This window comes from Dendrobates tinctorius, unplaced genomic scaffold (genome assembly GCF_039654945.1).
Source record: "Dendrobates tinctorius isolate UK_male_01 unplaced genomic scaffold, ASM3965494v1 ptg000074l, whole genome shotgun sequence".
Classification (NCBI taxonomy): domain Eukaryota; kingdom Metazoa; phylum Chordata; class Amphibia; order Anura; family Dendrobatidae; genus Dendrobates; species Dendrobates tinctorius.
This window is the reverse complement of record NW_027361742.1, coordinates 529,034-579,524: the sequence shown is the minus strand read 5'-3', so window position 1 is coordinate 579,524 and position 50,491 is coordinate 529,034. Positions and strand designations below refer to the sequence as shown.

Genomic DNA, 50,491 nt, shown 5'->3' with positions numbered 1-50,491 from the left:
AGTTTTATTTTCACTTGCGGTGAATATGTAATTTATTACCTGGTGTAGATGCTGTTCTGATTCTGCCTAGTTTTCCTTTCTGCCTCTTTGTACCTGAGAAGTGACCCCTTATTCCTTGTATGTAAATCTGGACTTTGTAATGCTATATATAAAGTAATACACCATGACCAGAACAGCCGGCTGTCACCACAATCCTTACGCTCGGATTCAGACGTCATATCCTTCTCCCTCTTCCATCATCAAATTCAAAAAGTTGCAAAGAAATACAATAACACAACCTTTTTCTATTTTTCGATGCATAGTACATAGAAAAAAGAAGCTTTCGATATAGCACTGACCATGAGGATGATATTCTTTACAAAAAAGTGATAAAAATAATTATTTATTCCAACAAAAATCTAAAATATAATGTCCTCGATTCATCTTTGCTGCATCTCCACTTTTCTAGAGTAGTTTGTTCTCGTTTAGTTTGTTCTTTTTCTAGTTTCTTCTTTTTTTGCATCTTATTCTTTATACTTTTTGTGACACTATTTAAATTGTCTTTCTTTTATAACACTTTTTATTTTCATTTTTCCTCAACAACTTTATCCAGATAATTTAGGCAGATTCATGAAATGCGATTTTTACCATAAGTCATGGGTTTATTGGCGCATCTTGCTCCAGTCGGAGTAAAGTTTCTGGAGGAATTTTCAATTTGGAGCAATTTTGAGACTTTTTAAAACATTTGTGCCTGTTGGCGCTAATAAAAAGTCACAAAAATTGTTTGAAAACAAAACCTTTTCTTTGGGACATGTACTTGTTCCACCAGCTATGCTTCACGTTGGTCCGCTCTCCCCATAATGACAAACTACCATAAAGCGTTTACTTATCTCTTACATTATAATGTTGCTTTTTGTATAATATTTTCCAATGCATTCCCCTTTAATACATTTAGTGTACCCACTTCCTTCTGTGTTTTTTTATCACCTTACTTTACAGTATGGATTTGTTGAAAACAAGTTTTCTATTTTGGTTTTTGTAATGTAAAAATCCTTTAATAAAAGTTGAATTTGCCAAAAAAAAAAAACTTTTAGTATTTTGCACCAAATTCATGGACTACATGCATAATTTTGAAGGAAATGACTTCAATAAGCAGTGAATAGTGAATCAGCCCACTCTGTGTTGGACCCGGGCTAGCTCCTTCTTCAGACTTGTTTATTTTTTTCTTTTGCAAAATACTTGTATTATACTTGTGCATAATCTATACGGCACATGGAGACACTGCCGAGGCAAATCTAGCATGGAGTCACACTTGCTGTGCTTTGGGAACATGCCAGAGGATGAATGGGGAAATAAAGTTTGGAAGATTACTGAGAGAAAGAGAAAGATCTAAGCAAAGGTTAAGACAAGATATTATTGGAGGGAAGACGTATACTGAATAAGCCAGCAGGTCTGTGAAAATGCACATAAGTGATCATATATGGGCCATACGGTTTTGAACAAAATGAAGAATATATAAGGAAAAAACTGTAAAAGAAAAAGGGTTTGATGAGACAATGATCGCCCAACATTTCTTTGAAAGTGGACATAGGGTCACTGGGCTAAGATGGATCATTTTGGAAGAGGTGGACGGGGTTGACATAGAAAGTAATGAGCTAAAATGACTTTGAAGTGAAGTACGGTATACAGGATTTTTAACTTGGATTTTCTGAGCTCTTCTGAATGAAACATCTGATTTCAGTACATTTTTATTAGATCATTCATAGCGCACCCCTCTAAAGTACACACACCTCTTTGTATACTACAGAAGGTTTCATCCACACAATGGAGTTTTACGTAAACTCTGGGTATGAAAATGAAGAATATATATATATATATATATATATATATATATATATATACAGTCATATGTAAAAGTTTGGGCACCCCTATTAATGTTAACCTTTTTTCTTTATAACAATTTTGGTTTTTGCAACAGCTATTTCAGTTTCATATATCTAATAACTGATGGACTCAGTCATATTTCTGGATTCAAATGAGGTTTATTGTACTAACAGAAAATGTGCAATCTGCATTTAAACAAAATTTGACCGGTGCAAAAGTATAGGCACCCTTATCATTTTCTTGATTTGAACACTCCTAACTACTTTTTACTGACTTCCTGAAGCACTAAATTGGTTTTGTAACCTCATTGAGCTTTGAACTTCATAGCCAGGTGTATCAAATCATGAGAAAAGGTATTTAAAGTGGCCACTTGCAAGTAGTTCTCCCATTTGATTCTCCTATGAAGAGTGGCATCATGGGCTCCTCAAAACAACTCTCAAATGATCTGAAAACAAAGATTATTCAACATAGCTTTTCAGGGGAAGGATACAAAAAGTTGTCTCAGAGATTTAACCTGTCAGTTTCCACTGTGAGGAACATAGTAAGAAAATGGAAGAACACAGGTACAGTTCTTGTTAAGCCCAGAAGTGGCAGGCCAAGAAAAATATCAGAAAGGCAGAGAAGAAGAATGGTGAGAACAGTCAAGGACAATCCACAGACCACCTCCAAAGACCTGCAGCATCATCTTGCTGCAGATGGTGTCACTGTGCATCGGTCAACAATACAGCGCATGCATAACGCCTTTTTGTATGACCAAACAACTCAATCTTTGTTTCATCAGTCCACAGGACCTTCTTCCAAAATGTAACTGGCTTGTTCTAATGTGCTTTTGCATACCTCAGGCGACTCTGTTTGTGGCGTGCTTGCAGAAACGGCTTCTTTCGCATCACTCTCCCATACAGCTTCTCCTTGTGCAAAGTGCGCTGTATTGTTGACCGATGCACAGTGACACCATCTGCAGCAAGATAATGCTGCAGGTCTTTGGAGGTGGTCTGTTGATTGTCCTTGACTGTTCTCACCATTCTTCTTCTCTGCCTTTCTGATATTTTTCTTGGCCTGCCACTTCTGGGCTTAACAAGAACTGTACCTGTGTTCTTCCATTTCCTTACTATGTTCCTCACAGTGGAAACTGACAGGTTAAATCTCTGAGACAACTTTTTGTATCCTTCCCCTGAAAAGCTATGTTGAATAATCTTTGTTTTCAGATCATTTGAGAGTTGTTTTGAGGAGCCCATGATGCCACTCTTCATAGGAGAATCAAATAGGAGAACTACTTGCAAGTGGCCACTTTAAATACCTTTTCTCATGATTTGATACACCTGGCTATGAAGTTCAAAGCTCAATGAGGTTACAAAACCAATTTAGTGCTTCAGGAAGTCAGTAAAAAGTAGTTAGGAGTGTTCAAATCAAGAAAATGATAAGGGTGCCCATACTTTTGCACCGTTCAAATTTTGTTTAAATGCAGATTGCACATTTTCTGATAGTACAATAAACCTCATTTGAATCCAGAAATATAACTGAGTCAATCAGTTATTAGATATATGAAACTGAAATACCTGTTGCAAAAACCAAAATTGCTATTAAGAAAAAAGGTTAACATTAATAGGGGTGCCCAAACTTTTACATATGACTGTATATATATACATACAGATATACATTAGTAAATAAATCATTAGCGTTATGTGTAGTTATTTGTGCTCATGTATATTTATTGAAATGTTAATAAGGTCCATTGTTAATAGGTTTATGAGTTCATTAATTAATATCCGCCTTGTGAGAACAGAGCTCCTGTTTGACAAAATGTGGCAAGCATGACTCCAGCAATGTCTACTCGCGCCTCATACAGCCATCTGGAAGCCCAGTGGAAACAAGTAAATATACAGGGGTTGGACAAAATAATGGAAACACCTAACGTTTTGGCATCATAATCTTCGAACATGTTATAAACATGCAAACCGTGACATATGGTAATGTTTTGTAGTTGATTATTTGTGTTATGTGATATGTGTATGTAAATTAACTGTTTGTTTTGTAGAATTGTAAGAACATTGGTGAGAACCTGATACCAATGGCAGACCTCTCGGATTTTCAAAGAGGCCAAATTGTTGGTGCTCGTATGGCAGGCGCTAGTGTACCAGAAAGTGCCCGAATGCTTGGAGTGTCAAGAGGTACTGTCTCCAAAGTAATGTCTGCGTTTGAAAGAGAAGGAAAAACGTCCGCAACAAAGCACAGGTCCGACCGAAAGTCGAAGTTGACTGAGAGAGACCGTCGGACTCTAAAGCGAATTATGAGAGAGGATCGCAAGACCACGGCTCCGAAAATCACTGCTGAGCTCAATGAACACCTACAGAACCCAGTTTCCACGAAAACTGTTTGTCGGGAGCTGCACAAATCTGGATTCCACGGAAGAGCTGCAATTAGAAAACCGCTGCTCTCAATGACAAATGTTTCCAAGCGTTTAGAGTGGTGTAGAAACATCCAGAATTGGTCCCTCGAGCAGTGGAAACGTGATATTCTCAGATGAATCATCGTTTGCCCTATTTCCGACCTCCGGCCGAGTGAACGTTTGGAGACAGCCGAAAGAAACATTCCATCCAGACTGCCTTCTCCCAACAGTAAAACATGGCGGAGGTTCTGTGATGATCTGGGGTGCTATTTCGTGGAGATCCGCCGGGCCAATGATATCCCTTCATGGAAGAATTAACAGCTGCGAATATTTAGGCATTTTGGGCGACCAAGTGCATCCTATGGTTCAAGCACTGTTCCCGGAGGGGAACGCCATCTTTCAGGATGATAATGCACCAATTCATACAGCTAGAATCGTTAAAGCATGACACAAGGAACATTGTAATGAAGTTGAGCATCTCATCTGGCCCCCACAATCCCCAGACCTCAACATTATTTAGCATTTATGGTCGATTTTAGAGATTCAAGTTAGACGTCGATTTCCGCCGCCATCGTCGCTCAAAGAACTGGAGGGTGTTTTAACTGAAGAATGGGCTAAAATTCCTTTGGGAATAATTCACACCCTGTATGAATCCATACCTCGGAGAATTGAGGCTGTAATCGCCGCAAAAGGTGGACCTACACCATATTAAACTAACTTTTGTTGATGTTTCCAGGTGTTTCCACTATTTTGTCCAACCACTGTATTTTTGCTTTGCTTCATTTTCTGTCCTTCATGATGTGTGTCCATGTAATATGGATTATATACAAGTAATTAGCATAAATAAAAAAGTGGTATTGTGAATATTTCCTTGTGAATTTTTAAAATGTGGTAATCTAGTCTTTTTATCCAACTAGGTGTGGTCCTCATCTCACTGTGCAAGGGGCCAAAACCAGTTGGGTAAATTAATAAATCTACATAGAAGTAAGAGGGAACCTTATCTCAAGGAAAGGCAAAAGGAACAAAAATAAAAATCCAGGAACACAACAACATTTACACCAGGTTAAAAAAAAAATACTGTATATACATTTTGACAAGTGACAGGTCTTCTTTACGACATACCCTTGTATATGAGATATATATGGTTTATATTTTCTTTAAATGATTTCTCAATATATTTCTATATAACAGTGTAAAGGTCTAAAAAAAAATAGTTGCAGGTGAAATTTCTGCTACAAATCTGTCTTGTGTGAACACAGTCTTAGGAGGACTCCTCTAAGGCGAGCACTATGATTCTCTAGATTTGATCATTTACATGAAGCAATCCCATTGTACCGTAAAGTCCAGTCTAATTTACTGTATTACTTATTCAGGATTGCTGCAAAAAAAATGATCTATTATTATTTATATCAATCAGATTGAGTGGAAAAATAAATTTGCACATTGAAATGTATCAACGCAAAGAAGAAAATGTGAGTTGCATTGAGTTTTATTACACACAATTACCAGTGAATGTAGACTGTCCATTGCTTCTTTTACCATGGGTAACTCTTGCTGTACCTGCGGCTCTGACACTGTGGTTCTATTTGGAGACCTAAAAATAAATTTTTTGTAACTTCTCTAAGATTTAAGATGTAATAAAACGTGTGCCCTTGTGCAACCATGTGCGACATTGACCTTAGAGGGACTCTGTCAGCAAAGAACGATTGTGTAAGCCAACACAAGTGCCCGATGCACCATTGGCATGACCGAGCAGTTCAGTGCACCTTCACATCTACTGGTTTCCCATCTATTGCCAACCTCTTCTGTCTTCTGTAAAGTCAGATCAGTCAATCAAGAAAAAGAGATGTGGAGATAGATTGAAAACAAGTAGGAGAACACTGCACTGAACTGCTCAACCCTGCCAAGGGTACACAAGGTGCTCGTGCTTGATTGGAACAGTCATTTTGTAATTACAGACTCCCTTTAAATTATGGGTTGTCCAGGGTCCAGTTGTTAGCACATACACCATATTAACTAAAATATTGCCTATACCACTTGCCAAGCCATAGAAGCAGCAGGAGATTTGGGAGGTGTGGTCAATAGCTCAGGGTTTGGTGTAGAAAGGAGGGCTTTTGGTTTCTGGAGAACTGGGCCGAATTCTGTTGGTTGCAGGTTCTACACTAGGGATGGGCTGCACCTCAATAGGATGGGTTCAGCTGTTCTGGGGAAAAATGGCTAAAAGGCTGGAGGAGTGTCTAAACTAGGACTGGTGGGTTGGGCAATTACTGCACAGCTGTGGAAGATAGTGTAGATAGTGACCTGGGCATAAGTAATAAATTTGGGAATAACATGGGGGAAAGGTTAGGGAGTCAATACACTAAGCATGAGTAGAGAAATACATAAAGTGCATGTACACCAATGCCAGAAGCCTCCAAAAAGCTCCAAGTGCATTGAAGATGCAAAAAAAGTGCAATTCCACAATTGTCTTTTGAGTTTTTTATTTGCCATGTTCACTATACACTAAAACTGACCTGTCAATATGATTCTCTGGGGTCACTATGATAATGCAGATATTAAACATGTAGTTTTTTTTTATTTAAGTGGGAAAAAAATTGTAAAAAAATTTTTGCTTGTGTCCCAGTTTTCCGAGACTTGTAACTAGAGATGGGCGAACTAGAACAGAAATGTTCGGCGTTCATACCAGACAGTCACTGTTCGAGCCTAAACGCTAAACACAGACATTCTGCTGAAGTTTGGTGCTGTGTTCAGGGTACGTCCTTAGTGGAGGAGAGAGAGAGAGAATAATTTTCTTTTCAAATCAGTTCGGGTATCCATTATTTTCAATGGGGTTCAGGTTCGGGTGGAAGTTCGGGAACTGTTCTGGTACCCAAACAGAACTTTCTAAAAAGTTAGGGTCAGGTACCAGAACCCGAACTTCCACCTGTCTGCCCGTAATGTTTTCAATTTTCAGTTTTCAATGGGGCTGTCTGAGGGCTTAATGACATTTTTATTGATACCATTTTGGGGTAGAAATGATGTTTTGCTTGCCTCTTATCACATTTTATTGCAATTTTGTAGCAGCTAAAAAAACTTAATTCTGGTGCTTCAATTTTTTTCTGCACTGTTTACCGATCAGATTTATTTGTTTTTATATTTTGATAGCTCTGACTTGTATGAACGTAGCGATGCCAAATGTGTATATTAATTTTTTTTTTAATTTTTTTTTTAATGGGGCAATAGGGAGTCAATTTAATATTTTGTATTGTATTTTTTCACCTTTTTGAAACTTTTTTTAACTTTTTACTGTACATGAAGCTGCGATTGTCAGATCACTTATACTATACATAGCAGTGCATTAACTGTTAGAGGCACATGATGGCAGAAAAAAACAGCCATCATCTGCTGCTAAAGATGCAGACTTTACTTGCGAGTTCGTATCAAAGTCATGGACATGACATATGATGTAAACCTACGTCATATGTAGTGAAGGGGTTAAGGGAATAAATGGATGCAATAGCAAGACAGATTATCGAACTTTGGGTTATTCAGTTTGGAAAAATGAAGCCTTTTGGGTAATATTATTACAATATATAAGCAGAGATCTTTCTAATGCTCTTTTTACACTTGGGTCTGCAATAGGGACAAGGAGTCATCCTCTACATCTAGCAGAAGGAAGGTTTAATCATAATCACAGATGCAGATTCTTTACTGCAAGAGCAGTGAGATTGTGGAAGTCTCTGATCACATGATATTGTAATGGGTGATTCACTACTAAAGTACAAGGAGTTATATCTCAATTTCTGCCACAAATTTGTGCAGAATAAACAAAGGCAAATAGGCAAATAAATTGATCCATAAAACCAATCATTTATTAATAAATTTCATAAAAAGTTTTTTACAAGGAAATTTTGCAAAAAAAACCAAGTACATGTGTTGTAATACGCCCCCTATTGAGGAAGCCAGTACGGCGAAACAGCGCTGTCGGGGTTGCCGGGTACATGTAGGAGAGAGCCACAGGAATTTCATTCATGTAAGTTGTTACTAATTTTAGGCATTGTTGCATTGTTGTACTATGCATGATTAGCTCCTCTTGCTCTGGACTAGTGCGGCAGGCACATGGAGCAGGGTGAATAAGGAAGAGGTGATTTACCAGTAGTACTATGCATTAAGCACCCACATGGTTGAATCTTGGAGCAGTTCTCCCTGCAGCCAATATGATTAGGCTGTTGCTTTAATCTAGAACAATTGAGTAACATCTACATAATTGAGTTAGCTTACGCATTAAGAAGTGTATGCACCTTTATTGGTAGGCATTTGCAATTTATAAAAGAAACATTGAGAATAAAAGTCGCTACTATTTGAGCACTGTTGTATTATAATGACTGTACTCGGGATTAGCTCACTCCGTCTCTGAGTAGCATGGCAGACATTCAATGCAGGGAACTTGGTTGAATTGTTACTTACTTATAGCATTGTGCATTTTATATTGTTAAACTAAGGATTTGTTCCTTTTGCTGCTTGAACCATTAGGTTTTTTCCTTTATTATTTAGATTGAAGTAAGATACATATAGAGTAAAATGAGTCGACTAATAAGCAGTGTATATTCTATTCAAGATACTTTATAGATCATTTTGCATAAGCCTAATTTCTGTGAGCTCCTATTACAACACATGTACTTGTTTTTTTTACGAAATTTCCCTGTAAAAAACTTATGAAATTTATTAATAAATGATTGGTTTTATGGATCAATTTATTTGCCTATTTGCCTTTGTTTATTCTGCACAAATTTGTGGCAGAAATTGAAATATAATATATTGAATTAAGGTGGCTATTATTTTTGGACTAATTTGTTATGTATAAAGTACAAGGAGGCCTTAATGCCATTCTTGAAAAAAATATAATATTACAGGTTATGGGCAGTATATTCTGTGATAGGACGTTGATCCAGGGAACCACTCTGATTGCTGTATGTGGCGTCGGCAAGGAATTTTTCCTATAATAAGGGGCAATTAGCATCTGCCTCATGGGGTTTTTGCCTTCCCTGGATCAACATGTTAGGATATAGGTTGAAGTCAATGGACTTATGTCTACCTTCAACTTTAACCCCTTTCTGACATCAGACATACTATCCCGTCCATGGGACCTGGACCCCTATGCCCATGGACGGGATAGTACGTCTAGCGCGATCAGCAGCGCTCATGGGGGGAGCGCAGCTGACCGCGGCCGGGTGTCAGCTGATTATCACAGCTGACACCCAGCACAATGTGTCAGGGGCCGACACGTTAGTCCCTGACACACTGCGATCAAACACGATCGCAGTGTACCTGGGGTTTAGGGAAGCATCGGCAGGGAGGGGGCTCCTTCCGTGCTTCCCTGAGCCCCCCACAGCAGCGCAATGTGCAGCGCTGCTGCGGGGGGCTCCATCCCTGCAGGTCCCCGGATCCAAGATGGCAACAGGGACCTTCGGGGGCCTGCACGGAGCTGGCTTCCTCAGTGCCTGCAAAGCGCAGGCATGAGGAAGTCTGCTTCAATGCCTGTGACAGATCGCTGATCTATCACAGTGATCTGTGATGTGACAGATCAGTGATCTGTCACATGACAGCTATGTCCCCCCTGGGACAATGTAATAAAGTTAAAAAAAAGGTGTAAAAATAATTTTAACCCCTTCACTACCAAGGGTGGTTTGCACGTTAACTTACGGGCCAATTTTTACAATTCTGACCACTGTCCCTTTATGAGGTAATAACTCTGGAACGCTTCCATGGATACCGGTGATTCTGACATTGTTTTCTCGTGACATATTGTACTTCATGTTAGTGGTAAAATTTCATTCAAATAACTTGCGTTTATTTGTGAAAAAAATGGAAATTTGGCGAAAGTTTTTAAAATTTCGCAATTTTCCAACTTTGAATTTTTATGCCCTTAAATCAGAGAGATATGGCACACAAAAAACTTGATAAGTAACATTTCCCACATGTTTACTTTACATCAGCACAATTTTGGAACCAAAATTTTTTTTTGTTAGGAAGTTATAAGGGTTAAAAATTGACCAGCGATTTCTCATTTTTTCAACACCATTTTATTTTTACGGACCACATCACATTTGAAGCCACTTTGCGGGGTCTATATGATAGAAAATACCCAAAAGTGACACCATTCTAAAAACTGCACCCCTTAAGGTGCTCAAAACCACACTCAAAAAGTTTATTAACCCTTTAGGTGCGTCACAAGAATTTTTTGAATATTTAAAAAAAAAATGAACATTTAACTTTTTTTCACAAAAAAAATAATTCAGGTGAAATTTTTTTTATTTTACCAAGGGTAACAGGAGAAATTGGACTGCAAAAGTTATTGTGCAATTTGTCCTGAGTACGCTGGTACCTGATATGTGGGGGGGGAACCACTGTTTCGGCGCATGGCAGTGCTCAGAAGGGAAGGAGCGCCGTTTGACTTTTTCACTGCAAAATTGGCTGGAATTCAGATCGGACGCCATGTCGTGTTTGGAGAGCCCCTGATGTACCTAAACAGTGGAAACCCCCCACAAGTGACCCCATTTTGGAAACTATACCCCCAAGGAACTTATCTAGATATGTGATGAGAACTTTGAACCAACAAGGGCTTCACAGAAGTTTATAATGTACAGCGGTATAATTAAAAAATCATATTTTTTCCACAAAAATGATCTTTTCACCCCCAATTCTTATTTTTCCAAGGGTAACAGGACACTAAAAGTTATTGTGCAATTTGTCCTGAGTATGCTGATACCCCACATGTGGGGGTAAACCACTATTTGGGCGCATGGCAGAGCTCGGAAGGGAAGCAGCACCATTTGACGTTTTTGGCTGGAATTGAGATCGGACACCATGTCGCGATTGGAAAGCCCCTGATGTACCAAAACAGTGGAAACCCCCCAAAAATGACACCATTTTGGAAACTAGACCCCCCAAGGAACTTATCTAGATGTGTGGTGAGAACTTTGAACCCCAAAGGAGTTCATATAAGTTTATAACATACAGCCGTACAATTAAAAAATCATATTTTTTCCACAAAAATGATCTTTTCACCGTCAATTCTTATTTTTCCAAGGGTAACAGGACCCTAAAAGTTATTGTGCAATTTGTCCTGAGTACGCTGATACCCCACATGTGGGGGTAAACCACTATTTGGGCGCATGGCAGAGCTCGGAAGGGAAGCAGCTCCATTTGATGTTTTTGGCTGGAATTGAGATCGGACACCATGTCGCGTTTGGAAAGCCCCTGATGTACCAAAACAGTGGAAGCCCCCCACAAATGACACCATTTTGGAAACTAGACCCCCAAGGAACTTATCTAGATGTGTGGTGAGAACTTTGAATCCCCCAGTGCTTCACAGAAGTTTATAATGCCTGGGCGTGAAAATAAAAAAATCGTATTTTTTCCACAAACATGATCTTTTAGTCACCAATTTTTTTATTTTCCCAATGGTACCAGGAGAAATTGGACCCCAAAAGATGTTGTCCAATTTGTCCTGAGTACGCTGATACCTCATATGTGAGAGAAAACTACTGTATGCGCACATGTCGGGGCTCGGAAGGGAAGTAGTGACGTTTTGGAATGCAGACTTTGATGGAATGGTCTGCGGGAGTCATGTTGCTTTTGGAGAGCCCCTGATGTACCTAAACAGTGGAAACCCCCCACAAGTGACCCCATTTTGTAAACTAGATCCCCTAAGCAACTTATCTAGATGTGTGGTAATCACTTTGAACCCCCAAGGGCTTCACAAAAGTTTATAATGCCCGGGCATGAAAATAAAAAAATTGTATTTTTTCCACAAACATGATCAATTAGCCCCCAATTTTTTTATTTTCCCAAGGGTACCAGGAGAAATTGGACCTCAAAAGATGTTGTCCAATTTGTCCTGAGTACGCTGATACCTCATATGTGGGAGAAAACTACTGTATGGGCACACGTCGGGGCTCTGAAGTGAAGTAGTGACCTTTTGGAATGCAGACTTTGATGGAATGGTCTGCGGGTGTCATGTGCGTTTGGAGAGCCCCTGATGTACCTAAACTATTGAAACTCCTCACAGGTGACCCCATTTTGGAAACTAGACCCCCCACGGAACTTAGCTAAATGTGTGGTGAGCACTTTGAACCCCCAAGTGATTCACAGAAGTTTATAACGCCTGGGCGTAAAAATAAAAAATCATTTTTTCCACAAAAATGACATTTTTGCCCCCAATTTTTTATTTTCCTAAGGGTAACAGGAGAAATTGGACCCCAAAAGTTGTTTTGCAATTTGTCCTGAGTAGGCTGATACCCTATATGTTGGGGTAAAACACTGTTTGGGCGCATGGCAGAGCTTGGAAGGGAAGGAGCACCATTTGACTTTTTCAACGCAGAATTGGCCGGAATTGAGATCCGACGCCATTTGGAGAATACCTGATGTGCCCAAACAGTGGAAACCCCCAATTCTAACTCCAACCCTAACCCCAACACACCCCTAACCCTAATCTCAGCCCTAACCCTAACCCTAGCCCTAATGGGAAAATGGAAATAAATACATTTTTTTTTATTTTATTATTTTTCCCTAACTAAGGGGGTGATAACGGGGGGTTTGATTTACTATTTATGGCGGTTTTTATTTTTGGCAGCTGTCACACGCTAAAAGACGCTTTTTATTGTAAAAATAGTTTTTCCATCACCACATATTGAGAGCTATAATTTTTCCGTATTTTGACCCACTGAGTCATGTGAGGTCTTATTTTTTGCGGGACGAGTTGACTTTTTTATTGGTATCATTTTCGGGCATGTGACATTTTTTGATCGATTTTTGGGGCGCAGAATGAACAAAAACCAGCATTTCAAGAATTTATTTTGGGGGGGTGCGTTTACACCGTTCCGCGTGTGGTAAAATTGATCAGGCGGTTTTATTCTTCGGGTCAGTATGATTACAGCGATACCTCATTTATGTCGTTTTTTATGTTTTGGCGCTTTTATGCAATGAAAACAATTTTATATAAAAAAATAATTATTTTTGCATCGCTTTATTCTGCGAGCTATAACTTTTTTAATTTTTAGCTGATGATGCTGTGTGGTGGCTCGTTTTTTGCGGGACAAGATGACGTTTTCAGCAGTACCATGGATATTTATATGTGTCTTTTTGATCGCGCGTTATTGCACTTTTTGTTCGGCGGTATGATAATAAATCATCATTTTTTGCTTAGTTTTTTATTTTTATTTTTTAAGGGGTTCGCTCTCCAAATGCAACATGGCGTCTGATATCAAATTCCAGCCAATTCTGCGTTGAAAAAGTCAAATGGTGCTCCTTCCCTTCCAAGCTCTGCCATGCGCCCAAGTGGTTTACCCCCACATATGGGGTATCAGCCTACTCAGGACAAATTGCAAAACAACTTTTGGGGTCCAATTTCTCGTGCTACCCTTAGGAAAATAAAAAATTGGGGGCAAAAATATCATTTTTGTGGAAAAAAAAATATGATTTTTTTATTTCATGCCCGGACGTTATAAACTTCTGTGAAGCACTTTTTGGTTCAAAGTGCTCACCACACATCTAGATAAGTTCCTTAGGTGGTCTAGCTTCCAAAATGGGGTCACTTGTGGGGGGTTTCCACTGTTTAGGTACATCAGGAGCTCTCCAAAGGCAACATGACACCAGCAGACCATTCCATCAAAGTCTGCATTGCAAAACGTCACTACTTCCCTTCAGAGCCCCGACGTGTGCCCATACAGTAGTTTTCTCCCACATATGGGGTATCAGGGTACTCAGGACAAATTGGTCAACAACTTTTGGGGTCCAATTTCTCCTGTTACCCTTGGGAAAATAAAAAAATTGGGGACTAAAAGATCATGTTTGTGGAAAAAATATGATTTTTTTATTTTCATGCCTGGGCGTTATACGCTTCTATGAAGCACTGGTGGGTTCAAACTGCTCACCACACATCTAGATAAGTTCCTTGTGGGGGTCTAGTTTCCAAAATGGTGTCATTTGTGGGGATTTCCACTGTTTTGGTACATCAGGGGCTTTCCAAACGCGACATGGTGTCCGATCTCAATTCCAGCCAAAAAAGTCAAATGGCGGTGCTTCCCTTCCGAGCTCTGCCATGCGCCCAAATAGTGGTTTACCCCCACATATGGGGTATCAGCGTACTCAGGACAAATTGCACAATATCTTTTAGGGTCCTGTTACCCTTGGGAAAATAAAAATTGGGGGTGAAAAGATCATTTTTGTGGAAAAAATATGATTTTTCAATTGTACGGCTGTACGTTATAAACTTCTGTGAAGCCCTTGTGAGTTCAAAGTTCTCACCACATATCTAGATAAGTTCCTTGGGGGGTCTAGTTTCCAAAATGGGGTCACTTGTGGGGGGTTTCCACTGTTTAGGCACATCAGGGGCTCTCCAAACGTGACATGGCGTCCGATCTGAATTCCAGGCAATTTTGCATTGAAAAAGTCAAACGGCGCTCCTTCCCTTCTGAGGTCTGCCATGCGCCGAAACAGTGGTTCCCCCCCACATATCAGATATCAGCGTACTCAGAACAAATTGCACAATAACTTTTGCGTCCAAATTCTCCTGTTACCCTTGGTAAAATAAAAAAAAATTGGACCTGAAGTAATTTTTTTTGTGAAAAAAAGTTAAATGTTCATTTTCTTTTAAACATTCAAAAAATTTCCGTGAAGCACCTGAAGGGTTAATAAACTTCTTGAATGTGGTTTTGAGCACCTTGAGGGGTGCAGTTTTTAGAATGGTGTCTCTTTTGGGTATTTTCTATCATACAGACCCCTCAAAGTGACTTCAAATGTGGTGTGGTCCGTAAAAATAAAATGGTGTTGCAAAAATGAGAACTCGTTGGTTAACTTTTAACGCTTATAACTTCCTAACAAAAAAAAAAATTTTGGTTCCAAAATTGTGCTGATGTAAAGTAAACATGTGGGAAATGTAAGTTTTTTGTGTGCCGTATCTCTGTGATTTAAGGGCATAAAAATTCAAATTTGGAAAATTGCGACATTTCAAAATTTTCGCCAAATTTCCGTTTTTTTAAAAAATAAACGCAAGTTATTTGAATGAAATTTTACCACTAACATGAAGTACAATATGTCACAAGAAAACAATGTCAGAATCACCGGGATCCATGGAAGCGTTTCAGAGTTATTACCTCCTAAAGGGACAGTGGTCAGAATTGTAAATTTGGCCCGGTCATGAACGTGCAAACCACCCTTGGGAGTAAAGGGGTTAAAAACTATGAGACAAAATATATTTCAAAAAATGTGTTCTGAAGACAATGATTTTAGTGAGTCCGGCCAACTATCTAACATGTATAGTGGCATCCTAACTCTCCCTGAGAAATGATTTAAGAATAGGAAAAGATTGGGCTATTTTAATTAAAACAGCCAAGCCTTTTATTTTCCTTTAAAGTAAAAGGTAAAATAGGTGTCTGGCAGAGGGGTTGTGCCCTCGTCTTTTGGAAAATACATGAACAGTTGCCCAAACTCTCATGACCCAAATAAGTAATTTAAAGTGTGTGGGCGCCTTAACAGGGATGGTTGCATACAACAACGATTCCTACTTCCTAGTAATAAAAGCACTTAACAATGGAGAAATACTGTATATATCACAATTAAAACTCCTTACACAGTCAGTCTCCTTAAAAAGAATCTGTCACCAGGTTTTCGCTGCAGGCTACAGTGCTAACCCCTGAGCCACCATGCTGCCCATTTATACAGTTGTTTTGGTTTTTTTTTTAATTTGGTGGGGTTTTTTTGTAAATTAAAGCAAAAATGGTCACGAAGTTTAGATATTCCAGGTTTTCAAATCATACAGAAACAGGTGATATATTAGCACCCCTATTAATGTTAACCTTTTTTCTTTATAACAATTTTGGTTTTTGCAACACCAAAAAAAGTTTCATATATCTAATAACTGATGGACTCAGTTATATTTCTGGATTCAAATGAGGTTTATTGTACTAACAGAAAATGTGCAATCTGCATTTAAACAAAATTTGGCCGGTGCAAAAGTATGAGCACCCTTATCATTTTCTTGATTTGAACACTCCTAACTACTTTTTACTGACTTCCTGAAGCAATAAATTGGTTTTGTAACCTCATTGAGCTTTGAACTTCATAGCCAGATGTATCAAATCATGAGAAAAGGTATTTAAGGTGGCCACTTGCAAGTAGTTCTCCTATTTGATTCTCCTATGAAGAATGGCATCATGGGCTCCTCAAAACAACTCTCAAATGATCTGAAAACAAAGATTATTCAACATAGCTTTTCAGGGGAAGGATACAAAAAGTTGTCTCAGAGATTTAACCTGTCAGTTTCCACTGTGAGGAACATAGTAAGGAAATGGAAGAACACAGGTACAGTTCTTGTTAAGCCCATAAGTGGCAGGCCAAGAAAAATATCAGAAAGGCAGAGAAGAAGAATGGTGAGAACAGTCAAGGACAATCCACAGACCACCTCCAAAGACCTGCAGCATCATCTTGCTGCAGATGGTGTCACTGTGCATCGGTCAACAATACAGCGCACTTTGCACAAGGAGAAGCTGTATGGGAGAGTGATGCGAAAGAAGCCGTTTCTGCAAGCACGCCACAAACAGAGTCGCCTGAGGTATGCAAAAGCACATTTGGACAAGCCAGTTACATTTTGGAAGAAGGTCCTGTGGACTGATGAAACAAAGATTGAGTTGTTTGGTCATACAAAAAGGCATTATGCATGGAGGCTAAAAAAACACAGCATTCCAAGAAAAACACTTGCTACCCACAGTAAAATTTGGTGGAGGTTCCATCATGCTTTGGGGCTGTGTGGTCAATGCCAGCATCGGGAATCTTGTTAAAGTTGAGGGTCGCATGGATTCAACTCAGTATCAGCAGATTCTTGACAATAATGTGCAAGAATCAGTGACGAAGTTGAAGTTACGCAGGGGATGGATATTTCAGCAAGACAATGATCCAAAACACCGCTCCAAATCTACTCAGGCATTCATGCAGAGGAACAATTACAATGTTCTGGAATGGCCATCCCAGTCCCCAGACCTGAATATCATTGAACATCTGTGGGATAATTTGAAGCGGGCTGTCCATGCTCGGCGACCATCAAACTTAACTGAACTGGAATTGTTTTGTAAACAGGAATGGTCACAAATACCTTCATCCAGGATCCAGGAACTCATTAATAGCTACAGGAAGCGACTAGAGGCTGTTATTTTTGCAAAAGGAGGATCTACGAAATATTAATGTTACTTTTATGTTGAGGTGCCCATACTTTTGCACCGGTCAAATTTTGTTAAAATGCAGATTGCACATTTTCTGTTAGTACAATAAACCTCATTTGAATCCAGAAATATAACTGAGTCCATCAGTTATTAGATATATGAAACTGAAATAGCTGTTGTAAAAAACAAAATTGTTATAAAGAAAAAAGGTTAACATTAATAGGGGTGCCCAAACTTTAACATATGACTGAATATATGGAGATTTGTATCCGCACTCACCATGTGACTGCTTTGTCAGTGTTGCTGCCTGTTGTTGGGTCGCCAACATCCTCAGTCTCCTGCACATATGAAAACAACACAACCCATGGTTTGGATTTTTAGGATAGCTTCGTTACTACATGAATCTTTAAATATACGTGCTATGCCTGAATTTAGGAAAGCAATGAGAAATTAGTATTGTTATTGTTCACAACTCAAAAATAAAGGATGATTTGTGGCAGATAGCAAAGGAGTGCCAGATAACTTGTGCTCCCATCCAGTGATGTGCCAACAGGCTGGACATCTGCCACCTTCATTTCTACCGACTGGATGCCCGCTGGTCTCAGAAGAGAAGAAAGGATAATGCATGGTCAATTAGAGGAAACCAAAGTTTTCTCATAATGTGCAGAGTTTGGAGCAGCCTAAATCTGCGCTGCCCATCGTCCCGAATCCAGGGGAAAGAAACCAATCTTATAAAACTGGTCATGTACACAAAGATTTTGTTAGTAGATTAAGAAAAAGAAAATAACCAATATAATCTCTGCAGACTGTAAGGCCTCTTTCATACATCAGTTTTTCTACGTCAGGCGCGATCCGGCTTTTTTTTGTAAAACCGGATCCAGCGAAATGCAATGCAGGATCCAGTTTTTCCCCATTGACTTGCATTAGCGCCGGATCGCGCCGGATGGCATTGCGTTTCATCCGTTTTTTGCCGGATCCGGCTACTTGTCTCATTCCGGCATCTGGAAAAAACGGCTACTGTAACGTTTTTTGTCTCCGGCGAAAAAGCCTGAAGCGCCGGATCCGACGCTTCCAGCTTTTTGCCACAATGAAAGTCTATCTGCGCCGGAATGCGCCGGATCCAGCCACCAGATCCGTTTTTTTAAGTCTGCGCATGCTCAGATCCAATTGGCCAGCCCCCAGGAAACAGATATAACCTGCTAGACGGATCCGGCAGAAAAATGGATCCGTTTCTACAGTTCTCCAAAATTTATGCCGGATCCGTTTTTTCTAAAAATAGCCGTGAAAGTAGCCTAAGCCTCTGATTGCAGGATCCTCTCCCCCTCTGTACCAGTCTGTCACTGTAATTTATCTATGTAGTTTGTACGTGCAGCACCATGGAAACAGTGCTTTAACAATAAATAATCAGTTGCCAATATATTATATTACATGGTATACTGTATAACAGTCACAGATTTACTGCGACAGAGAGGAGACAGAAGACGCAGCTTTTGATTTCCCTTACTCCTGCACTGATTAGAAGCACTTCACCTACATATTAAATGGTGTAAATTTCTTTTAGCAGTGCAGGGGTTAATCTGCTCAGTTGAGAGCTCCTGGAAGCTTTCCTGCCTTAAGAAAATGGCCGGAATGAGCCTCCCAAGCCCCCATAGGAGGCGTGGGCGGAGACCATCATGACGGGGGGGTGGAGGGTTTAGTGGGGGGAGCTGCTAGCAGGGAGGGGGAGCCAAGGGGTATTTAACTGAGGGGCGGGGGTGTGCCAGCCCTCTGTTCCCGCTTCCACAGCAGCAACGCAGTCAGGGATACTCACCGGGATGGCTGGAGTGGAGGACGCTTTGAACCAGCTGCGGGCCGCAGCGCTGTCGCAGCCGCCTGGGTGGCTGGAGAGTCAAGTCGCCAGCCTGCTCCCTGGACCCTCCGGGCAGGCTGAGGTGAGGGAGCGCAGAGCTCGTCGGGTGAGGCCTCCAGAACGGCTCTCACCTGACACCGCTCCCCGGGCCTCGCGTCGCCGCAGGAGCCCCTCCCGGGACCCTCCAGTCGCGCGACAGGCACTTCCACTTCCAGCGTGTCGCGACCTGGGAGGAATCCACGGGTGCGGTGAGGCCCTGCGGCGGTGTCTGGGCCTCCACCTCGGTCTAGGAGGGGGGCGGAGCCAGCGCGCGCCAGGCAGCATGTCTCTCCTGGAGCTTCGGGGGGCCGCGGCGGTAATCTGCAGGCCGCGCGGCCTGCCTCCCCTGCTACTTTGATGTTAGCCGCCGGCAGCGTGGCGGCCTGCCGGGCGGCAGGGCCTGTTCTAGTGTCCCCCAGCGGTGAGGGGGCGCCGCAGTGCTGGGCCCGCGGCTGCGCCTGCCCCGGAAATGGTGACCGGGGCTCTCAGATCCACCGCGGCAGATGTGACGGGCAACACGGCGGGGTCAGTGCTTGCTGCGAGAAGAGGAGGGAGAAGGACACTGTCGGGCTCCCAGTTACCGTGGGGGGCCCAGGACGACCAGCGGCGACAGCACGGCACACCGGCAGGAGCCTGCAGCGGGTGGAGCCAGGCGTCATCTGGTTTCGGGGTGCCGCAGCCTGGGTCGGTCCAAGGGCTCAGGCCTCCCACCCCGTGCCTCCCTGCTGGGAGCTTCTAGGGTCAGCAACGTGCCGGCAAGTCCGCCACCTGGAGTCGTGAGGGTCTGGAGGCTTCGAGGGATCCTGGCTTTCCGGCTGGAGGGCACAGAGCCCCCTTACAGCCTGGTGAGTATGCTTCCGTGTCCCCTGTGTGTCATCCGTTTGGGTCATCATCAATGGTAGAAAGAGGGCCCTTAGCTGAAGCTAGTAGTGTTGGGGTGGGGCAGGGTTGAGCAGCCCAGGTTCGGCTGGGGGTGTGTGTGGTATGCTTGCGGACGTGCATAATTTGTTGTCACGCTTAGAGCAGGGCTTGGGCGGGTCGTCGCCCGTAGCAGCTTGGGTCGGGGCGCAGGTTGGGGGGTCGTCCGGCCAGAGCGGGTCGGAGATGGGGGCCCCCGCTCAGGCGAGGCGGTGTCCGTGTCGGTGCAAACTGAGAAGGAGAAGGAGTGTCATGTGCATTTGGATGATCAGGCACATGGCGAGGTGTACGTTTGCTTTAAAGGTTTGTTGGGTGCTCACTTAAAAAAAGAGGTGAAGGAGCGGATTTGGAAGGATGAATTTGTCGAAATATTTTCGCTGCTGCCTCTTGAGAAGTGTAATTTAGATAAAAGCAAAAAAGAGGACAGCAAGAAAGAGGAAGAAGAAAAGCGCAGGTGGCGTCTGATTCCTCAGACGTTTGTGAATTGGCAACAAGCTTTTGCTATTTTGGCAAGCGTTATCGGGGAAAAGGCCCCTGACAATTGTTCAGCACTGTTTTGTTACCTGGATGCGATAGGGGAGGCTTACAGAGTGTATGGCGACCAGGCGTGGCTGAGGTATGATGAGCAATTCCGTCAGAGGAAGGCTGTGCGTCCGGCTATTCGCTGGGACCAGAAAGATATTGGATTGTGGATGCGGGTGATTGCTCAAAATAAGTTTGGGAGCTCCTTTCATGGGGGGGCTGGAAGCACCGTCCAGAGTAGCGCCGGTTCTTCGGGTGGCGGAAGTCAAGGGCAAGCAGGAACGCACAAGGCGGGGGTGTGTTGGCAGTTTAATGACGGCCAGTGTAAGTTGGGGGCCAGTTGTAAATTCAAACACCTCTGCTCTAATTGTAATGGCGCCTCACATGGAGCGTCGAAGTGTTTTAAGAAAGGGAAGCCCAGAACCGGGGGTGGTAATTCACAAGGGGGAGACTCCGGTGAATCTGGAAAGGATGGTTCCCTATCTAAATAGGTACCCAAAAAGAAGTTTCGCTGGGCCGCATGGCAGGCCCTTTCGTTTCTCCTCCTTTTCCAGACTTGGTGGTTTCCCCTATGTGGGTGGTTCCGAAGAAGGAGCCGAATAAGTTGCGGCTTATTCAACATTTGTCTTACCCACGGGGGAGGTCGGTTAATGACCGTATTGATCCGGAGATTTGTTCGGTGGTATACTCTTCATTTGACGAGGTGGCTCGGTGGGTGCAGAAATGTGGTCGTGGGGCCCTTTTGGCGAAAACAGATGTCGAATCCGCTTTTCGTCTGTTACCAGTTCACCCTGAGAGCGCGAAGCTGCTGGGATGTTTTTGGGAAGGCAGTTTTTTTGTGGATAGGTGTTTACCTATGGGTTGTTCGTTGTCATGCGCGTATTTCGAGGCGTTTAGTTCTTTTCTCGAGTGGGTCGTGCGTGACGTTTCCGGTTTCGATTCGGTTATTCATTATTTGGACGACTTTTTGTGTGTTGGTCCGGCGGATTCTTCGCGTTGTTTCAGGATTTTGAAAGCCATTGAGTGGGTGGCGGAGTGTTTCGGTGTCCCGTTGGCGCCCGGTAAAACGGAGGGCCCTAGCACATGTCTGTGTTTTCTGGGGATCGTCATCGATACAGTTGAGTGGGAGTTCAGGTTGCCCGAAGACAAGCTGGCGGATTTGCGGTTTGAAGTGGTGCGAGCACGTCGCTTGAAAAAATTATCGTTACGCGATCTTCAGTGGCTGTTAGGGAAGTTGAACTTTGCTTGTCGTGTTATGCCAATGGGGCGAGTCTTTTCGCGTAGGCTGGCTAGCGCTACTGCGGGGATTCGGGCCCCCCACCATTTTGTTAGATTGTCGTCAGAGCTCAGGGCTCTTTTTTGGAGAAGTACAACGGTCGCTCTTTGGTAATGGATGAGGTGGTTGGTAACAATGCATTGGATTTGTTTACGGACGCGGCTGGCGGGATAGGTTTTGGTGCCTATTTCAGAAGACAATGGTGCGCGGTTCAATGGCCCGAAAATTGGGTCTCTGGTGGTCTGGTGCGTAACATTATGTTGTTGGAGATTTTTCCAATACTGGTGGCGGTTCATTTGTGGGGGCAGGATTTCAAGAACCGGCGGGTGCGTTTTAATTGCGATAACATGGGCGTTGTGAGCGCGATTAATGGCCTTACCGCGTCGTCCCCTCCAGTTGTTCGAGTGTTACAGCAATTGGTGCTATTGTGTTTGTCTTTGAATGCCCATGTGACCGCAAAGCACGTTCCTGGCGTCAAGAATGAGATAGCTGACTCTCTCTCGTTCGCAGTGGGATTGTTTTCGTTCTTTGGCTCCGGATGCAGAGATCGAGGGTCTAACCTGTCCGGAGGAAATGTGGAGGGTGGCTTAATGGCCACGGAGGAATCATCTCTGGCACCAAAAACTTGGGAGGCGTATCGGACAGTGTGGCGGATGTGGGAGGAGGTCCTTATGGCCGGCCAAACTAGTTGGGCCAGGCTTGACCAGGAGGGAATGTTTTTGGCTTGGTTAGGGCGAGGTGCGAGTGAGGGATGGTCTCGTGCAAAGGTAACGCGCTTATTAGTGGGTTTGTCTTTTGGTTTTCGGTTGCGCGGGAGCAGGGATTTGACGAAGTCATTTTTGGTCAAGCAGGCGGTAAAAGGTTTTTGCCGTTTCAGAGGTGGGGGCGATTTAAGACGGCCAGTGTCGTTCAATTTATTGGAGCAATTAGGACATGTTCTGGAGTCGGTTTGTTCGGTCCAATACGAAGTTTTGTTTTTTCGCCTGGCTTTCTCGATCGCATTTTTTTGGGCTTTGCGAGTGAGGGAGCTTGTGTCTCCTAACAAAAAGTCGATGGGTGGCTTATTAGCCAGGGATGTGGTATTGACTTCACGGGGTGTGGAATTTTGGCTGCGGCGGTCCAAAACGGACCAGTCCAGGAGAGGCCGCCGAGTGGTGCTGGGTGGCGTGTCGGGTTCCTTAATGTGTCCCGTTAAGTGTTTGCGGAGTTTTTGTGAGCTTCGCCCCAGTATGAGCGGTTCTTTGTTGTGCCACGCAGACGGGGACAGTTTGTCTCGGTATCAGTTTGGCGCAGTTTTTAAAAAATCCATTCGGTATTTGGGATTGGATGACTCCCGCTTTGCTTCTCATTCATTCCGGATAGGGGCGGCGACCGAAGCGGCTGTACGTGGTCTGGGTCCGGCTTTAATACGGAGCATTGGCGGGTGGAGGTCTGATCGGTACCGCAGTTATATTCGTCCTTAATTTCGTAATGGGGAGGGGGGTAAGGGTGGTCTTGATCATGGGTCGCATAGTAACCTGGGTGGTTTGGTGTTTAAATTTTTTGCTGCAGGTATATTTTTCTGTTAGTGTTGCTTTTCTGTTTCAGGTGCTGAGCCGCTCCAGGTCTGGATTTTTGGTCACTCCTTCGTTTATTGGGGAGCATTGCAGGCCAATGTCAGGAACGAAGGTAGACAGCTGGGGATTCCCAGGGCTGTGGCGGTGGTACGGTGGCTCGGTTTCAGGGGCCTGGTGTGGCAAAGGGTGTTGCCGGAGATCCACGAATGCACACGGTTGGACCGGGCACCGGATATTCTCGCTATTCACGCTGGGGGTAACGATCTGGCGGTTCGGCCGTTTCGGGAGCTGGTCAAGGACATTAAGCAGGACTGCTTAAGGTTGTGGCTGTTATACTGGGGGGTCACTATCGTGTGGTCTGAGATTGTGCTGTGGCCATAAAATTCCAAAGGAAATACTTGTGTCCGTGTCTTAGTGGGCGCCGGTAATGGGGTGGTGGGGTTTTATGATCACACAGGGGTGACGGGGGAAGGCATAGTTGCTTGGTCTCCCCTGAGGTAAACTGCTCGACAATACCAACTTCTAGGCTCCCAGCTGTGCACTGTTAGCCACTCCCATTTCCTATATAAAATGGGCCCTGGCTAGCACTCATTGTCAGAGTAACTTATCCTGCATGGCTGGAGGTTGTTGTTGGTTATCTTTGGAGAAGGCATTTGGTGTATTTATCTGTGACGGTTGCTAGGTTTTGAGTGTGTGATAATTCCCTTTCTTCTCCTGCTCTGTTTTTCCCCAATCCTACACTCCCCAGTGTTTCACCTCTGTTGTTTGTGTGTGTATGTTTATATGATTGGCATTTTCCTTTATCCCTCTTCATATTACCTTGTAAGTCTGGTTGGTGTATTACAGTACACTAATACTCCTCTTTTCCCTGGGTCGGGAAAGGGTACAGACTGAGGGCAGATTCTGGAGCTAAGTCAAAGTACAGGGCCCTGGCGTCTTCACCATCAGAAGTAATCTGTGGAATAGGGCGAGCTAGGGCGCCCCTAGCACTAAAGACAGGAAAGGAGCCCCTAGTCCTGGGACGCCCAACAACACAGCCATGACAAAAACAGTTATATATCAGCTTTATAAAATCAGGTTTTCTTTCAGATAAACAAAAACAATGCTAAGGATAGTTTCACACTAGCGTTCTCAGGCGCAGGGCCGCCGCTTAGCTCTGCCCCCGGCCGCGCCCCCTCCGGTCAGCTCCTCCTAGGATTGCATGACGCTGCATGCGATCAGCGTACCGTAAATTTAGCGTTGGGTACGCTGACCGTGTGCTGGTTGTGCGCTGGTATGATTTTGCTGGCGCTGCACCCTTTTGGCGCTGCGCCCAGTGCACAAAAACGTGCTGTGTTGCATTTTTGTGCGCTAGGCGCAGCGCCAGCAAAATCATACCAGCACACGACCAGCGCATGGTCAGCGTACTTGATTGCATGCAGCATCATGCGATCCTAGGAGGAGCTGGCCGGAGGGGGCGCGGCCGGGAGCGGAGCTAAGCGGTGCACCCGAGAACGCTAGTGTGAAACTAGCCTAAGCCTGCAGGTACTGTTAGACACCTGAAAGTAGAGGAGAGCATGACTTTGGGAGCAGTGGACCTTAAACTCCTACAGCTTTGCTTGTATAACTGTATGTCGTTATCGTCTTTATCTCCCATAATTTCAAGAGCCATAACTTTTTGATTTTTCTGTCAATATGGCCATGTGAGGGCTTATTTTTTGTGCGACGAGTTGTACTTTTGAACGAAATCATTAGTTTTACCATGTCATGTACTCGAAAACGGGTAAAAAATTCCAAATGCGGTGAAATTGCAAAAAAAAATTCAATCCCACACATGTTTTTTGTTTGGCTTTTTTTGCTAGGTTCACTAAGTGCTAAAATTGACCTGCCATTATGATTCTCCAGGTCATTACAAATTCATAGACACCAAACATATCTAGGTTCTCTTTTATCTAAGTGATGAAAAAAAATTCCAAAGTTTGCTAAAAAAAAAAAAAAAGAGCAGTTTTCAAAGACCCGTAGTGTCTCTATTTTTCGTGATCTCGGGTTGGGTGAGGGCTTATTTTTTGCGTGCCGGGCTGACGTCTTTAATGATACCACTTTTGTGCAAATGCGTTCTTTTGATCGCCCATTATTGCATTTTAATGCAATTCTGCGGCAACAAAAAAAAGTAATTCTGGTGTTTTTAATTTTTTTCTCGCTACACCGTTTAGCGATCAGGTTAATCCTTTTTTTTAATTGATAGATCGGGCGATTCTGAATGCGGCGATACCAAATATGTGTAGGTTTGAATTTTTTTTATTGTTTTATTTTGATTGGGGCGAAAGGGGGTGATTTGAAGTTTTAGGGTTTTTTTTAATTTTTAAACACTTTTTTTTTTTACTTTTGGCATGCTTCAAAAGCCTCCATGGGAGGCTAGAAGCATGCCATACTTGATCAGCTCTACTACATATAGGCGATGCTCAGATCGCCTATCTGTAACAGATTTACTGCATTGCTATGAGCGCCGACCACAGGGTGGCGCTCATAGCAATGTGCCGGCAACAACCATGGAGGTCTCTATGAGACCTCTGGTTGTCAAGGCAACGCATCGCTGACCCCCGATCACGTGACGGGGTTGGTGATGCACTAACTTCTGGCCCGGCGGCCGGAAAAGCTAGTTAAATGCCTGCTGTCAGCGTTTGACAGTGAGATTTAACTAGTTAACAGGCACAAGTGGATCGCGATTCCGCTTGCGCCTATTGCGAGCACATGTCAGCTGTTTATAACAGCTGACATGTTGCGGCTTTGAGGTGGGCTCACCGCCAGAGCCTACCTCATAGCAGGGGACACCGACCGCTGATGCAATAATACGTCAGCGGCCGTAAAGGGGTTAAGAAAGAGTGATGCTGCTTTAAGAGGAAGGAGCACCGTATGTCTTGTGCCTGGTTTGTTACTGTGATGAGGGTGAGGGGCACTTCAATCCTTTATTGGATGCCTCCTGACTGATGTTCCCATGTACAAGGGGTTAAAGTTTGTGTCCCAATGTTCCTGCTTCCCCTTATCCCCTCCCTTCCTGTTAATCAATATGACAACTTCCCGTTTCTCCTCCCTATGTGACCCCTTTATAAATGATGTACCAGCCTCTTCCTGCCTCTCTTCTCACATCAGTGAGCTGCATTGTCCCACCTTCCCTCCCTTACCTTCTATTTGTTCACAGTGTTTTGATTGATATGTTTTTTTTTGGTGTTTAAGTCACAGCACAGGGCAATGTGTTATATCATAAGGCCAGATTCATACTGCGTTAACACTATAGTATAACGCGATCACGGTGACGGAGCCTCGGACACTGCGGCCCACGTCCGTCACTGAATAACGGCACATCTCTAGCGCATGCCTATTATGGCATGCGTTGGCGATGCGCCCAATAATGGGGGTTAATGGCAGCGTTAACGGACTGCGTTACACCTCGTTATGCCGCGTTGATACGCAGCCCGTCTAACGGACTGCCATAACGCAGTGTGACCCCAGCCTAAGGGTGTGTGCACACGTTGCAGATTTTGCTGCGGATCCGCAGCAGTTTCCATGCGGTTTACAGTACCATGTAAACCTATGGAAAACTATATCCGCTGTGCACATGTCACTTCTATTTTGCTGTCCCGCTGCTGCAGATTCCCTCCCAGGACATGAAAATCTCTCACTCTCTCCCTCCCTCTCCCTCTCCTTACCAGAATACTGACATGTTGTGCACGCCCCTTTTGCTGTGACCGACCTTCACCCATTAAAAGAAAAAAAAAAAAAGTGTTTGGTTAAATATGTGTCTTGTCTTTTATTACATGGGACACACCAGGGAAAAAACATGGTTTTGTGGGTCTCGCCAGTCCAGGGTGTAGCGCACACATCTCTGCCTGCAGTATCTCTCTCCCTGCAGAGACATCAGGGTACTCACTGCCGAGGCTCCCGTCCTGCTCCTTCTGGGTCTGCTGCTGCTGCCCAGTGTGCGTGCACTCCTAGCAGGTCTACGGGCACTGTGCTTAGGGTGAGTGCACACTTCATCTTTCTAAAAGGGGCCACACGCGTTCCTCTAAAGTGTCCCCAGCCAATAGCTGAAGGTCACTTGCTATTTAAACCACCTCCTCCAACATGGAGGTGCCTGTGCAATGTTGTGAGTTTGTTCCTTACACGCTTGTCAGTTCTCAAGTCCCTGTATTGTATCCGAACCAGCTGCACCCGCCAGTGCTTTTCTCAATGGCAGCTGAGCCAGCTGCACCCACCAGTGCTCACCTCAACAGCAGCAGAGTCAACTGTACCCGCTAGTGCTTTCCTCAACGACAGCCGAGCCAGCTGCAATGGAAAGGTACCTGGGCTTGTGTGTGGAGCTCGTTGTGCGGCAGCTGTGTGGTGCTGCGGGTCATCGAGAGGACAGCCAATAAAGAGGACCTGTTGGACGCACTTCAATCTCTCAGTCTGTTCGCGGCGGTAAGAGGACCACCCCCCAGTCGGCTCACGTACCTACATTTGGCGTAGTCGGCAGGATCATCGCCGCCAATACACCATCTTCTGCGGTAAGCCTGCACTGAAGATCCAAAGGACCCAAGCTGAACTGGTTGAAGATTTTCCCTGTGGATTGCAAACTTGGACTGTGTGCCGGATTGTTGGCTTTCATCAGGCGTATCCGGAGCGGAAAAGGACTTTGCAGGAGGGCTGTGGCAGACAAGTGCCTAAAAGAATCGCCGGAGTTTGCTGCTAAATTGGACTGTTGGGGGCATCTAAGCCGAGCTCACCCCTGGAACATTGCTGGGAAAGCTGGGTACCCTCCCACGTTAAAGGACTACAGCGAGAGCTGGGATCAGTTGCCAGCACAGCAAGCACTAACCCGTCCTGGAGATCAGCAGCAGATGGAGTCCCTGATAGCTGGACCCACGGGGCTGGAGCCAGGGGAGAAAACAGAGAAGCGCTCGCCCGTGGTCCAGGCTGTGTTGGAGCAGCCGCCAGAGGAACTGTTGCCGACCCTCCCTGCAGGACCATAGGGCCTGGAGGCTGGTCCTGCCGGATGGCGGGATGAAGAACAGCAGTGGACACCAGATGAAGGGACCGGGAGCTGCGGAGGAGCAGTGAAGACCATCGACACCATGGAAGAGCGGCGGAACGGCCTGAAGGGAGGTGTGAAGAAAGGGAAAGGTACCCGGGCCTGTGTGCGGAGCTCATTGTGCGGCAGCTGTGTGGTGCTGCAGGTCGTCGAGAGGATGGCCAATAAAGAGGACCTGTTGGATGCACTTCAGTCTCTGTCTCAGTCTGTTCGCGGCAGTAAGAGGACCACCCCCCAGTCGGCTCACGTACCTACACCAGGTCCAATTCTATAATGACAATAAAGAGTTAACATTAGCATCAACCTTCTATGCCCAAGGGATGGGCAACTCCTTCAGCCATGGTTCCCTAGATATTTCCTCAACAGGTGTTTTTCCTCTCTTGAGCACTGTAGGATGACTCTTTGTGAGTCGGAAGTTTGCCAAGCTAGGTTCCCTTTTTAATGCTTTTGCAGGGGCATCTACTTAATAAGCTTACCAAACTGAAATAGACGTTTAAATTAAAAAAGGCTAAAAAGTGTAATTTGTTGCTTGGAATGATTGATGTAAAACCCCATGGTGGATATCGTAATGGTTGAGTCAATCAGGGGCGGGCACGGTGAATAAGCACAGGAGTGAGCATAATAGAGTAATTGGTGCTCTGAAAGTTTACTGGCTCTGCTTGAATGGCCCCTAGTGCGTGTCGCCCCTTTATGGCTGTCTGTCCTGGTGCTATATGTCAGACAGCTGGGGTATCACAGTACTTGTGAATCCCAATGTACTAGGAACTAGCACTTCACCTGACTCCTACTCTGATTGTTTTAATTCTGTGATTTAACCCCTTCACCCCCAAGGGTGGTTTGCACGTTCATGACCGGGCCAATTTTTACAATTCTGACCACTGTACTTTTATGAGGTCATAACTCTGGAACGCTTCCATGGATCCCGGTGATTCTGACATTGTTTTCTCGTGACATATTGTACTTCATGTTAGTGGTAAAATTTCATTCAAATAACTTGCGTTTATTTGTGAGAAAAACGGAAATTTGGCGAAAATTTTGAAAATGTCGCAATTTTCCAACTTTGAATTTTTATGCCCTTAAATCACAGAGATACGGCACACAAAAAACATGATAACTAACATTTCCCACATGTTTACTTTACATCAGCACAATTTTGGAACCAAAATTTTTTTTGGTTAGGAAGTTATAAGGGTTAAAAGTTGACCAGCGATTTCTCATTTTTACAACACCATTTTATTTTTAGGACCACATCACATTTGAAGCCACTTTGAGGGGTCTATATGATAGAAAATACCCAAAAGTGACACCATTCTAAAAACTGCACCCCTTAAAGTGCTCAATACCACATTCAAGAAGTTTATTAACCCTTTAGGTGCGTCACAGGAATTTTTTTGAATATTTAAAAAAAAATGAACATCTAACTTTTTTTCATTAAAAAAATACTTCAGGTTCAATTTTTTTTATTTTACCAAGGGTAACAGGAGAAATTGGACTGCAAAAGTTATTGTGCAATTTGTCCTGAGTACGCAGATACCTGATATGTGAGGGGGAACCACTGTTTCGGTGCATGGCAGAGCTCAGAATGGAAGGAGCGCCGTTTGACTTTTTCAATGCAAAATTGGCTGGAATTCAGATTGGACGCCATGTCACGTTTGGAGAGTCCCTGATGTACCTAAACAGTGGAAACCCCCTACAAGTGACCCCATTTTGGAAACTAGTCCCCCAAGGAACTTATCTAGATATGTGGTGAGAACTTTGAACCCACAAGGGCTTTACAGAAGTTTATAACGTACAGCGGTACAATTAAAAAATCATATTTTTTCCACAAAAATGATCTTTTCACCCCAATTTTTATTTTCCCAAGGGTAACAGGACCCTAAAAGTTATTGTGCAATTTGTCCTGAGTACGATGATACCCCACATGTGGGGGTAAACCACTATTTGGGCGCATGGCAGAGCTCGGAAGGGAAGCAGCGACATTTGACGTTTTTGGCTGGAATTGAGATCGGACACCATGTCGCGTTTGGAAAACCCCTGATGTACCAAAACAGTGGAAACCCCCCACAAATGACACCATTTTGGAAACTAGACCCCCTAAGGAACTTATCTAGATGTGTGGTGAGAACTTTGAACCCCCATGGGCTTCACAGAAGTTTATAACATAAAGCCATACAATTAAAAAATCATATTTTTTCCACAAAAATTATCTTTTCACCCTCAATTCTTATTTTTCCAAGGGTAACAGGACCCTAAAAGTTATTGTGCAATTTGTCCTGAGTACGCTGATACCCCACATGTGGGGGTAAACCACTATTTGGGCGCATGGCAGAGCTCGGAAGGGAAGCAGCGCCATTTGACGTTTTTGGCTGGAATTGAGATCGGACACCATGTCGCGTTTGGAAAACCCCTGATGTACCAAAACAGTGGAAACCCCCCACAAATGACACCATTTTGGAAACTAGACCCCCTAAGGAACTTATCTAGATGTGTGGTGAGCACTTTGACCCCCCCAGTGCTTCACAGAAGTTTATAATGCCCGGGCGTGAAAATAAAAAATTTGTATTTTTTCCACAAACATGATCTTTTAGTCACCATTTTTTTATTTTCCCAAGGGTACCAGGAGAAATTGGACCCCAAAAGTTGTTGTCCAATTTGTCCTGAGTATGCTGATACCCCATATGTGGGAGAAAACTACTGTATGGGCACACGTCGGGGCTCGGAAAGGAAGTAGTGACGTTTTGGAATGCAGACTTTGATGGAATGGTCTGCGGGTGTCATGTTGCCTTTGGAGAGCCCCTAATGTACCTAAACAGTGGAAACCCCCCACAAGTGACACCATTTTGTAAACTAGACCCCCTAAGGAACTTATCTAGATGTGTGGTGAGCACTTTGAACCCCCCAGTGCTTCACAGAAGTTTATAATGCCAGGGCATGAAAATAAAAAAATCGTATTTTTTCCAGAAACATGATCAATTAGTCCCCAATTTTTTCATTTTCCCAAGGGTAACAGGAGAAATTGGACCCCCAAAAGTTGTTGTCCAATTTGGCCTGAGTACGCTGACACCCCATATGTGGGAGAAAACTACTGTATGGACACACGTCGGGGCTCGGAAGGGAAGCAGTGACGTTTTGGAATGCAGACTTTGATGGAATGGTCTGCGGGTGTCATGTGCGTTTGGAGAGCCACTGATGTACCTAAACTATTGAAACTCCCCACAAGTGACCCCATTTTGGACACTAGACCCCCCACGTAACTTATCTAGATGTGTGGTGAGCACTTTGAACCCCCAAGTGCTTCACAGAAGTTTATAACACTCGGACGTGAAAATAAAAAAATCATTTTTTTCCACAAAAATGATATTTTTGCCCCCAATTTTTTATTTTCCTAAGGGTAACAGGAGAAATTGGACCCCAAAAATTGTTTTGCAATTTGTCCTGAGTAGGCTGATACCCTACATGTGGGGGTAAAACACTGTTTGGGCGCATGGCAGAGCTTGGAAGGGAAGGAGCACTATTTGACTTTTTCAACTCAGAATTGGCTGGAATTGAGATCAGACGCCATGTTGCATTTGGAGAGCCCCTGATGTGCCCAAACAGTGGAAACCCCCCAATTCTAACTCCAACCCTAACCCCAACACACCCCTAACCCTAATCTGAGCCCTAACCCTAGCCCTAACCCTAGCCCTAACCCTAGCCCTAACCCTAACCCTAGCCCTAACCCTAGCCCTAACCCTAACCCTAGCCCTAACCCTAACCCTAACTCTAATGGGAAAATGGAGATAAATACTTTTTTTTTAATTTTATTATTTTTCCCTAACTAAGGGGGTGATATCGGGGGGTTTGATTTACTATTTATGGCGGTTTTTATATTTGCCAGCTGTCGTACGCTAAAAGACGCTTTTTATTGTAAAAATAGTTTTTGCATCACCACATATTGAGAGCTATAATTTTTCCGTATTTTGACCCACCGAGTCATGTGAGGTCTTATTTTTTGCGGGACGAGTTGACGTTTTTATTGGTACCATTTTCGGGCACGTGACATTTTTTGATCGCTTTTTATTCCTATTTTTGGGACGCAGAATGAACAAAAACCAGCGTTTCATGAATTTCTTTTGGGGGGGTGCGTTTACACCGTTCCGCGTGCGGTAAAATTGATAAAGCGGTTTTATTCTTCGGGTCAGTACGGTTACAGCGATACCTCATTTAGGTCGTTTTTTTATGTTTTTGTCGGTTTTATGCAATGAAAACTATTTTATATAAAAAATAATTATTTTTGCATCGCTTTATTCTGCGAGCTATAACTTTTTTATTTTTTCGCTGATGATGCTGTGTGGTGGCTCTTTTCTTGCGGGACAAGATGACGTTTTCAGCGGTACCATGGATATTTATATGCGTCTTTTTGATCACGCGTTATTACACTTTTTGTTTGGCGGTATGATAATAAATCATTATTTTTTGCTTCGTTTTTTATTTTTATTTTTTAAGGGGTTCGCTAAAGGGGTTAACTAATGGGACAGTTTTATAGGGCGGGTCATTACGGACGCGGCGATACCTAATATGTGTACTTTTATTGTTTTTTTTTATTATTATTTCCAAAAAATGGATTTATTGGGGGAATATATTTTTTTTTTTCTAATTTATTTGGCGATTTTTTTTTAATTATTTTAACACTTTTTTTATTTTTTTTTTTACTTTATTAAATAGTCCCAGGTGGGCCATCACTGTCCTGTGACAGATCGCTGATCTGTCACATCACAGATCACTGTGACAGATCAGCGATCTGACACAGGCACTGCAGAAGGCTTCCTCATGCCTGCGCTTTGCAGGCACTGAGGAAGCCAGCTTCCTCAGGCCCCCGAAGGCCCCCGTCGCCATCTTGGATTCGGGGGTCTGGAGGAAAGGAGCCCCCCGCAGCAGCGCTGCACATTGCGCTGCCGTGGGGGGCTCAGGGAAGCACGGAGGGCGCCCCCTCCCTGCCGATGCTTCCCTTTAACCCCCAAGGGGTTAACGTGTTGGGGGCGGTCCGTGACCGCCCCTGACACATTGTGCCGGGTGTCAGCTGTGATAATCAGCTGACACCCGGCCGCGATCAGCGGCGCTCACCACGTGGGCGCCGCTGATCGCGCCGACGTACTATCCCGTCCATGGGCATAGGGGCCCAGGTCCCATGGACGGGATAGTACGTCGGATGGCAGAAAGGGGTTAAATAAAGCTGTGGCCATTTTGACAACCAAAATAATGTGGTTTGTGTATTTATTCCAGTGTCTAGGTTTACTGTAGTTATGGTGGTTTTAAGATGGTGTGAGGTCTGTCCCATATCCAAAAGTCATGTTCTGTACAGTGCTGTGCTATGGATAATCTCACAGAAACTAGATGCTTCTGAGTCTTTTGCAATCATTGATTGATTATGTTTTGCTTCTGCATTGTTTAATTATTGCAGATGTTCAACATTTTGTGGTCTGGACACATGTAGAATATCCATGACTGTGAGCCAAAATTCTGACTAAGGCTATGTGCACACGTGCGGAATTGCCACGGAAATTTCCGCTGCAATTCTGCAACTCCCCGCCACGGGAAGATCGCGGGAAATTCGCATGCGGAATTCCCGCGAAAAACTAGCATTTTGCAAGCGTAATTAGCTTGCAGAATACTAGCGTTTACCAAGCGATCTGTAGCATCGCTTGGAAAACTGATTGACAGGTTGGTCACACTCGTCAAACATAGTGCTTGACAAGTGTGACCAACTTTTTACTATTGATGCTGCCTATGCAGCATCAATAGTAAAAGATGTAAAAAATGATTAAAAAAATAATGCGCGGTCATTCGCGCAAAGCATTACTGGGACCGGAAGATGCCAGGAGCGTGGTGAGAGGCGGGAAGGTGAGAATGACAATATTTTTTACTTTCATTCTATTTTTTACAGGATTATGGTACCCAGGGCATGGAGGAGAGTCTTTCCTCCTCCAGACCCTGGGTACCATCCGCACATGAAGCACTCACTTCAAGCATGGTGGGCATAGCCACATGCGAAAAATGAGCGTTTCAATGCAATCCTATGGGTGCGGAATCCCCGCGATTCCGCAAAAAGAATAAGGATGCTGTGGATTTTTCCGCTATGTGATCCCGCAGTGGAAAAATCCGCAGCATTAGCACAGCATTGCGGAATCCCAGAGGATTGCATGGGATGCGTTTTCTTTGCGTTTTCGCGGTGATTTGGCACGTAGAAAAGCACAGCGAAAACGAAAAAAAAGCTACGTGTGAACACAGCCTCAAATGCAGGTCAGAGCCCTTTCTCATGCTCATAGGGGTCTTCATATGCGTCTGTGGCGCCCCTGAGGATTTAGTTGCCACAGAGGTACTGAACCTCCTCCTGAGGTGTGGTACCCCACCATCTAGTTAGGTTGGAGGCTCCTGACCACGCTCCATCACCTGCATCCCACACAACACAGTAGTTCAGCAAAGCCACATTGCGGCTCCCTGCTTGGAGTGTAGCAGTGCACCTTTGGTGGCTCCCTGCTTGGAACACGAAACGTGCTAGGAGGCAGGTGGAGTTAGAATACATAAAAGAGCGGGAAGATTTAGGATTTCAGTCAGTAAGTCAGTAGGTCAGTCAGCAGTCAGTGGGAGAGAGTGAGGAGAGAAGATCCCTGGGAGAGGGATGGAGGAAGGAGGTGCTGCAGCAGACCTCAGTGACCTGGGTCTGCTGGCACGGAAAAGGAAAGAAGGAGAAAGACATTGAACAGAAACCTGATCTTCGATAAAAAGGAGAGACTAGTACGGAATGAAGGAGTAAAAGGGAACAGAGGACGTGCCTAGAAGTTCCAAGCGCAAGGCCGAGGCCCGGTCCCCGAGGTTGTATGGATACTAATGGTCCTACAGCAGACACCGGTGGAGTAGTGAGCTGTAAATGCACTACTCCCATCTAAGACTTGGGGGCACAACAGCAACTTGGATAGTGAGCCGGGACTCAGGAGTAAGGAGTCCCCGAAGCAGGCTACAGCTGTCTGCCGTACAAGTATGGTTCTTGGGAACATCTGTCAGGAGGAACTCCAGTGTAACTCAGTACTAGGAGTACTTCACACCAAAGGCGCTATAAGAGGAGACGTTCAGAAAGGCACATGTTGGCAGAGTGTTGGAAGGGAGCATTCCATCTGACCTGGAGGTAGACTGAGTCCCCGACCCAGAGGACACAGCACGGAGGCAGGCACCTGTGTGTACTACAGACTGTGAGTAAAGCTTTGGATCTACATGCCCTGGTGTCCTCCAATTATTCCTGCGCTAACACACCCTGTGCTACTACATTGGGGTACCAGCTCCTACACCGCTTGTGCCTCTCCTCTACCCCTACATCTACACTGCCCTGGGACTATAGCTCCACCTGTGGGGAGCTACACCATCTTGGCTGCACCACACCACCAGTCCCAGAGGAACTGCATGCAGCGTCGGCTTAACATCTCACTTGCCGAACACCACAGGTGGCGTCACGAACTATTCCTTTAATCAACTACATTCCACCATTCAAACTTCCCCTATTAATTGGGTGCCAAGGGCCACGGACCGGGTCACCGCTGCTGTGACACATCCCGCCGACACCGGCCCGGTACCAAGTACCCCACAGCCCTGGGAGGGCGACCCACGTCTATTTTATGTATTATGTTTATCGACACCTTTTTACTTGTAATTTGTATTCTAAGAAAAAATCCTTTTTATTCAAATCACCTGTGAAGACGGGATCTTTTCTGCAAGATAGGGAATTTAGATTGTGAGCCCCATCGGGAACAGTGATGATAATGTGTGCAAACTGTAAAGCACTGCAGAATATGTTAGCGCTATATAAAAATAAAGATTATTTTACTAAAATACAGATTTTTCCCTATCAATTGAAAAAATATAATGTCTTTTTTGTGGTGTTGAGTTTTTCACCTGTCCAATCCTTTGGAGAGTGATGAGGAGGTAATGAGCGGCGACCCTTTCCTATCAGTACACTTAGCCATAAAGGCCATAAAATATATCACTAATACTTGACAAGAGAATACTACAGATGGCTAAGGAGCAGAAGTGAGCAAGATATTTGTTGCTTCATTATACTGTACTTACACACCTCAATTCAACATTACTTTTTTTCATATGGAATTTTTTAATTGATTCATGGATTTGTTCTCTGGTGCCTAAATGGTGCCAACATAACAACATATTCCGCAGTGCTGTATTGAGATTGTCATCACTCTCATCAGTCCCTGCTATACAATATATGCCATTGTTAGTGAAATTTTACAAATATCCTTAATAGTAGCACTATGTATTCAATAAACCATTAAAATCAATTTCTTTACCTGAGTGGAAGACAATACGTATGATGTGCTCGAAGCGATCAGAGATGCAGACTCGGCTTCATTCTCATCACTTTTACTCATTTGTTCTTGTATTTCTTCCAATAACATTCCTAGTCTGAATATCTGTCCTTCCAGTTCTCTACAACAAATCCAAAAGATTGCATAAGCCATAGTTTCTTGCAAATTTCCCAGAAATGAATCCACCAATGTGACAGGGAATACCCCAAGACATCACAGGTGTGCCCCTTTTGGTCAAATTCGTATAAACCACACCAAATATGAAACCCTTTTCATTCTACAATCCCATAAAAATGGGATCTTTTGATGGCATGATTAAAAAGATTTAAAAAAAAAACAATAAATAAAAAAATTCTAAAAACATTGCATTTTGTAAACCTGAAGTATCTTATTTTGTCATTGCCTAAGTAATTTTCCAATGTTTGGCTGCTGTGTTTTTCTTTGAGCGTTTTTCCAACATTTCTGAGATGTCTTCTTTAATTCCATTAAACAATGAACAAACTGATAGAAGGTTTTGAAGCAAAAATTTGGACAAAACTATCAAAAAGATGTCCGGGTGTCTCCTTCCCATTAGCTTGTATTATACAGTATAGAGTGTCTTCAGAGCAGACGGCGCCTGGAGAATAGTGCGGTCACTTCTTTTAACCGCTTGGCGTCTTTGGAAAGCTGAATCGATTAAAAGATGCTTAAAATACTGGACACATGCAAAGCAAGTCGTTGTTACATAGAAATGCTCATGTTCATTTCTTTGTTAAGTGCTTTTTTTTAATCAGGTTACGGAACAGACCAGCTCCAAACTCACCTGAAAAAAACATAATTTGTACATACCATGGAGGAGAATCGATCGTGCAGATGCTGCTTTCGATTATTTTTTAAACTATTTTAGAATCAATGCATGTTAATATTTGAAGATTAATTGCATAAGTAACGTGATACTTCTAAATAATAAAAAAATGTACAAGTGATTATTTATTTAAATTAGTGTTTCTAAAGGGAACCTGTCAGCAGGATTGTTCACAGTAACCTACTGTACATAGGGGAGCTATGGGGATATGAAACCATATATAAGGGGATTTTTCCACCATACTGAATATATGGAGATGTGGAGGCCATCATACCGTATATAGAGGATTTGTGTGGGCAACATACTGCATGTGGGTCGCCCCTCACACCCAGGGCAGCGGCGGTTCCAAAGCTTTACTCACTGTTTGCAGTTCACACAACGGCCTGCCTCCGCACTGTGTTCTTCGGGTCAGGGCCCCAGTCAACCTCCAGGCAGGATAGGATTCTCCCCTCCACACTCCGCCAATATGTACCTCACTGAACGACTCCTCCAATGCGCCTTTAGGTGCGAAGCACTCCAGTACTTAGTTACCCTGGAATGCCTCTCTCTAGGTGTTCCTAGTCTCTACTTGTATGACAGACAGCTGTAGCCTGCTTCGGGGACTCCTCTCTGCGTCCCGGCTCACTATCCAGTTGCTGTTGTGGCCCAAGTCTATGATGGGAGTAAGGCGTTAGTGGCTCACTACTCCTCCGGTGTCTGTTGCCGGACATAAAGATCCAATCAACCTCGGGGACCGGGCCCCGGCCTTTGCGCTCTGGACTGGAAGGGTTCTCTCTCTTACTCAACCTGCTTCCCTCCGTCCTTCTATTCTCCTTCGTTCCGATCTGTTCTCTCTCTCTTATGGAATCTGTAGTCTCCAGTCTACGTCTCTTTCTCCTTCTCTTCCTTCCCGTGCCAGCTGGCCCAGCTCACTGGGGCAGCTGCAGCACTCCTTCCTTCTTCCCTCTTCCAGGGATCCTCACTCCTGTCTGAGTGACTTCCTTTATCTCTGACCCTCTGTCAGACTGACCTGAAATCCTACACCTTCCCTCTCTTTTATATCTAACTCCACCCGCCTCCCCAGCACCTCTCATGTTACGAAGCCAGGGACCACAAAAGCCATCCTATGACCTTTCCAGCATAAAGCATGGATGGGTCCCTGCTGAACTATCCTGTGTGTGGGGCGCAGATGTTGGAATGTGAAAGGGAGTTCCCACCTTACCTGGATGGTGGGGTACCACACCTTAGGAGAAGGTGCAGTACCTCTGTGGCGACTGAAGCCTCAGGGGCGCCACACATATAGGAAAGTAGTGGACTCTCATACTTCATATAGGAAGCTGGGGGGACATCATACTGTATTTAGAGAGCTATGTGGGCTATCATACTGAATGTAGGAAGCAGTGGGCTTTCATACTACATAAAAGGAGCCGGGGGACATCATACTGTATTTAGAGACCTATGGGGGCTATCATACTGAATGTAGGGAGCAGTGGTGTGACAGTCAGCGTTTGCTGAGTCGTTTTCCAGAGTGGACCCTCTGGGTCGTGGCACCCACCCACCGAGGGCGAGCTGACCTTGTGAGGAACCACCCCCTATACAGGGAGTGTCAGAGGCAAGACCAAGGGGGTGAGCCACCACGATTGCTGGAACCAGATGGCCGGCTCAGGTAGACACAATGTGTGAGTGTCTGATGACAAGAGACGTGCAGGAAACAAGACAAGACAAGGCGTGGTTTCAAGGTATCTTCATTAAGGCGAACTCAGGGTAACATCAGGTGCAAGACGTGATAACAGGGGAAACACAGCAAGGTGCGTGTGTGGGCGCGCCAAGGTCCATGGCATGGTATGTCCAGGTGGCACGCTTGGGTACAGGCAAGGGCTCGATGGCATCGGACTCCAGACAGCTGGCAACAATCGACAGGATCAGGGCATCAGGCTGCAGACATCAGCTCCGAACATCGTGCCGAAGTTGTCGGGCTTACGATCTCTGGCAGCGATCGCAGGTTCCGGGTGTCTGGCAGGCAAACCAGGGTTCAGGCGAGGAGGAACGACAGAGCTCCAGACATGGTGCATGTTAGGGAACACGCCAAGGTCCAAGGCAAAGTTCAAGGCAGGGTGAGTGCTAGGGACACGCCAGGGTCCAAGGCAAGGTGCAAGGCAGGGTGTGTGCTAGGGACACACCAGGGTCCAAGACAAGGTGCAAGGCAGGGTGCGTGCTAGGAACACGCCAGGGTCCAAGGCAAGGTGCAAGGAAGGGTTCAACACATTAGGCATGGTGCGTGTTTAGGTGACACGCCAGGGTTCAAGGTTCAAGGTCCTGGGTGCGCTAGGGAAGCCGCCAGGATTCAAGATTCAAGGTCCTGCGCGTGCTAGAGGCACGCCAGGGGCACGGTACAAAGAATGGTCCTGGCCGTACTAGGAGGCAGGCCAGGGTACATGGTTAACAGCGGGTCCCACACGTGCTAGGGAACACATTGGGCTTTGAGGTTCAGGACATGGTCCTGCGCATGCAGAGGGGCACGCCGAGGTTCAGGCTAAGGTCCTACGTGTGCAGAGGGGCACGCCAGGGTTCAGGCTAGGGCAAGGGCCTGCGTGTGCTAGCAGGCATGCCAGGGTTCAGGATAGGGCCTGTGCGTGCAAGAGGGCACACAATGAACAGTGCGGGGCAGCGTGGGTGCAAGGAAACCCAAAGCACGGCTGGGGCACTGGCTAGCTGGTCGGGCTGAGGCTCAGACCGGCGGGCAAGAATGAGGTGAGCACAGCTGATGCAAAACAGGTGGACACAGCTTAGTCACTGGCCGACGAGCACGGCTGAGGCACAAACAGGCAGGTGAGAGAAGGTCAGGCACGTGCAAAGGGCACGTGAAGAAACAAGGCTAGGCAAGGCAAGACAAAGCTAGGCAGGGTAGAGAACAAGGAGCGGAATGTAGATAGAAGCACAGAGCCTGGTCAGAGAGCTTATAGGGCTAGCAGCGGAGCATAGGCCGAAGCCCAGAGCCGGGTCAAGGGAGAACCTTGAGACTAGCCAGGAAATGTGCTGGAGAGCACCATAGCACAGAGTAAGGAAAACCAGGCAAAGACAGGTAACGTGAGAAGTACTACAAGGCTAAGGATAGCAAAGGCAAGACATGGCAAAAACAGGGAAAGGCAGAGAACATAGGAAGTACAACAAGGCAAAGAATAGCAAGGACAAGACATGGCACAAAAGACAACACAAGACATGGCACGAGACAAGAGGCAGAATACAAGCACAGAGCGTGTGCAGAGACACACAACAGGGCAGAGTGCAGGGGCACAGAATACAGGGAGTGACCCAGCAGGACAAGCAGCCATGCAGGGAAGCAACACGATACTCAGGCCCCGACCATAGGAAGGGGCAGTCAGATACAGGGCATTAGCACCTGCACTTCCGGGTCAGAACCAGGAGGACTTCCGGTTCAGATCCTCCAGGATCACAGAGAGGATTGCTGGATCAGATTCTGCTGAACCATAGAGAGGGTCACATGGTCATGGCTTCCAGGACCATAGAGACGATTGCTGGATCTGATTCTGCTGAACCATAGAAATGGTCACATGGTCAGGGCCTCCAGGACCATAGAGACGATTGATGGATCTGATTCTGCTGAACCTTAGAGAGGGTCACATGGTCAGGACCGCCAGGACCATAGAGACGATTGCTGGATCTGATTCTGTTGAACCATAGAGAAGGTCACATGGTCAGGGTCTCCAGGACCATAGAGACGACCACAGCAGGCAGAGCAGGGACGGGCACGCACACAGCAACGGCATGCAGCCATGAGGTGAGGTGCGCATGCACACTGCTCCAGGAGTGACGCAACATAACAGTCATGAGGTGCACGTGCACACTGCTCCAGGGATTATGCAGCATAACGGACATGAAAGATATAACAGAGAGGTGCGCGTGCACAGTGCTCCAGGGGTCATGCGGCATATCAGACATGGCGGGCATGACAAGTGGGCTCTCATTCTACATATAAGGAGCTGTGGGACATCATACTGTATTTAAAGAACTATGTGGGCTATTATACAGAATGTAGGGAGCAGTGGGCTGTCATACTACATATAGGGAGCTGTGGGACATCATACTGTATTTAGAGAGCTATGTGGGCTATCATACTGAATGTAGGGAGCAGTGGCCTCTCAGGGCTCTCATACTACATATAAGGAGCTGGTGGGACATCATACTGTATTTAAAGAGCTATGTGGGCTATTATACCGAATGTAGAGAGCAATGGGCTCTCATACTACAAATAGGGAGCTGGTGGGACATCATACTGTATGCTGCGGTCACTATAGGGTCATCAAATTGTGTTCATATTGGAGAATTAGCTGCGGTCGTATAATACTGTATGTAAGGGGAGAGCATTTTGGAGGCATAATACTTAAAGAGAGCCGAGAAATCGGTATCGTAGTGGGTGAGAACACTAAGGTTCTTCTTTCTGTAAATCACATTAATGACTTCTCCTGAATATAGTATATATACAGTATGAATATAGTACAGTCTGGCTAACATGCAGACTTTTTAATAGATCATCAGACTGACATCTAACTATTTAATTAGACAGCCCATACACCATGTAATATCATTATGTGATTTATTAGATCCAATTAGATTTAATACCAAAAAAATGTAATCCGCATGATTCATAATATAGAACAACTTGTGATACATATTTTTTTTCTTTCTTTGATGTCTTAGCAATATCCTCAATGATGTTGTAGCGATAAGTGTTTTTTTATTGACAGCACCACCCTCTGGTGCAATAGTCTGGGAGAGAGTTAAACTGTCGATCAAGTAATGGATGGGAGTGATGCTGTGCATAGCTCCGCCCTGAATGCAGATCTAGCCTCATTAGCATATACATTCAGAGCAGGGTTTCTCCACATTGGACAGTGCTTATAGGACATATCTAATTACTTGTATTTTCAAGACCTTCATTCCCATGGTTTCTGTTGGGGAGCGGATAGGGTTGCTTTTGACAGATTCTATGTTAGATCACACGAGTACCTCTCTATATCGAACTCTCCTACTCTTTGGCTTCCTGTCCTGTATATCTGAAGCTGCAAGTCACGATGCTTCTCTTTTGTAGACAGGTAATCAATTTCCAACATCTCTATGCAGGATTTGAAGTTTAGGAAAACCTACACCAAAGCAAAAAAAGATTAAAACAAAAAAAAGTCTAGATACAGTTAGAAAATGGTCTTACAATTTCCATTATGTTTAGGTTTTTTAAACAAGGTTTCATGCAGATTTCTTTGAAAGTGATACGGCTAGTTTATCATGCCTGCTACAGCTTCAATAGCTCAATTGATCCCCAATATGATCTACAGTGGCGAAAAAAAGTATTTAGTCAGAGACCAATGGTGCAAGTTCTCCCACTTAAAGGGAACCTGTCACCCCCTCCAGGCGATTTTAAGTAAAAGAGCCACCTTGTGCAGCACTAATGCTGCATTCTGTCAAGGTGGCTCTTTTATTTAGGGTACCTTCCACTGCAGAAATAATCTTTTTTAAAATTGGTCAGACATACCTGATATTTGACAGGGGGGCAAGTTTTTCCCTATCTGACCGAGACACCTCACATCCATCACTCATGTCTTCCTGCGTGGTTTGCTCTGCCTCTTCATTTTTCTTTTCAAATCCTGGCGCCTGCGCTGTAGTATGTGTTCTGGGGCATGCAGCCAGAGATCCCGCCCCCAAGGTCGCTTATGATTTATTCACACTGCGGGGCTGGGTATCTTGGGCATGCGCAGAAGTTATCTGCGGCTCTCATGCCCAAGATTCCCAGCCCTGCAGTGTGATTAAATCATAAGCGACTGCGGGGAGGGATCTCTTTTATACTTATAACGAGTTAAAACAGGAGCCATTACTACAGGTAATGAGTGGAGGATAGAGGAGCCTCTTAAAGAAGAAGATACACATCTGTGAGAGCCAGAAATCTTGCATGTTTTTAATTAACCAAATACTTATTTTCCATCATAATTTGCTAAATAAATCTTGCCAAATCAGATAAGGTGATTTTCTGGATTTGTTTTCTCATTTTGACTCTCACAGTTGTGGACTACCTATGATGTCAATGACAGGCCTCTCTCATCTTTTTAAGTGGGAGATCTTGGACAATTGGTGGCTGACTAAATACTTTTTCCCCACTGTATGTAAGGGTTCAGTCAAACTGCAGGAAATCCACGAGGACTCTAAAATGTATCCATAGTCTGGCCATTTAAGAGACTTGTGATGCCATGGAGGTACTAGAGCTTCTTGTTGTGCAGTGCTTTATAAGGGAATCCATGGAGAAGTATACAATATATGTCATTTTATACTGTCATACTGAGGTTTTACCTGCTGTTATATAGAGCTATTCTGCCCTAAAAGCTTCTGGGAGAAACATTGCACTGCACATTGTTGTAGAGCATGCATATTTATAATGGATCAGAATTTTTAAAATGTTTTTACAGTGTATGAGATCTGCCAGTCATGAATAAAGAGGGGTCTTTAACTGAGTCAGCCGAAAGAGCGTTCAGTTTTAGCATTATGGCCCATTTATATGAGCTAATGATTGCCAAATGTGTAAATCTAGAGGTGGGAAACAGAGCGCACAATAGGGTGATTCCCTATGGAGGAAGAGTAGGAGAATGCTGGTTGTGCTCACCTGGTGGTGGTGTGACAGGCAAAACTCCTATGTAGGCATGAAGAAAAACAGTGGCTGCTGCCCCGTGGCTGGTGGATAAATCTTCCAGGAGATATTGGCTCCAGCTGGATGGACACGTAGGTGGGCTGAGCTGCTGGAGTAAATCAATTCTTCAGAAATGATGATGAAAATAAGGTTTTTAATTCTGAACGCCTTTCAACGCCGTATCGGAGTCTTTATCAAGTGGCCAAAACAAATATGACATTGGTTTTCTCACTTGATACAGATGTCATTGCTACGTTAAAACGGGTTAATACAAATCCTTATTCTCATCATCACTTCTGAAGAATTGATTTACTCCAGCAGCTCAGCCCACCTACGTGTCCATCCAGCTGGAGCCAATGATTGCCCAGTGAGCATTTGTAGGAAATATCAGATTACTGGTCCGTCTAGACAAGCCAGCATGCACACGATGAAAGGGTAAAATGCTCATCAGTCAGGTGCAATGATTCTTAGCCATCAATAAAAATCATTGGTTTTTTTTTGTCCCATGTTAGGGCGCAGTTAACCAATCAGATCGGAATGGAGTGCATGGAGTAGCCAATGGCTGTCCCGACCCAAACATGACAGCTTCATGTATTTCTAGGCAGCTGTCACTTTTGGGTTGGTAGAGCCGCTGCCCAATCTGAGCATTGCGATTCGATCTCTGTCCAATTTATATGGTCGGCTGACTGTGCCCTAAAGAACATCAATATTTGATAGGCAAGTAGGGCACGCCAAGATTTGTAGGGTGCTCGGAAAAGGTCTACAATTGTAGAAGAAAACCTGGCACTCCAAATTCAACGAGGAAATTAGATTTATTATGCACAGTCCAGAAATGGGCAAGGAATGTCCTGAAGGTTCGCTCAATATGATCTTTCTCAAACATGCACAAAGTTGCTGGGACTCAGGGTGTGTAGCATGCTGCAAGGGCGCTACTATAGAAATGCGACCATCGTTGCTCTGTGACGCCAAAGATATGAGACCACATAGGGATAGAGCGATCAGTCATCATTCCATCTCCATCACTGTTTTCTCAGGTCAGTAAACAACTGACGACCAGCTTGTATAAATCCAACAGGTAGATGTTTAACGGACCATTACTGTAGTATTCTGCATTTACATGCATCAAAATAAGTAAAGTAATAAATAGCAAGTCGGATTTTCAGACTAAGAAAACAAATAAAAAATTAGAGCACAACGTCAGCCGACATCTGACCGCGGAAACAGGAGTGTTTCATCTATTTATACAAATGAACAAGATCTATATCTGACCTGTAACTGCAAACAACTGACTACACACAGACGCCAACAGGAAACAGTGCAGAAAAATAAATGAAGCTTTTTCCATAGCGGATGTTGTGGAAATACACAAGAAAACAGTGCTGGATGTTCAGGCCGCTAATTACAGTATATACACAACTTCGTAGCCAAAAGTGGAGAATAATGATAGAGAGATACCGAAGAGGACATTGCATCAATTACTTTGAAAAAAGGAAATATGAGAAATAAATTACAGAGCAAGTGTAGGAGGCAGACTGTAGATATGGCATTAAGTGGAAAAAATGGTTAGCACTCGACTTTTTGTGAAACGGTGCCAGTGAAAGGAACCCGAGGTCCCATAAGCATAAGTTCAGAGAAAATCACTGCACATGTACAAGAAAACTAATGCTTCAGGTGAGTTTATTGCTGATAGGTGAAGCGACAATTTAAACGATGTTTCGGCCTATCATTGGCCTTTATCATATAGTCGCCTTTTCAAAAAAACAGCATGGGAAAACCAGGTAAGTAGTGTCACCGCAATGCAATTTGATATGTCAGAGCCTATTGGGTCCAGTTTAGAGTCAATGCCCAGTGTATGCAGTGGGTTCAGGAGGAGCCGCTCTCCATTGAGTATGGGCTTGATTCATTGGTGGCGCAGTGGAGGATGCAGACACTTCTGTGTCCCAGCGGTCACCGCGGTGCACCCTCCACTGCGCCACCAATGAATCAAGCCAATACTCAATGGAGAGCGGCTCCTCCTGAACCCACTGCATTGTCTACATGGCATGTAAGTGTAGACACGCCACAATAAACTGAATAACACAACACAAAGCACAACCACGGCAAATCAAAGCACCACAAAGTTTTACCAGGAGCTGTTCCTTTCTAGTCAACACCTTCTTGCAAAGACTATCAGAAAAGCTATCCATCTGTAAAACATCAATCATTTTGTGTTTGTATGCTGGGGATGGTGAAAATTATTATTACACGGATTACGTAATACATTTATAGAAAACCAGTCAGTGAAAAATAGCAACAGCATTTACCTGTCTCTATAGTGGTAATATACGGTTACATACCATTATCAGCATGCATGTGCAGCAGTCTAATTGGAAGTGCAGCTCGTGCACCAGAGCAGAGGAGTGACAGTGCGCTCACTCCGGCTTTGCTTTAGTTTCTTGTCCTTGATATACTTGGGGGTGTGCCCCATCCTTTCCTCTTTTGTGCTGTGCACCTTGCCTGATTAGCTTTCCACAGGCAGGTGTAAAACACTCAGGTCAAATTTTTTTCATCATTTACGTAAAAAAAACTACACATGTTTGGTATTTCATAATCATACTGATCTGGAAAATCATACTGCCAGATCAGGTTTACCGTCTAGTGAACATGGCAAATAAAAAAATGACAAAACAATTGTGGAATTGCACTTTTTTTTGCAATTTCAATGCACTTGGATTTTTTTTCCGCTTTTCAGTGCATCACATGTTGAAATGAATGATGTAATTCGAAAGTACAACCCGTCCAGCAAAAAAATAAGCCCTCATATGGTAAAAAAAATTATGGCTTATGGAAGAAGTGGAGAAAATAACAAAAAAGCCATAAAATAGCCTAGTCATTAAGGAGTTAACAGAGCATTTTCATGTATATTACCCCTATTCCTGCAGCTATATACTGGGTTTTATGCTGACAGGTGTCGTTTAACCCCTTTCCGACATCGGGCGTAAATGTACGACAATGTGGGACTCCCTCCCTTTGATGTGGGCTCTGGCGGTGAGCCCACATCTTTCCCAGCACATGTCAGCTGTTTTGAACAGCTGACCTGTACCCGGAACAGCCGCGGGTGGACTCGTGATCCACCCACGGCTATTAACCCGTTAAATGCCGCTGTCAAACTCTGACAGCAGCATTAAGGCTGAGTTCACACGTGGTGCTTTTTTCGCGTTTCCGCGGCGGTTTTAACCTCACGATTTTGCCGTGAAAACGCAAAAAATAAGCATCCCATGCATTTCTATGGGATTCCGCAATGCTGTGCTAATGCTGCGGTTTTTACCGCGGTGGAATCGCTTTGCGGTAAAAAATACAGCATGCTCATTAATTTTGCGGAATAGCGGCGATCCCGCACCCAAAGGAATGCATTGTTCCACTTACTTCCCGCATGTGGCTGTGCACACCATGCAAAAAGTAAGCAGAACAATTGCGGATGGTACCCACAGCCCGGAGGAGAGGAGACTGTCCTCCGGGCTTTGGGTACCATATCCCTGTAAAAAATAGAATTTAAAATAAAAAATGGTGTTATTCTTACCTTCCGACGTTCCCGCGCAGCCTTCCCGCCTCTCTCCACGCTCTCGTTCCCAGAAATCCTTTGCGAAAATGCCCACGATGATGTCCGTTCTCACGGGATCGCGAAATCTCGCGGTCATTCGCGCGACGTCGTCACGATCCCGCGAGAACGGACGTCATCGCGGGCATTTTCGCAAAGGATTACTGGGAACGAGAGCGTGGAGAGAGGCGGGAAGGCTGCGCGGGACGTCGGAAGCTAAGAATAACACCATTTTTTATTTTTTTTATTATTTTTTACATTTTATCTTTTACTGCTGATGCTGCATAGGCGGCCTCATTAGTAAAAAGTTGGTCACACTTGTCAAACACTATGTTTGACAAGTGTGACCAACCTGTCAATCAGTTCTCCAAGCGATGCTACATATCGCTTGGAAAACGCTAGCATTTTGCAAGCTAATTACGCTTGCAAAATGCCAGTTCGTTGGCATGACAACCAGAGGTCTCCTGCAGACCTCTATAGTTGTCACTGCCAGATTGCTATGAGTACTGACCATTGCAAGTCAGCAATTCTGCTACAGACAGACGATCTGATCATCGCCTCTATATAGCAGAGCCGATCGGGTTGTGGCAGCTTCTAGCCTCCTACGGAGACTATTGAAGCATCCCAAAAGTAAAGAAAAAAAAAAAAATTTTTTAAAATATTAAAAAAATAAAAATCAATAAAAGTTCAAATCACCCCCCTTCGCCCCATTCAAAATAAAACAATAATAAAAAAAATCAAATGTGGCACCCCTGAGGCTCAGTCGCCACAGAGGTACTGCACCTCCTCCTGAGGTGTGGTGCCCCACCATCCAGGTAAGGTGGAGGCTCCTGACCAGACTCCAACACCTGCACCCCACACCACAAAGTAGTGTAGCAAAGCACCCATTGGTGGCTCCCTGCTTGGAACACGAAACGTGCTGGGTGTTGGGTGGAGCTTAGTGACATTAAAGAGAGCGGGAAGAGTTTAGGTGGAGAGTTGTTGTTCAGTTGGAGAGAGAAGATCCCCAGAGAGAGGGATAGATGGATGGAAGTGCTGCAGCAGATCCCAGTGACCTGGGTCTGCTGGCACAGGAAAGGAAGAGAGAGAGAGCGACAGACTGAAAGCCAGATTTTCCATAGAAAGAAAGATTAGTATAGAACATGAGGAGTAAAAGAGAACAGAGGATGTGGGTTAGAAGAGAACCCTTCCTAGAAGTTCTAAGCGCAAGGCCGGGGCCCGGTCCCCGAGGTGTTATGGATACTAATGGTCCTGCAGCAGACACCGGAGGAATAGAAGTAGTGACCGCTTTATTCCCACACAAGACTTGGGGGCACAACAGCAACTGGATAGTGAGCCGGGACTTAGTAGCAAGGAGTCCCTGAAGCAGGCTACAGCTGTCTGCCGTACAAGTAGAGTTCATAAGAACATTGGACAGGAGGACCTCCAGTGTAACTCAGTACTAGGGCGCTATAAGAGGAGACGTTCAGAAAGGCACATGTTGGCGGAGTGTTGGAAAGGAGTATTCCATCTGGCCTGGAGGTTGACTGAGTCCCTAACCCGGAGGACACGGCACGGAAGCGGGCACCTGTTTGTACAACAGACTGTGAGTAAAGTTTTGGAACTACATGCCCTGGTGTCCTCCACTCACTCCTGCACCACACACCTGGCACCACTACATCCCTGTGCCTACACTGCACCATTCCTGCAACGCTTATCTACACTGCACTGGGACTACAGCTTCACCTGTGGGGAGCTATAACATCTTTGCTGCGCCATACCATCAGCCCCAGAGGATCTGCATGCAGCGTCGGCCTAACACCCCCCTTGCCAAACACCACAGGTGGCGTCACGAACCATTCAACTTTATTCCACCATTCAATACCCCCCTTTTACATGGGCACCCAGGGCCACGGACTGGGTCACCGCTGCTGTTACAATCCCCTCTGAGAGACCGGCCCGGTACCAAGTACCCCACAGCCCTGGGAGGGCGACCCAGAAACACACACATATTTGGTGTCGCCGCATTCAGAATCGCCTGATCTATCAATATAAAAAAAGGATTAACCTGATCGCTAAACGGTGTAACGAGAAAAAAATTCAAAACACTAGAATTACGTTTTTTGGTCACCGCGACATTGCATTAAAATGCAAAAAAGGGTGATCAAAAGATTGTATCTGCACCAAAATAGTATCATTAAAAAGACAGCTTGGCGCAGAAAAAATAAGCCCCCAACCGACCCAAAATCACGAAAAATGGAGACGCTACGGGTATCGGAAAATGACGCAATTTTTTTTTCAACAAATTTTGGAAATTTTTTTTCACCACTTAACTAAAAAACAACCTAGACATGTTTGGTGTCTATGAATTCGTATTGACCTGGGGAATCATAGTGGCAGGTCAGTTTTAGCATTTAA

General features: G+C 44.5%; 1 long non-coding RNA gene across 1 annotated transcript; it reads right to left on the bottom strand.

Moving 5' to 3' along the window:
- Window positions 1–17,724: 17,724 nt before the first annotated feature.
- On the bottom strand, window positions 17,725–42,982 carry LOC141096369 (uncharacterized). Its single transcript, XR_012233674.1, has 3 exons — window positions 42,855–42,982; window positions 36,986–37,124; window positions 17,725–17,783 (listed from the first exon to the last, which is right to left on the bottom strand). It is a non-coding gene; the product is annotated as an uncharacterized lncRNA (long non-coding RNA).
- Between the last annotated feature and the right edge of the window lie 7,509 nt (window positions 42,983–50,491).